The sequence below is a fragment of the Rhea pennata genome, chromosome 6, assembly GCF_028389875.1.
Source record: "Rhea pennata isolate bPtePen1 chromosome 6, bPtePen1.pri, whole genome shotgun sequence".
Classification (NCBI taxonomy): Eukaryota; Metazoa; Chordata; class Aves; order Rheiformes; family Rheidae; genus Rhea; species Rhea pennata.
The window spans coordinates 18860753-18932841 of NC_084668.1; the positions used below are offsets into that span (position 1 = coordinate 18860753).

At 37.7% G+C, this 72089-nt stretch overlaps 1 protein-coding gene across 3 annotated transcripts; it reads left to right on the forward strand.

Annotated features, from left to right (window-relative positions):
- Positions 1-33475: 33475 nt before the first annotated feature.
- TANK (TRAF family member associated NFKB activator) lies at positions 33476-59694 on the forward strand. Of its 3 annotated transcripts, XM_062579128.1 has the most exons (10): positions 33476-33558; positions 34065-34198; positions 38050-38196; positions 41440-41548; positions 42410-42522; positions 48959-49138; positions 50272-50348; positions 52539-52657; positions 54312-54895; positions 59283-59694. In XM_062579128.1, the coding sequence occupies exons 3-10, from the start codon at positions 38098-38100 to the stop codon at positions 59448-59450; spliced, it is 1449 nt and encodes a 482-aa protein (XP_062435112.1). In that variant the 5' UTR covers positions 33476-33558; positions 34065-34198; positions 38050-38097; the 3' UTR covers positions 59451-59694. The 3 variants fall into 3 exon arrangements, with proteins under 3 accessions (XP_062435112.1, XP_062435113.1, XP_062435114.1); XM_062579129.1 differs by lacking the exon at positions 48959-49138; XM_062579130.1 differs by lacking the exons at positions 33476-33558; positions 34065-34198; positions 41440-41548 and having other exon boundaries at positions 38108-38196.
- The last annotated feature ends 12395 nt before the right edge of the window (positions 59695-72089 follow it).

The following is a 72089-nucleotide window of genomic DNA, read 5'->3' on the forward strand; positions in this document are numbered from 1 at the left end:
CTTAGATAGGGTTCTAGAGAAAATATGAAGGGGAAGGAGAAATAGAGGAAAATTCTACAGAGACCCAAAGCAAATTGTGTATCATATTCAGGACTAAGACCTATGGCAGTGTGACTTCATTATCTTCTTCTAGAACAACAGTATTCAGGCTTTGTCTCTCACTTTTAAAGTTAAAATAAGTAGCCAATAATCAGAGAAAATAGCTGCACAAGGTTGGCACCATCTGCCTCTTTGTCTGAAATATGTTTGGCTTTTTGTTCTCACTTCTGTCCTCTTTGAATGAAATAAAGAAAATATGAATTTAATTTTTTTATATAGGCAATTTTTTAGCCACCTTTTCCAGGTTGCTCCGTCATCTTGTGCTTGATAAAGCCAATGAACACAGTAAAAACTAGATAATACATTATTGGCGGAGTTTCTTGAAAGTTACTTTAACAATCACATCTTGGTTATAGTCAGGTTTACTGTAATTAATGCCTTTCTGTACAACTAACAGACATGGTTACGCCAAAACTCTCACTTCTGCTGTTATGGAAAAACAATGAGAGGAAGAACTATTTCATATGAGGAAAAATGTCACTGAAGACAGAACTGGTGATCTTCTGTTACATGTCATGCGAGAATGACATGTGGCTGGATGCTGTAGTTCTAACACGGAAATCTCTTTAGAGCTACTGGGTCTTCCCTTCTTGTGTTTCATTTATAGTTTCTCCTTCTTTCTTTCCTTTTGTTGTTGTTTTCTTTCTTCTCTCATGATTTCTCAAATGTCAGTTTAAATTCACTTCAAATTGCATAACTAGAGGGAGTTGCTTTCATTTCTCTTCTACTAGTATTACTATAATGTATGATACAATACACATTATATATATATGTATAATTACTGTTTATTATCCAAATACAATTATCAAAGTAAAAATGTGGATTAAATGATAGTACCAAACACCCCCAAAATAATAGCCATTTCACCTCTAATTTAATATTAACAGAGTCAGTGCAGCACTCACCATGAAATAAATAATGTAATGTTAACAAAAGAACTATGTCTAAAATTTCAAAATTTTCATGAATTAAGAGATTTTCTATCATATCACTGCATGGTAGTATTTTAATGATTAAATTATTTTTAATGTTAGAATATACATCCATTCTATGTGCTAACTGCTTTTTCTTAGAGTGATATACAGTAATTCAGTACATTTACCTTAGTGCTATCATGGATAGTTATTAACTAAACATCAAACAGCACAGTTTCAGGTAACGGTTTTTGTCTGGCATTGGAAAATTCATATCAATTGTGTTAATTTGTAGCAACTATTGTTTAGTAGCTGTCAAAGATAAATTCAAGGCTAAATCTGGTTCTGATTTTGTGAGCCTTGTAGTTCAGGTTCCTGTAAAACTAAACCTAGTTGCCTAGAATTTGAATCCTTGCAGTTCATACGCTAGCAAGTGAGAGGTAAAATGCTTTATATGCCGCTTTTGTCTCTCAAAGCGATGACTTCCATTCGTCAAAATTTTAATAAGCCCTGTTTATCCACCTTAATGGAGTATCCTTAAAAAGACAACGGCATTTTGCAAAACAATTCATTTAGGAAACGGTCACATGACCTTTCTAACTGCCTTTAAGTTAGCAATAAAATTGGCTCAGCCAGCCAGCCCTAATGAGGAAGAGACAGCAAACATCAACCTCTTCCCTTTCCTCTATCTAATTATAAACATCATTGTCAACTGACTCCAAGATCAGCTGAATCCCAATTGACCTTAGACACTATACAATAAAAGATAGTCAGAACTGCCAAAACAAATGCTAAAAAAAATGTAATTAGTGCCTTAACTCTTAATTTTTCATTTAATTTTTTCTACTATTCATAATTACAACATTTTGCTTAAAAGTTGTTTTCAGGCTGAAATTTTCTGAAATTGGACACATTTTAATGAGTCTCTTGGATTATATAATATGTGCTTCTGAAAATGAGCAGTCAGTGGGATGGAGAAATTCAGTGGGGAATAAATAGTGATGACTAGTGAACACATCATTTAATGTCTCTTCCAGTGATTTATAGAATTAACTTTTATTTTAAAATGGTATCTCCTTACCTGACTAGTTAATTCTTAAGCAGATTTTAAAGAATTGCTTTGAAGACTATAATCCTGCAAATATTTATATAAATACCTTCCTTTAGTTAAACATTACTCTCCTATGCTTGAATAAAATAACGGAAGTCATTGTATCACTAAAAATTTTAGTTATTTTCAGGACTGGGACCTGTTTTTTTTACATACTTTACTGTTGCAATATTTTTCATTTGAGTTAATGGAATTACCATACACAGAATATATACATGCAAATAGATTAACTAGATTTCTAACAGGGGCATACAGCTGCACATTCGTATCACAAAATTGTATTTGCCATGGCTATTCCACAGACAAGCTTATAAAAGCAAAGCCTTTTTCAAATCTTGCCTTACATACGAAATTCTTAGTGCTGGCTTTAAAGCATTCTGCATGACTTATTCCCTTTTTTACCTTAACCTATGCATTTATGTCTAGTATAAAGACCTGTATTGTAAATCAATCAATCTTTGCATAAGACATCAAAAATAAATGAAGAACAACGTACTCCTCGCTTTCCAACATTATCACTTCTACTGAGTATCTATCTTAACATGCAGTGCAATGTCCAGACAATCCATTTAAAGCATTCATATTTGCAAAAAAAAATCTTGCATTAAGGTATGGTTCAGTTTTGACAAACAGGCTTCTTGCTTATAACTTCAGATCTAAAAAGAATGGCTTGTCCTAGTTCCGCTCATTAATTTACTAGCTCTATCAAATTTAGTAATAGGTTGCTGCAACTCCATATGGTTTCATCTCCTAACCCCCACTACTTACTATATTATTACTGTAATGATTTCTAACTTTAGACTGCCATCCTCCTACAGTTTTATTTGCTGTATTTTGTATCCATTGCTACCTGAATCTCATTATAGACTTTGTGCATGGCAGTTCGCTAATGCAAACCATTCTCCAGAAGGACTGATACTGCTAATTTCAATTTTCGTGATTATCCAGATAATGTAGCATAATGATGAATCTAGAAAACTGTGCTACAGTGGTCACTGTTTTCTAGCTCTTGGAAAACCAGAATGAAGGTGCTTTACTTGAGGGAAAAGATATGTTAATAAAGATGAAGACTACATTTTTGAAGTTATTACCACTTCAAGTGTCCCTGGTAGAGACACCTTCTCTTTGTCATTTCAAAGTCCATTTAATTGTTTTCAGCTTTGCTACTGACTCAGCAGACTTAATTTGTCTGTAGGTTATGTTTTCACAACAAAATCAGACAACAGTTTGACAATACATTATATGCAGCATATATTGGCTTAATGCATCCACTTTCTAAAAAAAGGCAAAATTGGCTTATAGCATAACCCACAACCAAATGCTTTGGCACAACTGAGAAAACAGTACACGGTGCAGGAGCAGAAGTAGCAGTAAGTAATGGGCATCAGTGGGGTCAGAAACTGAGCTAGTACTGGCGCCCAAGGCAACCTACAGTAAAGCTACAGTCTCAGCTGCAACAGTAATATGTACTACTGAAACCTGCTACTGTTCCCATATTATCTAACACAATGCCACGGGTCTATAATCCAGCAGAGAGCAGATTACAAAATCTATGGGGATTTTGGATAGCCAACACATACATACACATATATATGTATGTGTGTGTATGTGTGTATGAACGTATGTATGTAACTTGCTCTGCTGTGTTTTCACCCTTACTGTTACCTCTGCAAATTCACACCTGTGCTAACAAGTGCTACCTTCATTTTGCTGTAAAGCTATGTCACCATCTTTATTTTCCATTAAGTGTTTCGGATTTTTGTATTAAGAAGAAATAGTAAGAGAGCTAAGAATTATTACTTTAGGCAATAAATGATCATTGACTATCCTTCCTTGTGTTTCTTACAGCTGCGCATGTTTTGGCTTGTAAAAAACAATAATAACACAAGGAAAGAAAAAAGAAGTCACAGTTAAATCATGAAATATTTTAGAGTGTAAGAAAGAGGTTCCTTTAAAAAAAGTAGATATAAGCATTTTTAAAATTAAGAACACTTTTTAAAGTATGCATTTTAAATCTAGCAAAATGTGTCATGATATTTTTAATCTTGGACAAAATGATTAAAGATATTTTGACAGGAATATTTCAAGTGTGAAACCCTCCACATAATATCTCAACAATCTCTAGCGAGTTAAAACAACTGACTTGTATAATTTAAGATGTGCAATATAAAACTTTATAGTAACAAAATCATGATAGATTCAAAGATCTCTAGATGAATAGTGGCAGCAGATACTCGTGTCAGTATTACAGAGTAACTAACTATAAAATCATCTTTTATTTCAAAATAAAACTATCTATAAATTAAAATCTCAAATTTCACCATAGGCCAGTTTGCACAAAAGTGCCAAAAATGCCATTGCTTTGCTCCTTTTTTGCCCTGCATGTTATGTGATTTATTCTTTGGGTTGTTCTTTTTAAACTAACATTATAACACAGCTGAATTTATATGGCATCATTTTCTTGTCAGATACTAATGTCATGTATAAATGTATCATACATTTATATAATTACTATAGAACCAAAACATTTTTACTTATTTTGATGTGTTTCATTTTACAATTTACTATCTTCTCTCTTAAACAATTCTTGTGATGTACTTAATGATAATCAAAAAAGCAGAAACAGAAGTGAAAAAAAGATACTTTGTAGTCAAAAAAAGAGAGATTCAAAGCAAATAATTTCTTTGGTTTGTGCAGTCTTGTAGTTCTATAATGCCAAGTAACATTACAGCAAAATATCAGGTGTTTAACAAGTTTCTAAATGCTTACTTCCAAAGAAGAGGATATACATTATTCAACATATTTTTGTAAACTGATTCTTCTCAGCTAGGATATATCATAACAGGATGAATACAAGGATCAAATCCTACTACCAGAAAGAAAGGAATTTTAAGATAACAACCAAAAAGAATGACTATGGGTATGTGAAGCATTTGTTTGCAAGATACAATGATGTTTTAAGCACATACCTAGTGCTTTTTCCACATGCTGAGTAACCAGGCTAATTAAAAAGCCCATACAGCTCTTGTTAAAATCTGTTCAAATTTTTGGAGCACCTGTTATAACAGAATGCCCACAGACTTGATAGTTTAGAGCCAAGACACCTGCTACCTTATGTCTCACAGTATGTTCAGTTTTATACTGATAGTAAAAAAAAAATCCACTTTTTGACATTTAACAATCTCGTAAATGATAAGAAATAAATTGCAAAATTTCATTATTTAACCCTTCACTGTCACTTCTCTTTGCCCTACCTACAGCTTTTCACAAGCAGACAACACAATGTGTACTTTCAGGACTATTTAATTTCTTTGTTGCTGAATTAATGGTGTTTTACAACACTGAGCACAGCGCATAATTCTTCCTATACTTTTTTCCATAAATTTTAGAAGTATGTCTAATACACAAACAAACATAATTCATCTAGAAGAGGGAATGATTTTGATACCTGCACTGAAGTCCAGCTAGTCTGTATTTTGGCGTCCTTAAGCTGGTCTTTCTTCTCAGTTATTGATCAATAACTAAAATATACTAATCAAACCATTACATTTTATTCCAAAACTTTATTTAAATATGATTTGGCAACATTAATAGAAATGCCCCTCAGTGTACAAATTTGTTGATAAACATACATAAGCACTGGTCTCTCTGGAAAGAAGTATATACCAAGAAAGTGAACGAGTTATTAACAAGGGCTTATCAATAGGCACAAATAGGAACAAAAGATTGGTTAAAAAAAATAATCATTATCACAACAACAACTTCGTGTCAGCAGCTAATTCTTAGAGATATATAAATAAGTTGTAAGAATATCTGCAGGACCGAGGAGTCACCTTTTGTGACAAGTATCTGAGTCATGTTGGAATCATTGTACGTAACTGATTTCATTTGCAATAGGCTTTCATCACACATCTTTTTCAGGAGACTGGTATAATTACGTAGTCACAACTACTGGTTCAATTAGACTTTGGTATTTTGAAAGACACTGGGAACTCACCACTGGTTTAGGTGAAGAAATTCACGGGAACATGTTGAAGACAGCTTAGTCTGGTATTCTGCAGCTCAGTTCTATAAAAACATAGATAGATAAACAGATACACTTATTTGTATAATAATGCTTTAGGTACACTGATGAACAGAACCATAAGCCTCTCAGGTAGAGAACTACATTATCTTATCTAAATGTTTGCGACCTCGCATAGCAAGTGCCCTACCAGACATCAAAGGGTAGATGAGCTACTCACGTCAGAATACACTATAAACTTCCAGAAAATATGAAAAAACATTAAAGACAAGAACTTTGTACACCTCTAGTGTTTTTAGCTAACACTTCTACTGCTGTAAAAATAGTAGTGAATGAAAACCTATGCCTCAAGCAACAAACAACATGAGAAGATTAAAGAGTAAAATGTGAAGCAGGAAAGACAGAGTATTAAATATAATATTATAAATAATAACATCAGTGCAGTTCTTCAACAGGTAGATTTAATCCATCCACAAAGCCACATAGGTATTGCATAAAGAGTATTATGCTGAAATTGCAATCTAATGTTTAAACAACTACTTAAAGTTTTTAAATATCTCTTCGTATTTCAAAAATTCTTTTTACACAGCATATACAAGTGGAAATTCTGATGTTTTTAAGAGAGTTCATTTCCATTTAGAAGTGATTTCAATTTAAGCTAGGAAAACTAATTGGTATCAGATATTAAAAGTTCTTGCAAGTTCTGGAAAGTGTTAGTTGTGGGAATGGCATTTTTTTCATAGTCTGCCTATTGATTCGCCTTCGAGATAGAAAGCAGCAAGAAAGCAGGTGATAAGCCTTTGTTAATGCCTCTGGGATGAAATGCTGGAGCTACAGACTACTGTTGATAAACAGATTTTGAATTAATTAGTTCTGCATAATTATCTGAGTTACCAAGTCTTAAAAGTCAATGCAATTGGTCTTCATACATTTGTTTATACACTTCTTGCCAGCCATGAAAAATGTTTTTATTTTCTAAAAGATCATCAATTTAAAAACCTAATTTTAAATAAGGTAATAATAAAATATTCTTCTACTGTAAGATGGCATATGGCAGAAGAAATATTAATTGCAGTTATTTTTGCTGAATTGCAGAGATACATAAGAAAGCTCTGCAAAATTCAGGTCAATTTGCTGGCAAAGGAAAAGATGGGCTCTGTGTTAGTATATTTTTTCAGTATATGTAGTAAAATCTCTTTGCTTTTGGGCTTTACCATTGATAAACCAGGCAATATAGACCTCAAAATTCAAGGGATTAAGGGAGTGGCACTGTGTACTTGCCTACGTCCACTGAAAAGTCACGGATTTGTACCTACCACTCTGAAGTGACTTTAAAACGTAGAAACCTTACAGCTACATCCTTCAAATTGCTTTGAAAGATGAAGTATTTGGGGATATTTTGTATTTTTTTATTTTCTGCTAAAACTTGAGTTCAAGGCTCAGGATGACTCTTGCCAAAGCTTAGAAGGCTGCTAATATATAAAACACGAAAAAAAAGTCGCCTTCTTTAATTATAATCTATATATTAATTTGATAAGAATCTTCTTTTCTTGTTTTTCTTTTTTTTTTGTCAAAGACATAAAAAGTTGAGGAAAAATAACCTTGTGTTCTTTCCTCTTGATCTTTGATTTTTGCTGGAGAACTTATTACAAAATTTGCTTACTCTGTCACAATATTCAAGTGACATCCTCTTTCTCTGACCAAAAAGTTGTATTGCAAATAAAAATTCCTTCCAACGTCATTCACTAGTTCTCCAATTGCTTGAGTCCTTGAGGGAAGATAAGACTGGCCTTCATAATATTAAATAAACTTCCGAGTTTGAGGCTCTGCAGGGCAGTAATACATGCAAGCCTTATTACATTTTTCTTTAGAGTTTATTGTATGCAAAGTTCTTGCATCATTTACATTCGTAGAAAGAACACAGGACATGAGGTTCTGACAGATACAAGAAACATTACATTATTTTAATATGTGTTTTAAAAGTGTATATTGTAATATACCCAATATACAGGTGTAGCCTTAGCAACCTCAAAAATTTGAAGAAACAAATAACACAAATAACCAGAAAAAAAACATCAACTTTCATTTAATATCAGTAAACTCTGAACTTCTCCAAAGGCTCAACACTTCATACAGTTTTACCAATACATTAATTTGGTAATTTAAAGTACACAAGCAAATGGCTGCACCTGAAAAGGAGGCCCCCCATGTCAGGGGGCTATCAACTTCCCAGTGCAGTATGTACTACACATCAAAAATAGGGAAGCAGTGTTACCTTCAGCCCTTAAATCAATGCAAAGAACAAATTCTGTGATTTTTTCACTGAAGATTTTGACAGGGCATTACACTCATTAAGTAAGAAATAGAGTACAATGTAGTTTCTTATTCCCCGTAAACTACTTCCCATTCCTTCTTCCACTCTCAACCTCTCTTTTCTTCTAACCTCATTATCTCTTCCAAGCTACCTCTTCTTCTCCCCCTTAGTCCAGCTGTTACTTCCTTTTCCTTCAATTTTTCTCCCAATATTTCTTCCCCTATTTTTCATGAATACACTTGGTGTTACATTTGAACCAAGAACAACGTAAGAGAAAGCTGCGGACAGCCTTTGTGAAGAAAGTGCACTCATCTCAGTCCAGAGCACACTTGCTTGGGACAAAAACAGTCCATTTGTGTGGATGGTAAATGCATGATCTAGTCATCGCTAAGAGACAGGAAAACAGGATCAGCACAGATTTAGTTGCTTTCTAGACTAGGCAAATTGATTTCTAGATTAAATTGTTTTCAAAGACTTAAGCCTGCCAAAATAGAGTTTTTCAAGGGCTTACCACTAAACTAAAATCCGGATGATTTTCATAGGGATGACAAAAGCATGACTATGTCCAAAAGTATTTTTTTGGTTAAATTCTCAATCCTTACCTTAAATCACGGTGCACTTCAACACCTCAAATAAAAGGTCATGGGCAAACCATAACAGTGGTTCTTCTGGAAATCTCCATGATAATATGAATAGGCTTTTATATTTTTCTGTATTTTAAGGCTACTTCAGTTTCCTTAATGAGCAGGGTCAAGTATCAGGGCCCTGATTCAGTAATACATGTCCAAACCAGTTACACTAACTTGACATTACTGGACTGACTGTTCCCAGGATATTTTTCCCCTCTTCCAAAAAGTCCACACTTAGTTCCCAGCTTTACTTCCACACATCTTGGATTTTCCTAGTATTCCATGGGAACTACTAGGACACAGTGATCCTGGTTTACTCTTTCAAGTAGCAGACTAGATCTGTACCTTAATGCAGATGACAGTGTCTGTTATTTGGTGAGATGAAAACAGTGTATACTTGATACCATTTACGCTCTGTGAGGCCAGAAGCTGGACATCTATTAAAGAGACTTCTTTGTGCAATTGAGAAGAAACAAAAACAATCCACTCAAGTACAATATTTATGCAACATATTAGCAAGTGCTATTCACAAAATTTGCACATTATAATTATAAATTTTATATATATTTTCTGATGTAAAGCATCCTCTAATACAGGGCATTCTTAGTTAATTGTTTTGTATTTTGTATTTATTACATTAAGAATGTATGCAACACTGTGGACTTCTGCACCATATCTGAAAACCAGTTAAATAATCTTGTCAAAAACCTTATGAATAGTCATAGGATACATATGGACATCAGTTAATGAGAAGAAATTCTTAAATTAGCCTTTCTAGGAGCTAAAGGTATTATCACGGTTAGAAAAAAGGATGAGTTAATTAAGCATTAAATTAATGAAATGGCAATTTTTACTTCATGGTTCAATTTACATCATATTTTGAAGTATAGCTTTTTCCAATTTCATGAAGTTGGGCTTCAGAAGTGTTTTTAGCTTGAAGTGGCTAATATTTTGTCATATGCTTTTTGAGGTACTTAGAACAGTTGTATTGTGATTATATGTTGGCTTGATAAGAATGTTTTATCCATTTGTCAGACTCAATAAGCATTTTATAAAAAGATATACCTGAATGTATTTATTTGTTGTCTTAATATGTAAAGATTAAAGATTCTTTGCCTGAGTCCTTGGAACAACTTCAGCATTTAGTGTATAACCTGCTGTTAACTAACTAGCTGTTACAGGTTGTGGACTCTCAGAGTATGTGGCTAGACCTGGACTGGATTTGGTATGCACCACAGACCACGTACAACAGTGAGAGTGAACCAAAGGCAACAACTGGAGAGAAGAGAAGCAGCAGTTCAAATCAATGAAAGGTCAAGGACCCGGTAAGGCCCAGTTTGGGCACTAGAGAGTCTGCACACATTGATCCAAAAGGGAAAAGCAAAAAGGCAGAGGTCAGGCAGGTCAAGAAGAGTCCAAGGTGAGGAGCAGGTAGAGCTGGAGCCGATCTAGGCCACACGATCACCATAGGAATCAGGGCTAACAGGCAAGAAAGACAAAGCCAGGATTCCAGGATCAGGACTAAAGAGAAATCAGAAATGAAGGCAAGATGGTAGGTCTACTTCTCTAGCAGTATTTATTTAGACATCAGCTTTATTTCTGCTGAATGGTTGTGAGGCTTGAGCACAGAGGCTGGAGCCACTGCAAGATTCCTGCTGACTACAAGTTTCTAGAAATCAGTAAAGAAGCTCATAGCGAGAACCTGACTTTAGACCAATGATAAAAACACCTCTCTGGGAGAAGGGAGACCTGCACTCGGGTCTCTAACCTGCAGGGCTACTTCTGCATTTTATCCAAAGGTTGCATAAAATACAGAAATAGTGCGTAAGTTCCTGGGGAGGAGTAAAGATCAGAAAGAAAGGTTTACACCTTAAGCTGCTAAACTTCTAACATGGTGTGGCAAGGAAGCACCTAAAAATGTGAAGAGACACAGGTTTTTAGACAACCTTACTCCTTTGGCACTTTTATTGCCTTGTATAAGTATGCTGTGCTCTCAATTCTTTTGACTTCCCAAGTGATTACCACTGTGAGATCCACATGCAGAAAAAGTTTAGGTATTGCCCAGCTTCCATGTCTTAGAGCTTTTGGAGAATTGATCTGGCTAGTAGATATATTAGCTTAAACAACAGAATTAGTAGTGATAAATCACATCCTGAGAATTATTGCAATTAGGAGCTGGATCCTGGCCAGAGACACACTTCTTATGCAGCATGCAGTGGCAATTGCTTGCTTGCACAGTACTTCCTGTGCAGAGGCAAACTGAGTGGGATGGAAGTAGTTTCCAGGGTCACTGTATATTAGACAAGGCCTCGGCACTTCCCTTCACATATTCAGTGAGTCAGAGCAAGCAAAATGGTAAAAACAACTATGTGGGAGGTGGGAAAAATGCATTATAGTTACACTTTAATTACAAATGGGTCATTCCAGTCATGGTGCCTTTATAATATGCAATTTCCTGTTGTCAGGAGTATCACAATGGCAGCCTTAATGTACTGCAGAAATCAGCAGTGTTGCTAAGTGGGGGCTATCCTAAAATTGGTGGGTGTCAAGGCTGTCTGCTTCACATCAGGGTAGATCATAATTTTTCAACAGAGACTGTGGTGGTCACCCAGCTGATCTGATTGGCTGGGGTTTTCTTCCCCAGAGTCTCATCTCACAGACCATATAAAATGTTTTTTTTTTTTAAAAAAAAAAAAAAAAAAAAAAAGAAGAAGAAGAAGAAAAATGGATGCATTGCTAGCAGTTCAATTTGCTAGTGTTATGTGCCTGAAGCTCATCTGAATTACCTCTGAAGTATAAGTGTCTCTTAAATTACATTTGGATGGGAGGTGGTAATTTTGGATTTTCCAATGTAGGGGGAAGGGTAAATCTGTTCCTCTGAAGCATACTGATCTTCCCTCTTTCACAGCTATAGTCAACATTTGCTTAGAGAACTTGGAGCCAAGGCAAAAACGTTCTAAGTTCTAGAGCTACTACAGCTGCAGGAGGTGGCCTGTTCCTTTACTTTGTAAAGTAGCTATTTCTGTCTGGCCCAGGTCTATTTAAAAGTATATATTTTTTTCTCTTTGATGTAATATATAATCTAGATAAATGCTGATCTGCACTATGTATACAAAATAGAAGTCTAGTGTTCACTGAAAGATGATGCTATTGTTTATCGTTTGTATTGTGCCAGAGTTGTGCAAAATACATTGCAGAGGCAGAAAGAACTATCTGATACTGAAGAATTATCTATCTAAATTAAATTGAGAGCTTAAGCAGGAAACATCAGCAAAAGAAACAGCAGGAGAAGGGGGAGAAGAGGAGGGCAAATATTGTTACATGGTCACATGGAAAGTTAATTCTGGTATTGGGTAGTAATGAAGACCTTTCCTATTTAAAAAAAGATTATTCATCAGTAGCCTTTGGTGATGCTACGACCTTATATTGAATTTAAGCTCTAGGTTTCTCAAAACTGCATCTCTAGCATTTCTAGCTCGTTACAAAAATTACTCACAAATCTCTATTAGACTACCTGACTGAATCTTTCAAGTCAGCTTGTTTTTTTCTTCAGAAAAACACTGAAATAAGAGCTGCTGAATAACAAACTTATCATTTAAACCTTACAATGCACAAAAGCAATCTGAAACGTCCATGCTGCTTTCTAAATAAATCTTATTTTGGAGAGGAAGAGTGGCGCAAGTAATTTATACCTATTCAGTATCTGTTTCTGACAGTTCAGTAGTGCCCAGGTCTCAGCCGACACTGCATGCAGTGCTGAATTTCCCCTGCGGGTCAGTTATACTAGCTGGATTCAGTTCTCCGGTAGTCTGTCCCCAGCGCTGTTCTCCCCTTGATTTCTAACGTGTGACTGTTCTTCAGGCATACTTCAGAAAAGCCCCTCAATCACTTTGTGAACTGGAAGTGAAGCCCACATGAACCCTTATCCCACAGCACGCTGGGCAGGGAAGCCTTTCTGCCGGCTGCATTTGCAGAGAACCGCTCTGCCCAACTTGAACTTCTGCAAGTACATGCTCACTTGAGGTGTAACTGAGCACCCGTGACAAAATGTTCCTGACAAATTCAAATCATTGGTATTGTCAGGGGTAATATTAAAATATCAATGTGACTATAATGGCTATCACATAAAAATAATGTATGGAGATGAAATTATAGCTCAGTTCAGAACTCAGCAATAAAAAGGGCATCTTAGGGTATGTTTACAAGTATGCCTGCCATATGCTACACTTAAGTAAAAGCATGCTAATTACTTAGTAAAGACACAGAATTGTTTCAGACCTCTGAGTACACGAAATACCTGCTTTTCACAATAGGACTAACTTTGCTTGATTCGGAAACTAAAATAGTTTCAGGTGTTTAACCTCTTAGGCTCAAAGACATAACAATACAACAAATCAGAGTTGAACCACATGACAATATAAACAAAATCAGTGACTGTCTTTGATAGCCAATGGCTGAGTGACATGTTTCTATTTTAAAACTCATTATTCATTTAGGCCAAAGAATATTCTTAGTGCTTTACAAAATACAAAATAAAAAAGCCTCAGAGAACTGACAGCCTAACAGTCTAAGAAAAGCTTAGACTTGGCATCGACCTTGGCAGCTGGAAAGCAAGCGCTGACAGAGAGATCGTAAGTACCATCCCCTAATCCTGCAGTCATTACTTTGCATAATTTATTTCAGAATCAATGTGAATTACACTTACAGAAAAATTACCAAATCAACCCTCTGCTTCATTAGTGTGATTACTACTTCTGTTCTTACTGCTCTTATAGCAGTACTTTAGAAGTCCCAGACAGTTTGATAGCTCAAATACAGCACAAATACACAGAAAAGATACAATGGTTATCCTGAAAATCCTAACTTAATTTGGAAAAACTGCAAAGAGAGGAAGAACGCAAGAAAAGCAGGGTCATTTATTTATACAGACAGAGGAGGAGTGCTAGCATGTGCTAGTATACCATAAAAGTATCAGAATCAGCTTCTATTTTCATATGATCATAATTTCTACGGGGAATGTGCTTCTGTTTCTTGTAATTAATTTCTTGTGAGGAATTCATTTTTGGACAGTTCTTTTCTTGCAGGTTTTTTTTAGCTGCAATCATTCTTCAAAATTTTACTGCGGTAATGATGTATTTCTCTCTGCTTTTTATGTGGGATGCATTTACATTTCTAAGTTTTATACACAAAGATAGCTTCCATTTTTTTGAGGGAAAGTTAATACAGCATATTACAGAGGAAACATGCATGCCTTATGTGAGCTCTTTTGTTTTCTGTTTGCTTTTGTCTCTTAATTTAAAGGAAAATTAATTCAAGCAGAATGTCTAGATTTGATCTTTTGGTAGGGAAAAGCATGATTATTATTCATGCAGCAGTGTTTATTTCCATCTGTCACCATAGCAGTTCTTTTAATAACTTATTACACAATTAGTTCAATAGCCTTTCTGCTCCTTTTCTACCACTGCAACATGGAACTCTCTTCTTCTCATAACATTTTCTCTGTCCCCATTTTACTCCTGATAACTGAATTAATTTTGAAAGTTTTAGTGGTGTGCTGATTATATTTCCTACAAAATTCCTCACATGAATTTCCTAAAGCCTTTTATAAACTACATATATGAAATACATACAAGGTGAGTTGTGAGAGGAGAAACCAGAGACTATACTTAGAAACTAATGAAATAAATCTTGTATCCCAAATTATTTCCTTGCTGATCTGCTTACATTAAAAATAAATTTTATACCTGCCAAACTTTGATATATTTCTTCATGAGAACCTGGAGGCTCCCATTTCTTCTTTGGGATCAGCAGCTTTTGGAAGATTCACCAGGGAAAAACAAAATGTATGGGCCTTGCAGCCCTTCCCAACCCCACTGGCTGAATAGGAAGTTTTGCAGCAGAGAGAGCAGGTACAGGATAAGTTTACCACTTACAGAAGCAGCAGACATTAACTGACAAAAAAAAATAAATAAATAAAAATAAACAAAAAACCCCACCTATCTGAAAGGTTATGGGGAAAAGGAAGAAGTTGGGGGAAGGGAAAGGAAGAAGAGGAGACCAACTGGCTTGATAGCATCTATGCAGAAAAGGATCTGAGGTCCTCGTGAACAAGCTGAACCTGAGTCAGCAGTATGCATTTGTGGTGATGAAGGCTAACATGTGGTGGGCTGCATTAGCAAGAGCATAGCTAGTAGGTCAAGGGAAGTGATTTTTCCTCTTCCCCCCCACCACGTGAGAGATATCAGCAAACTCGAACAAATCCAGAGAAGTGCCACCAAGATTGTTGGGGGGCTGCAGCACATGAAGTGCAAGGAAAAGCTGAAAGAACTTCTTTTGCTTAGCCTGAAGAATAGAAACCTAAGGGAGATCTAATGCCAGTCTTAAAGACACTAGTTAAAAGAAGGTCATAGAGAAAATAGGCTCAGATTCTCCTCAGAGGAACACAGTGAAAAGACAAGAGACAATGGCCACAAGTGGCAATATAAGAAATTTCAATTGAATATAAGAGAAAAAATAAAAAGGTTTCACCATGAAAGTGGTTTAGCAGTGGAACAGGCTGCCCAGAGGAGCTGTGGTCCTTCTGTCATTGGAGATTTTTGAAACTCAGCTGGATGAGTCCCTGAAGAACCCGATCTGACTTTGAAGCTGATCCAGCTTTGAGCAGGAAGTTGGACTAAATTATTTCCAGAGGTCTCTTCCAACATGAATTATCCTGTGATTCTAAGTGTAATGCTACAGAGGTGCATCCCTTCTCTTCATCGTATCTCACCTTTTTGGCCAGGTCTGCTTGGTTTCCATCTCCACTCCTGGGGCAGAAAATACAAACCTGAGAGTTCACTCAATCAGTTTGCTTCTTTGTTTCAAACCTGTGTGTCTCAAAAACTTTGATGTGCAGAGGAAAATTTCCTGCAAAAGCTATCCTGAGGAACTACAGAGAAAAAAAAACATAAGAATACCTGAATCAGAATTAACGGAGGATGAATATTTTATTTTTATTTGTTTAAAACAGGAGGGGAGAAAATGTTATAAGGTAAATGCTTAAAGTCTATTAAATGACCAAATAAATCAAGGCCATGAGAGCCACTTAAAAATCAGTTTGAAATACAAGAATACAGAGCAAGTGGGCAGAAAAGCAGTTGTGACTGCCATCTGATAAGTAAAATAGAGGTCAACAACATCTATGACCTGTAGAGATGCAGATAAACAATCAGATGATAGATGCTAATATTTCAATAGTTATTTCAAGAAAAAAATAGAAACTCATTACTGATTGTTGTACTGCTGCTTACTACTTATGAGTGTAAGGCTAAAAAAAAGCACCCATCTAGCACACTGTAACTTTAAACAGCCTCTGAACAGGAAATGTAACTAGGAACTTTATATCCAATAGCACAAGTGATAGCAGCACAGTTCCAAAGAACACAAGCTTTGCAGTTTTATATTTCTAATAAGTTGTACCCAGATTTCTAATAAGTTGTACCCAGATTTCTGCAGTCCTAGGAGAATGAAAATGTATTAATTTATATTATTCATTCCATAAGACACATTCTAGAAGTGGTAACAGGCTTCTAGATGACTCTATGAATGGTCATCACTGTAAAAGTCAGAGAGGAACCACATTAACAAGAATTAGCAAAAGTCTTGCTGGAATTTTAACTCTTGAAAGACTAACTGCCTTTAAAGCACTGGACAAACAGTAATCAGTATTCCTCAATTGCTGCAAGTACCTCTGGTCAGCACCTTTTCCTGAATTTCCCCTGCCCTCAGACAGCATTTGAGAAACACCTCGGTTTTCTCAGTTCTCAGCTGAGAACTGAGCTTTGTTGCTTCAGATAAATGTTGTGGAACAGGCATGGCATTTTCCCCCTCTATTTCTCACTGGTGGTCAAAAGATACATTATCTTAAGCTGTAACATACTACTGCAAGGATGCTTCTGTTTGCTGAGTTCAAAACAACTCGGGACTCATGATCCAAAATCTAGATTTTTTTGAGAGAGAGAAAAAGAGAGAAACTCAGATTAAAAATAGGCATGCTGATAGAACATATATAGAACACTTCACTATAAAGGCTTTCTTCCCACTGTAAAGTGAAGATAACCTGTGTTTTATGCTCTAGAACACAGCTAGTCACCTGCAGCCCATGCACCACCTCTGCCCCAGAGGAGTTTGGATTCGCCTGTAGGCTACGTGCTGTGGGAGAAATGAGGAAAGATCCTGCAGCATTTATCATATCAAGTGAAATGCCAGGAGAGATGGTTATTTTGGCCTGAGCCGAACACCTAACTGGGAAAAAAGGTCCCTGACAATAAGACACTTTCCACGTCCAACCCCAAATCAATCATCTCTTCTCCTCTTCTTTTGTCAGAGATGGAATCTTTATTTTTTCCTTGTATCTTATGAGACCTCTGTTCTTTTTTTTTTATTATTTTTTTATTTATTTATTTTTGGTATTCAAAATGTTATATTGTTATCCCATATGCAGTATAGGAGTGAAGATACTTATAGACATGCAGTTTCTGAAGAAATAGGACAGTTTCTTATGAAAAATCTATGGCTTATAATAGAGCTCTATTAATTACTGCCTTCAGGTAAACAGATTGGTGTTACAGGTTTTCTTTCTTTGGCACCTCTGCCTGCAGAAATTCTTTTCAGTATATCCACACAACATCTGACTTCCCACTGTATTTCTCCACATCCTGGATGATTTATGCTGAAAATTGTCCTTTGGGGATGCTGGTAACATTCTTTCAAATACTCACTGCCCCTAAACCACTGTGTTAGTCTGAGAAAAAAAACAAAGCAAAACAAAAAAACATCTGCCTGCCTGTTAAAAGACAGCTATGATATTTCTATGTGGTATCAGTCAGGAATTGTTGACAGCTAAAGTCTATTGGACATATTTATTAAAAGCAGATCTGAAACTCTCCTTATCCTGCCCAACAAACTTTCACTTTTGGGACAAATCAATTAAATCACCTATTAACCGTTTCATTCAGAGTCTGCCGTAATACAGCGAATGGTTCTTTCTATTTCCAGTTGTAGAAATCACATTAAAAGAGCACTCAAATTTCTACAATACTTTTCTAATATTACTTTTTCACCTGAAAAAATGAATATTGCTGCAGCCGCACATAAGTTTCAGAGAAGCTGAGTAAGATTCATATACCCAGTATAATTTCAAATAGGAAAGGAGATGGTCTTTCTCTCAAATACCGATTCACATCAGAGTTACCTGAGTTAGAACATGGAAATGTTGCTGTAATATATTTTTTGTGACTATTCTAATACCGAAGACCCTAAAAACCTCTAGTTCATTGAAGCTGAAGAAACATGATACATAAAACTTAAACATTACAAGCAGAATCTAGTGAATGACAGCTGAGGTGAAAGAGAATACCCTATGTTTTAAGATTCATGTGTTTTTCACTTCTAAATACATGCATGTATGTATTGTTCACAGTTTTGTAAATGCAGTATCCTTTCTTTACATTTAAATTAGCCATATAAATAAATGTCTCACTTGAGAAAGATCACAGGATCAAACACTTTGATACAACTAGTGTTTGATATTTTAATTAATGTCACAATCCCCATGTCTTCCAAATAACTAATTTGGCTTCAAGAGTAGGTAGCTGAAATAATAGCAGTATCCAAGGGGATGTCATGAATTAGTAAGAGCCTTTATTATAACTTGCATAGAAAAGTATTTGCAAATAACAAAGTTCTCTAAACATCAAATAAAAATTGATATGATGAATTAGTGTATTAAGTGAGAAGAAATTATAACATAATGCCAAATTCTCTCTACAGTATTATCCCTATTTAACAGATAAATCTGAGGCCTGATGAGGGTAAAGGAAATGTTTCCAAAAGCACTTTAACAATTATGCTCCGTAAGAGTTTGTACATAGCAGGGAAACTTATCAGACTATAAATGTATTAGCAGCTGCATTCTGAAGTCAATCATCCTAACTTGGACAGATACTTACAGCACTATTTTGCTCAGGCTTCTGAGTAGGTTTCACTGGCACAGGGGAAACTATCTGAGCAAGTCAGAAAGCCCTTTCCAGATGCAGGTTGGCTGATCATGAAGGATCTTGGTAAAAATTGCCTATTTTTGAGAAGACTAAAAGGTCAATGGCAAACAGGGCACAGAAGCAGGATATTTTTATTTCCATGCGATTCAAACACAGATCTTTCTTTCACAATGTCACCAGAAGATGCTATCATCAGCACTGGACCACTGGGCATTGGCAAAGAAAGCAGTGAATGTATTAAGATTTAGGACAGAGTATTGTACAAAGCAGGGATTGTACTGGCCTGCAGCTGCATATCAAATTACAGGAGTAGGAAGAAACAGAAAAAGCAAAGAGGAACAAAGAACTTTTGTGTTAATTGTGGAGGAAGTGGAGCCTATGCATGTTTCTGTGCACCAGAAAAGTTTAGGATATATTTATACTGGAAAGTATAAAGCCTTCAAGCATATGTTCAATCTGCAAGGAATCAGAAACTTCATTAGAGACAGGTAATTCTTGGCTATCCTACTTGAAAGAAGTATTTTAATGAGATGATTGAAAACTATAATAGGAACAAATGGCACTAGATTACACACAGTTCTGATGAACAGTGACACCATGAGCAAAGGTTCCTCCTTGGAGTGGCTGCAAATTTTAAAAACACCAAAGAGGGCCATCAAAGAGCTGGAGAGTCATGTGCTAGACCTTAGAAGGGAGTCAAGGCAGCTCCTTCAGGAAGCAGGAGTAACTGAGAAGCCAGGCACAGAAATTGTAAGCAAATAACTGTCTGTTGTTGTTTGTTTATACAGTATTTATTGGGGAAAAAGACTTTTTGTTGCTGACCAATAAACAAAAAATAACTTTAAATTATTAACTCATTCATATAATAACACATAACAGTTGTTATATAACAACTCATTCATATAACAAATGCAAGGTCTCAAACACTGGCTCACTGCTTGGGCCAGGGAGCAATACTGAAGGCTTTTGGTAAAAGATACCTAGTTTTGAGTAGACTAGAATATCAGTCGAAAGAGATTAAAGAAAAACAGATTAACTTACGATGTCATTAAGTTCAAAATAATATGAAGCTTACCATGATGCACCTTAGCAAGACCCAGGCTGTCTTAGCTCTGAAGAAAAACCACACAGATATAAGAAAAAAAGAAAAGGAAGCTAAACTGAAGTTGCAGATGCTGATTTACCATTGAGTAGTTAATGAAGAAGAAAGAGGAACGCAGAAAAGGAGACAGGTCCTATCACCTTTAAATAGAAGTAATAAATATCAATCTTATAAAACTGAAATAGCACCCACTCCCTTTCCTTGATAGCTCCACTCTGTAAATACTTAGTCAAATTACAAAATTAAATAATTTTCTTCTAGACCTGGCAAATGACTTACTGAACAACACCAAGAGTTGATTCTGTAGTTCAAAGGGCAAGTTATATCAAACCTGATGGTTACTTAGTAGTCCTCAATTTGTAGTCACTGACCATAAATATTCTGTGGAGAAGATTCTGTACAAAATCAGCTGTTGTGTGGCGATATTTTCAAAGGAACTTTTGCAGGAAGAAGCGTGATAAGAAAAACAAGAACCCAAACCTATTTGCTCAAAGATGATAATTAACAGAGAAAGACTATTATGAAAATCTATGGTTTATAATAAATTGTCTTATCTCTTTACAAATGACATTTTTATAAATACCTTGCTCCTATTCTTTTGAGAGGAACACAGGTCTGTAGTTCACCACACCCTGCTTCTTTTCCCTAGTTAACAGGGTTCCTCTCTAATCATCACAGCTTTCAAAGAAATCAGAGGCAACAACCAGCTCCTTCAGCACCATCAGATGAATCTCAACTTACACACGTCCAATTTACTCAGTCCTTTACTATGGACAGTAACTTTTTTATCCAAACTTTGCTTAGGAACAGAGGCCTGAAAGCAGACCTTGCCAATAAAGACCGAGGGTAAAGAGGATATTGAAGATCCCAGCCTTTTCCATGTCATCATTCATCATTAGCTTGCTTGCCCTTCATCAATGGGCAGCATTTTCCTAGGTCTTCCTTTGCTGCCAAGGCACCTACAGAAGCCTTTCCTTTTGCTCTGTACTCCTTCCCAGTTTCTAGGGTCCTAGTTAAGCTTTGCTCCTCCTAGTTCCATCGCAGCATGGTATACAGGCAATGCTTCCATATTCCTCCTTGATAGCACCTGCTTCCACCTCCTGCACACTTTCTTTTCACACTTAAATTGCCAGATGGAAGTTATGGGATTGTGAATGGGAAAGGATTAATCTGTGTAATTACACAAGGAGGAAAGACAATCCAAGTTACGAGTCTGTATTGATTTAAAATCTGATTAATCTGTGATTACCTTCCACACACACACAACTTAGAGGGCTTAATCCTATTATTGGTTATCCTTAAATAACCTTGAGTTCCATCTGTAAATTCACCTTTACCTCAATGCCCTGACAAACATTCTTGAAAACTATTAGATTAATTAAGAGAGTTCTTAGGGAACCACAGTACACACGTGAAATTTTGTGAGCAATCAAAGAGCACCATGTGCAATGTTCTGTTGAAAGTACATGATAAGATGAAACCCTTAAGGTCGGAACTCAATAGTCAAAAACATACAGTAGACTCAGATGCAAAATTATATATTTAATGAACCATGCTCTTCTATTACACATACATATAAAAATTAATACGAAATTGAAGGTCATAATAGGACAGCATTTTTAACAGATGTCCCAAAACACCTTCTGTATTTGACAGCAATTCAAATCTTTTCAGTGCTTTTATATTCTCTATTCCTCTTTGTATTATTTATATAACCGCTAGCTGAGATATGCTTACTAGCAATGTACGTATGCTCACCGTCAAGCATTAACAAGAGAAAAGGAAAAAATAATAAGGAAATGGTACCTGCAGCACAGATAAGAACAGCCCCAAAAGAGTTAGATAAGCTTCTAAGTAAATGCCATATTTTTAAATCCAAAAAAGAAGTTCAAGTCAATTCTTGTTTCCTCAGAAGCAGTTCAACTGACCTGAGTCAAAGGTTCAAGGGTTTGGTTGGTTTGTTGGTTTTGGTTTTGGTTTTTTTTTTTTTTTTTTTTTTTTTTTTTTTTGCATTAGCCTAATTTCAGTCACATTCAGATGTCAAAATGGAATAGAGGTAGAGATAACGAAGAGAAATAAATCTCATAAAAGAAACAGATTCGGTAATATAACATTGTATATTCATCAACCCCACTGCTGACATTTGTAACCCCACTGACATTTGTAAGGTATTCAGATATCCAAAGAATATAGATAGATGTTTGCTTTTGATTCAATTGGTTTTGAAAATTTATTGGTCTAAACAACAAGAACAATTTAGTTAAAAGCCCAATTTAATATGCTCTGAATGATGAGTGGCTTTAAATAAAGGTTCGATAGGAAAATAATCCTGAATGTTACTGAGGGGGGTGAGATGAGACAGTGGGAAATTTGCATGGCAGAGAAAGGTAAGGACAGCCAGACATAACTAGCGTTATGCAGGCTAGAACCCATGTAGAATTTGTTTGAAGCATTTTCTCTTTTAATTTGTCATTTGTCACCTTTACATTTATGAGTAAGCCTATACCTTAGCAAATAGGACGTCTTATTACCACAGCAGCTGCTCTTTAGAAATAAAGCTTGCTGTCTACAGTAAGACAACACAAGTCAAAGAGGCTCCTTCCAGGTTGCTACTTGAAAACTCAGATTCATCATCTAGGTACAGATGATCTTGCCACAGATATCTCAGTACGCACCTACTACAGCAGACTGTAACTGTACAACCATACTGTAATGCCTGTTACTCCACCTCATTTTCCTTCTTTCAACATGTCTTTAAAGATAGGTAAATTTCTGCTTTTCCATATTATTTTTTCCATACTACTACTTTTCCATTTTCTATTTCCTATATTTCTCTACTGAGAAATTAAGGCAGTAAAAGGAGAAAATTTTCCTTCCTGCTTATCTCAAGCACTGGGGAAGGTTCTTTATGTTGCCAGCCTCTGGGGCTGCTGTTTACCACGGTGGAACACAGAAACACGTGCAAGCCAGCATGAAGAAGTAGCTAACTGGGAAAAGAGGTGGTGGCAGCAGAATCTGGCAGTAGAAGCTGGGAGGCTTCTGGAATATGAGAAGCAGAATAGGAAGGAGCAGGTGAGTTAAAGAGAATTGGTGGAGTCTGGGCAAAGGGAAAGTGAAAACTGAGAAACTCATCGAAGCAGGAGCAGCAGAGGACAAAGACAGGAGAATCTGGACAGAACTGAAAGGATCCTTGGGGAGAAGGAGCGAACATGAAGACCAATGCATGATGAAAGACGAAGTCTGAGAGTGTCTGTCTGGCTGAGGGAAAGGAAGTTTTACCTAGCATTCCTCAGCTTTGCTGGCAAAAAAAATCCCAATACACAGGATCACTCCTAAGACATTTTACATATTAGCATTGGCTGCTGAAGATAGGAATAGGATTGAAAGCTGGATTTATCATGTAACAGAACATTACTGTTACAGATGAAATAAATGGTGTCTGACATCTCTCCATAATTAACCTTTTTCATTATACTGTATATGAGTCTTAACCTCTTGTCAACTAGTGCTTTTTTCTGCAGTGTGAGACATTATGCTCTCATTTCTTTTAATATAAAAGAGGCCAAAAGATTTGTTATCACTATTTTTTATCACTATTCCTAATGATATTCCGAGGTATTGCCCATGGCATTTTATTGTATGTCTGTTAAAGTAGATTGGGACTTGTAGTGAAATCCTGTTTAGGCATTGAATGACCCCAACAGTCATGTTTAATAAGTCTTATGTTCTGCCATAAAAAAGCAGCTTATTACTAATGAGATGTATTATGTTATTCAATGCCCACATAAAACTGTATTTCTCAAGCACGCATGCCTGGAGCACAAATCTGACAAACACTTACAGAGGCAAAATGCTGTCCAAGGAGACAGTGATTAATTAAGGCCCCTTGGGGAAGTGGGGGGGGGGGTTAATATTCTAAAATACTGGCCTTGCTATAATCACTTTTTTGGAGTTTTTGGAGAGAACAACATAAGCAAGCTAGACAAAGCTTTAGGGAACCTAGAAGAATCCCCAAGGTATCTGCCTACTAGCTGAAGTGCCAACACCTTAAATGGTTACATTATTGGAAGTAAGAAGCAAGCTCTACTCAATTAGCAAAGTGATGCCTCAGCATCTTTAGTTTCTTTAGTTGGGGTTGAAGCATAGGTGAGAATTATAGTGAGCTACCATTACATTTTGCATTACATTTGCATTATATCATAGCCTGGCTGCACACTATGCTCATGACCTTGACTCAAAGAGATCTCATTATCATTGAATGAGCACAAAACTCTTCACAAAATGCTGAAAATAAAGTTCTGGTGACATCACATTGTGGAAGAGAAAACAACGCTTGCCTTCATTCTCTGATGGGCTCCTAGTGTTAAAGTCTCAAACGTGGTATGTCTGTCTATGCAGTGAGTGTATCCAGCTTTCTCACATTTAGAACAGTCACGTCTACAAGATCAGTGATACACAGTACTAAGCCACAATCACTGGCTCTCTCTCTGCTTACCCCCCCTTGCCTTGCATAGGAATGTCTGTACTCGTTCAGAGATCAGATCTCCAATCATAGCTACAAGTAGACAGTATTTCTTTTCAAATTACTTGCATGTGATAACAAAGTCCCACAGAACTTAAAAGAAACAGATATAAATTCTTCAGTAGTTACAAAAAAAATTTAAAAAAGTAAAATATATAATTTCTATTAAATTACCTGAATATATAGAAAAAATTTCTATTGAATTCATCTTCAGCAAATTCTACAAAAATTGCCAATGAAAGTTGGTAGCTTCATATTTTTCTCCTATGTTTGCTAATTGCTTACAAGCCATTCAAATATATTTTTCTATTCTAACTACAGATGTACTTCAAGCATTTGCTTGAGCCTGCCCATTTTTGAAAGAATACTTAATTTCAACATTAACCTTGTTGTTTATAATCAGTATTACAGCATATGACTGATGTAAATATTCCTATTGATATGATAAAGATTTTGAAAAATTTTAATTAAGTCATCCAGTAATCTTACATGGCTGAAATGCCATTTGATACAATGGAATAGAAACACATTAATTATGCTTTTATAACACAATTGATAGATTCAAACATAAGTTTTATGATTTAATAGACAATACATTGTCTTTAAGTGGCTTTATCCTGGAAAAAAAAGAGGCTTTAGAAACTCCCTTAAGAAATATAATGATATTTCGGTATTGCCCAGACATAAGGAGCTGGCCTTCAGAATAATTAGCAGGGAAAACGCAGGCTGGGCAGAGCATATAATAGTAGGGAAAAAGTAAGGAACAGGTTGTGTCTATTTGTTGCTGCTTTTTATTGTTCCCAAATAAATGAATGTTAATTGGGAGTAAATGTTGTTACATATTTTATGACACACTGAGTACATGCTCTGAAGCCTCAAGAGGCCTGGTTTAAATTCAGACTAATGCTAAACCACACTTAATTAGCATTGCTGTAGTTGGTTTTGTTTTTTTCTGTTATGGAAGAATGTGATATGTTACAGTTTTGCTGTTTTCAAATGTTAAAATATATGATGGAGGTGAAGAAGTGATTTGGTAGCTGAATGACTTCCTGGCAGGAGAGAATCTGACAGGATGGCATTTTACTAATTAAGAAGAGTGCTGGACTAACCAGATGGGAAAAATACATACTGAAACTCTTTTTTTCTTTCTTTCTTTCTTTCCTCTTTTTTTTTTTTTTTTTTAAAGACAATGCAGAAAAAACAAGGATAACAAAGAGTATACAACCACTCAAAGAAAGACTGGTAAGTAAGGCAATTTGCTAGCATAAAATAAGCCTACACACATCAGATAGTAAGCAAATAATCTTCCTTTAATCAGATCATAAACTAGAGAGGGATCAGAAACCACTAATGTGAGCAGGATATTTCACTGCTTCAGACCTAGCTCCAACACAAACATACACTGTGACCTTTGGCAAATCACTCAGAGATAGTTCTATATAGACAGATAGGTGCATAAATTCTATATGCAGGCAATGTTATGATGCTTGAAAAAAAACAAAACAAGGAGTTTAAGAGATTTTCCAGCTCTTTTAGGAAGAATAAATAAATAAATAAATAAATGAGTGCAAACCATCTCAATTTAAGGGACACAATAAGAAATGTCGTAAAAAATCCCAGTATGCTAAATAATAGTGAGGGGTTTTTTTAACTACCAGAAGCTCAATAAAGTGTCTACTTTCTATGTCCTTAGTCGAATTACTGAGTAGTATAAAAGAATAATGCAAGGATTTTAAAAAGATGGCAAAATCAGAATGTCAAGGCACAAAATGGGATAAGTATCAAGGCAGTAAAAAAGATGTATTCTGTAAATACCTCTGTAGCAAGACAAAGACAAGGGAAAGAATGATCTGCACCCAGTGGAGAGAAACAATTAGAGATGATGTTGAAAAGGCTAGTATCTTTTTTTACCTTCTATCTTCATAAGATCAGTCAACCTCAATCAGGTAGACAAAATATCAAGGACAGCAACAAAGGAGAGAGAATTCAGACTCAGATAAGTATTTTCAAACCAGCTGGCCTTGATGAAATTCCTCTTAGAGAGCTGGATGAAGATATTTCAAAGCCAACAGCAGTTATCTGTAAGAACTTCTGGAGCACAGATACACTTACAGAGGAATGAAAAGGGGCAGACACCATCTTTATCTCTAGCATGAGAGAAAAGAAGACATCAAAGACTTACATACCAATCTGCTTTACTTCTATTCTGAAAAAAATACTGGAACAAATAATTGAACAAGTTCTGTATAAAAGCTCAAGGTTTAATCCTTCTTTAAGGATATAAAATAGTCAGCATGTATTTGTTGAAGACAAATGCTGCAAAGTCTCAGCTGGAGCATGTTGTCCGGTTTGTTCGTTGTACCTTGTGGAAAGTGTGGTTCAACTGAAGAATAATTAGAGGTTTAGAAAACAATCTGTAAGGAAGAACAGAAGGTCTCTTGGGAGGCTGTGAAATCTTTATCACCAATATAGCTCTTCAAAACAGGCAAACATATGTTAGAAATGGTTTAGGTAAAGCTGATGCTGCCTTTGGCAAGGATATCTTCAGAGGGCTCGTTCTATGCACCAGTAAAACAGAAAATTTCTCAGAAAAGTTGATTATCAAAAGCAGAAAAGTGGGAATGCTCTACTGCCTATCTTGCCTGTGCCATAAAACATGCAAATATTTTTTAGAATGGAAGCTGGAAGCCAGTGATCACTGCAACCAGGAGACTGGAGAATTATAATCTCTGTGATCTGCCTTAATTACTCCATGCAAAGTGATATCTGCGTTCTCAGGAGTGATGGCTAGAGAGTATTCTGGACTATCTAGTACTACCTAGAGACTTTGCTCCAGATAAAGCACTCCTTCCTAGCTGGCCCTATATAATGTAGGTAAGCAGGTTATGGATTAGCGGCTGTGCCTTCTATGAAGCAGCTGGTATTACCATAGCCCAAAATGCCTTTCATGATCTTACTCTTTAGCTACTCTACTCTCCATCAAGAAAAAGCACCTAATAGATTTCTAGAGTCTTGTGAGGATGAATTAATGTCGGTAGAAAACTATAAATATCAGAAAATGTAATTGGACCTGGTACAGTACTACTGTTAGTTACAGTAACTAGAAGCAATTCCTTTGTAACAGTTTCCCCAGTCATTGTTTGCCCTTAACCTCTGGCTAGTTCCTCACATATAAATACTGTGATGTGTCCCAGCCTCCACAAGGAAAGAGAATCCATGAGTATTAACTGATGCATTAAGATCAATGAGTAGCAGCAGACAGCCTAGAAAATATATGTTTATCAGGGGCTGGATGGAGCAGAACATAGCTCATCAGCCCAGTGTCTCTGAAAAGTTCAGAGAAGAAATTTCAGACCATTTCAAGAAGTTCCAGGCCACCATACAGACAAAATCTTCCAAAAGAGGGCTCAGAGACAGTTGTCAGCTTGGCTGTACTTCAGCGTCCGAGTGGAAAGGTAGAAGCACCGGATATCCCAAATTTCCATACGGACAGCCTCAGGTAGATCTCTTGAGATCTCCCAATATGCAAACAAGGAGCGCTGTAATGGCTGCTTAGTGTCAGGAGACAATTCTTGAAATCTCTAATGAAAGAAGGTGAGGAATATCATCTGGCAGCTTCCTCTCAGGTCAGGGATGGGGGGTTCTTTCAGCAGATACCATGTTTTTTTGCACTACTGAGCTTCCATCCCCCCCCCCCCCCCCCACACACACACACTTTTCTTTCGTTTATTTCTTTACAGCAAGGGCAGGAGGGTCTCTGGCACTTCACTTTCTGATTCCTTACTAATCTGGCATCTATCACTTTTTTCTTTCCTGGTTTTATTCCCCATGCTAACAGCTGTCTTTCTTTACTCTTTTCTTTACCTGCTCTCCCTTTTGCAATGTGAAATGCAGTTGTTACTTGCTGGGAATGATTCTTCAGTTCTGCCTAGAATTTTCCCATTTAATTTAATACACGATAAGCTGATTGCAATGCAACTTAAGAATGCTGTCATGTATGTGATCGCACTACAGAAATGGCCAAAAGCTAGTCAAATAAGTGCATTTCCAAATGGTAAAGACAGGAAATAATGTGAACAAAAATGTTATTCTGAACACCTAATTTTAGGCCCTCAGTGTGCTTCTGCTGAAGGGAACTGGTAATTAATACAGTCAAAATTAACATATAATAGCATTATAAGAGTGTGGCAGTTTTGAGTTATCCCATGATTATTCAGATTTCTGATGCAAGCCAAAATTCTCTTACATCTTTTCCTTTCACGAAGCCAACAATAAATGGATACAATGCTAGAGGAGCAGGTGTGTTTTCCCTCAGAGGAAGCAGCTAGGGATATGAAAATGACTTAGCAGCTGGTGGATAAGACTGAAGTTGTGCCAGACGAAGTGAGTTAAGAAGGCAGTGTGTGTGTGTGTGTGTGTGTGTGTGTGTGTATGTGTGTGTGTGTGTTCCCACTAATTATGCAGAAGGGCCCAAATTCATTGATCATGTTGTTCTTTCCCTATTCATCAGGAATAAATATCAGTGTGCGACAACTCTTTCAGAAAGTCAAAGTTATTACTAGGGCCTTATTTTCTGTATTAAAACTCAGAACATAATTACTTGAATTATCGTGCCTTTTTTTATGCAAATTCCTGTGTACCGCTAGGTAAGAACAAATCCCGTTTGTCCTGTGTTTCTGTCTGTCATTTAATCCTGTGTGCTTCACAGACCATGAGGCTGTACTAAAACAAGTACAGTGTCAACACACTGTAAGCCATTACACTGCATACAGCTTCAGGCTTTCCTTGCTTAGAGTTGGAAAAGATTTACTACAAGATTCAGCAGGCACAGCTGCTGATTTATATTAGGAGTATGCAGGTATCAACATTTAGTGAAAAATTTAGCAAAAACATGGATTTTTTCTTGAAAATAAATGAACTTTTTGTACTTGGTTATAGAACTTAAATGCGAAGGAAAGGTGGGAAGATTTACAGAAAGGTACATGGTAAGTTATTACATTACAGAAATGCTCATCTGAGCATCTTTGTTTTACACAATCTAATTAGTCAAGCTCACAACCACCAAACTCCCACAGGATTAGGACATTAACTAATGTATTTGGAGACCCTGTTCAAAACTCCTGCACTAAATAATACTGTCACCAGCTAAAGAATGGAAAAAAATCTCCAACCATCAGTCTTTGTAAGGCCTTTTTCTCAAGACATGTTACAATCCACCAAATAGGAAGGTTGTCATGCTATGTATTTACACAGTTATACCCTCTACAAGCTTTGTGTATACTATGGGTTGAAACAGCTACTGACAATGAAAGCTAAGAAATTATGTAGCTGCTCTGTCATCAAAGTTTAACTGCAAACATAGCCAAAGACAAACTAGATATCACATCTTTTCAAAACCAGTTAAAACTCAGCAATCCTTTTTTATAAACCTGCCAGAAGGTTTTACCTTCTAAATGGATATTCTAAAATAATAATAAAAAAAATATTTAAATGAATGCTGAAGTGCTTTTGGAGCTTCTGCATTAGTAATGTTCCCTACCCTTCTAGGTATCTGTCTTTCACAGGAGATCATTTAATTTAGACAAATTCCTACACATTTGTATTAGCATGTAGTCATTAACATAAGAACATATGCCACATTAGTTCAGACCCATCTTCTCTTCAGCAGTGGCTAGAAATCAATGCCCTGGAAAGAGTAAGAACAGGGCAAGCATATGTGATACTTCCTCAGAGTTTTCTCCCAGCTGCCAGCTATTTTCAGGTCAGGGAATTTCATGAGATTGATGCTGCCTGTCTCTTTAGCTTCACTCAGTGAATCTTTCTTCCAAATACTTGTCCAATCTCCCTTGAATACAGAATCAATGGATTGGATTTGTGCTACTGTTCTCTAAGGGGAAGTATTTCAACCTTCACCTTGTTTCACTCTCTGTATGTAATACTGGCTATATTCTATATAAAAGAATAGCACTGGTTTCACAAAGTTGTTGCTACTTTCTATTGGTTTCACTAGCAAGTGATGCTTTTTCTTCTCAACATTGAAAAAAAAAAGTTAGATTGGGTACATGCTATGTATGCATGCCTGTTCATGTACTGCTCCCTTTTCATGCAGGGTAGCATTTGCTCATGACAGTGAGCCTCCAGAAATCACTGGAATTACTCATGAAAATAAAGAATGCTGCCCTAGGTCCAAAGCCAGGTTACAGACTGTTTCTGCTAGCCTCTGTTACAGAGAATGACTGTTCTTTTACAGTTGCATATAAGGAAGTTCTGCAGCTGGGTATTTCTCAGTGGAAGTCCCCAGCTAGTATTAGTCATAACCCATATTGAAGCGCAGAACTGCATTTCATAATCTTGTTGCCACTGCTCTCAGATAACATAAAAATTGTCCATACTGTCACTGAAGAGCTGACAGAAGAAAAATACTCTTAAAAAGGTTACTTACAAGGTAATCAAAACCTTTGGTTTCCATAGTGTTTAAAGACAATAAGTAAGTCATACTTACCAACTTCAGTGTGCTGATATACAGAAAAATTATAAAGTGAGCTACAAATATTGTAATTGTATTAACATTGCTTTTATGTTGCTTTGACTGCACCATGTCTGCATGTCTGCACTTTAATTAAATATTGTTTAGCTAGTTTCTCAAACACAGGATTTACCTGTTACAATTTATAGGCAAAATACAAACCTTATTTGCATTGCATATACTTAAATTTCCATAGGCTCATCAGCTAACTACTCTTTCTGTTGGGGTGGGTGGGAGTGATTCAGCCTCTTCTTCTCACTATGAAACAAGAAACATTCATTCTAAATTAACCCATAGTTCTCCTTTTATGACCCAGGAAAGGCATTTCAAGGCTTTTTGGGGGGCAGGGGAGGGAACCTTTTGGAAAAATCCTGTAGCAGCATGTAGTAGTACAGATTTTGTCAGCACCTAAAACTGTGCCATACATTCCTTTGGAAAAGCTGAATAGTTCTGGAAAAGGTTTAAACATCTGACGTGAGCCACCTAGTGTCTGAACATACAGCTACATTAGGAAATTTCAAGAAACGTTTTAACTTGACAGTCAGTAGAAGCGTATAAGTATTTATGAACTTTAATTGTAAAAACAAATTGATTTAAACCTTTACTGAAATACAGCCTTTCTGCAACTGCAGCACTGCACGCATACTTTTAAAACAGTAAAATTAGCAGATTCCTAAAATCTCAGATCAGACTTAACTGCACTGAAATAGGCTTTTTCTTCCTAGTTATCTTGTGAAGATTGCAGGTAGGACACAATGACATAAAAATGTCGAATTTGATGTGGTACTGAAATGAAGAAAGTGTGTATTGGAATAGTTGTAGGCAAGGAGATACAGAGACTAAAAAGGGCAAGCAGAAAAAACAGAAAAAGAAAGCAAGATGAGGAAGAAAAGGACAAAAATAACTAACCAGTGGGGCAGAACTCACTCTTCCTTTAAAAGATCAAAGTTAGAGATCAAGTTAGCTACAGAATATAGATTTTACACTCTGATTGTCAAAGGTATTTTTCTGTTCTTCTATTTAACAAGAACTTATTCAAAATGTTGGAAGTTTCTAAGGATGTTAAGATATGTTACTGTAAAGCTTGCAACATATCATACTTAGGGAAGAAATGCAGAAAATAAAAAAAAAAATCTGAATAACAAAGATAGGAAAAAGACCAGTTTCTCTTGTGCTATACTGTGAAAGGATATTACTTGTAAAGCACTAACAGAATAATGCATGTAACTTGAAAATCAAAGTCATGTTCCTAGATGGCTGTCAGTTCTGCTCTGTCAGGTCTAAGACCTTTACAGCAAATTTACATTAAGTACATTGCTAGAATTTAATAAACAAACTTTTGTTTCCTATAAAAGCACTTACGTGTAGTTACACCATTTCATAGATGGTATGTATGTTATGTATGGCTCTATTAAAGTCCTTAAGTCCCAAGTTCTTAATAGCAGCTAACCAGGAAATACCGTTTACTGGCTCATTCAACTATCTGCCTGCAAGCCTCTAGTCTTAAAAAAGGCCAGAACAGAACATGTCATTAAAAACTTATCGGGAAAGGTAAATTACAATGCAAGTAACTTTCAAGGAAGTACAGCAAACAGCCCCGGCTCCACGCATCGTACTCTTCCTGTGGCTGTGCCGGCCTCGGCCCCCGAGCGTGAGGCTGCCTCGCTCAAACGCGCAAGGCACCAACCCAGGTTCTGCTCTGCACGGGCACATGGAAAAACTCTGTTCCAGCAGAGGAAACCTCACAGCCCAATCCGCACATACACGCAGTGGGGCTCAGGGTGAGGCAGACTCAAAGTCCGTAATGCTTCTCTTCTGCTCTGACAGTGCCCCGCACAAGCACATTTCTCCCATCAGCGCTCTTCCTCAGAGACACCTCGGGGTCCTGCACGTCACTAAGAAGGGCTTGGGGCAGTAGCGGAATTAAACTTAACCGCATTTCCATTCTAAACTTATCTATAAAAATCTATTGCCTGCAATAACTAAAGGCAGAAAAAAGTGTCATCTCACTAACTTAGCAAACGCTCGCCGAGGGCAGGGCCAGCAGCAGGCCGCGGCGAGCACGGGCCGGCCGCGCCTGGCCCCGCGGCGGGCGCGCGGCGGCGGCGGCGAGGGCGGCGCTGCCCGGGCGGCCGGCGGCGCGGGGCGGCGCGGGGCGGCGCGGGGCGGCCGTCACGCGGGGAGGGGCACGGCAGGAAGTCACTTCTGGTTCCTGGGTTAAGGCGCTGGGGCAGGAGCGGGCGCTCCGCGCCGGGCGGCCGCGGGCTCCGCAAGGCGCTCGTAAGTCCAAGCCGCTTTTGAAACCGCCCCGCTGCCTCCCGCGGGCAGCGGCGGGCGCTCGCCTGGCGGCGGGAGCGCGGGCCGCGCCGGGCGGCCACTGGCGGCGCCGGGCGGCGCTGCCCTCGCCGCTTCCGCCCTTCCGCCGCCGGCTCGCAGCGCTGCCGCCCCGCCGCGGCGGCGCCCTGGCGGCGGGGCGCGCGCGGCGGCGCGCAGCCTGCGCGCGGCGGCCGGCTGCTGCCCGGGGCGCGCCGGCGGCTCCGGCCGGCGGGGCTCGGCTCGGGGCGGCGGTGGTAAAGCCTCGCTCTGCGGGGGCCTCGTGGCTTTCCCGGCGCGCGGGGCTCTGCCGCTCGCTGAGCTTTAACGCTGTTGTGAGCCGAGCGGCTCGTCCGGGGTTGCTCGCTCTTCTGGCAGTAGTGCAAGCAGGAGTTACTTTGCCCAGTAGGGGGAAAAATAGATCGAAAGCGCAGCGAGCTCTCCCAGTCCCTCACAAATGATCACTTCAACAGGTTTCCTGTTCCCAAGATGATGGCAGTGTAAGTTATAAAGTATTTCCACTGAAGAAACTGTTTTGAAAGCAGAAATATGTAGAGAAGTACTTGCTTCTGGATGGCCTCTGTATTCTCATGTGAACCTACAAGAGGTAGGCATGTGTATTATGAATTAATTTGTATATACACATGATTAGCTAAAACCTTTTTTTTTCCCCAGAATTTAGAGTGTTTCCTGAGGCACCATGAAAACTCACAATGTGTTGTTTTAGAAATATCTGTGGCGCTGGGATTCCAGAACATGCATGGCAGGATGTTGCTAATCTTTGTCCTGGGGCTTTGCTGGCATTTGAAAAATTTCCCAGAAAATTCACATTACTGTTGCTGTATTTTTTCCATCCTAGATCAATAAAATGCTTTTCATTTGAAACAAGCATTTTAATAGCATCCACAGGTTTCATTTGGTTTGTTTACTGAAATGTTTATCTTAAAGCATGTGTTACACACAGCTGTTTTCCAGTATGTCCAGTATATCTTTTACTGAAAGATGCAATTCCAATTCTTATTGCCATAGCTCTGGCAACACAACCGTCAAAGCTCTCTGCATTTACAGGACTTTCACCACACAAACTCTGGAGCTAATCTCTCTCTGTAATTCTGCCCTGTTAGAATGAATACACCATTTTGTAATGCTGAATCAGTACTGACTATATGTTGCTGCTAGTAATCAGGAAAAAGTTTTGAGGATCTACAGAACATCTAGAATGTCATTTGCTCAAGATTAGATTTGTGAACTTTGGGCTGAAGATGCTCTGGTTGCTGTATCAATGCAGCCTAACCCAGCTTGGTTAGATTAGCGTGGTTGTTTTTTTTTTTTTTTTTAAGTTTGGGAATTTTTTTTTTCCTTCCTAACTGCATGTAGGGAGCAGAATTAATGGCAAGGAACAGTTAGCAGTTTCCCTGAAAAAAGGTTGATGCCTATGAAGGAGAAGCAGGTAAAGGAGCCATTTTTTTTTTCTAATTGCAAGGAGTTCTGGACATGAGATTACTGCTTTTTATGCTATCTATTTACTCCAGCAGTAGGCAACTCAGGGTGTGACTGCCGAGTAGTTTAATCCAATCTAAATCTAGGCTGCTGCAGTCCTGCCTGCAGCTACTTTCATGTTCCCACAGCCTCCTTGCGTTGGTAACAGTGCTCCAGCAGCCTTGCACCAAGCTAGCACCAGGTTAACTCTGTTTGAGAGGGTAGGGAGTTTGTTCTCTGACACAACTCACAGTGTAGCATATAAATGCTAACACTGCTACAAGTTGATGGCAAAAAAATACATGACTAGGAATGGAGGAAGGCAGGAAGTATCCATTTCTGTGGCGGTGCAGACCTAAATCATATTACATAACCATGGCTTCATATAATTTCAAAGCTAATGCTCCCAGTGAAAACAGGAGTTCTTTGCCTTTTGCTCATGTTTTCTGCTCCTGTGCTTGCTCCCTTGTAATGACATAGGCGCTGGCGTGATCATGCAGTGTGAAGTAGTCCATTGAACTGATCCACATTGTAACTAACACAGCAAAAATACCCCTAGCATTTAGTTAAGCTGGACTGGTTTACTGATAGGGTTTACAGTAAAGCTGCTTGCACTGGCAGGGGGAGGGTGAAGCAGAAATGAGTATCTAGGAGTATAGGTTAATGCAGGACCAATTCTTCTAGTAACAGTTCCATCTTAAAGTGTCCAGCTGCACTAATTATGAGTTTCATTGCCCTTTTCTTACTACAAGAAATCTGGATTTTAGGGAGCTACCAGTAAATTAGTATTTGCTGGATGGGGGATTACAGGCCATTACTTGGACTGTAATCAAACATTCTCCTTATTCTACATACTGAGTAGACAAGCAGGCATAGGCTTACAATTCTGTATGGTGTACCAAAAATAAGTCATCCCACCTGCAGTCCAGACAAGGGCAGAAGTCTTTGTCAATACTCCCAGTCTCAATCAGTAAAGAAAAGGCTGGGAGTTGGGAATAAATTTTAAGTACTAATTTTCAAATTGAGATTTTAATTTAAATAGCTTCATTTTCCATGGAGTATGCACCATCTGGAGCCAAACTCCATTCCCTCTACGAGAAGCTGAACATAGTCTTTTAAATCCCATCATGCTTAGTTTTTGAAGTTGCTTTCTAAATGTGCAGGACATTGCAGTTTATCACATAAACTGTTACAAATTAAGTGTTTCCTGGAGAATTTCAGATAAGTACAAAATCAGGTTTGGTACTCTGTAAGTTTTTAAGGAATGTGATAGCACATTTTTAAGTCACTTTCAGCAATAACAATAGTCTTCCTCAGTTTAGTAACCCCCCAGCCCCCATGCAGTCAATTGTAGTATCCATCCTTATTCCTTGAACTACATAAAACAGTCCTTCATTTGAAATTGAAAGGAAACCTACCCACTTCTTTAAAGTTGTGCTGCAGACATTAAAGTGAATATTCCAGGAGGGATACCTTTTAAGGAGGAGAAGTAGTTTGCATTACTAATGATGCTTTGAGACAGTAAGCGTGAACCTGAGATTATAAACGACTAAAGTGGAGTTCAGAAAACAAAAACCTTTCATATGAAATGATGTTTTTTTAAGACAAAATTTATAGAGTTGGATTTCAGTAATACTTGCTATGCAAAAGGATTCCTAAGTGCTTCCAAGCTGTTACAGAATTCGCTTTGCCACTAAGAAATGCAGCAATGTTGGAGCTGAGAGGCAATTGTTTTTGCAGCGTACACACTCCATTAAAATAAAGTTAGTGAGACAAAAAGCTGTGACATCCACACAGTAGTCTACTGTACTGTCTAGGAAAGTCAAACTACCTTTCTTTATTAAGAGTCTATAATACGGAAAGTATCAAGAGCCAGAAAAAGTGAACAAAAGCTTGAAGATGCAATCTGATTTTTGCCAAGGTCCAAAGCAAGTTTATGTGATGCCCCTCTTGCTGTGGCTCATTTTCTTTAGTTTATCCATGATCCCAGAAGATAGTGATAAAAGATAGAGCTATGTTATGTATCATGAGGAAACCATGCTTTAAATATTAGGAGAGCAGATGTGAATTACTAGTCTATATTTTTTTCTTAATGCTGGTCATTTTTTGCTCTTATTTGAGACTTCACGCACCTATCCTCTACTGTACTTACATTATGGTAAATTTTAATCTTAAAATTCATGTCATATATTATACTAGGAGCAAAGAACTGGTGGTTGCACAGTTCATTCTGCTTTGAAATCACGATCTGTGACCAGTTAATATTGGCCTAGTCTTATGTGTCACTGTTGATGAGCTGTAGTTTCAGAAGTTGATACTAAGATTGTTTAGAAAGTGTAAAAAGTTGGGAGTATTGTGTGAAAAAAAATTCTAAGTCTCAATAGTTTTTACTAATTAGTATTACTGACTTATAGATATTTTAACTTACCTTGAGATGTTTCTTATATTGCTGTTTTCAAATATGACACAGAATAGGTTTATGCGACCTAAGTTATTGTGCTTTTATCTTTTTATTTGGTTTAATACTAAAAGCTGAGATTGTGTGTAATTCTTTCTGTTACTTTACAATCAAGTAATTAACATTTTGAAATTAGGAAGCTGGCATTGTGTGTGTATATATATACATACATATATATATATATATATATATATATATATATATATATATACACACATACACACATATACCAAGTATAGGTGTCAGTCCTCGAATACTGTAGTTTCAATACAGTTAAGTTGGGCTATGCTTGTACATCCAGACTTTGATTCAAACTTAAGCTGCTTTTATTTAGCTTTTGTTTAAATCTATGCTAGCACATACAATTAAATGTTGATGTGAGCAGACCCATAGTTCAAATTATTGTGCAAGTTAATGCTCAAACACACTGGACTTAAGTTTGATATTAATGCAAGTCATATTTCTATATGTTTTTAGTTGCATACTTTTCCATTGCTTTCTCTCTTCTGATTACTTTTCAGGTCTGTTAACTTGACCATCTTTTCAGTGATGAAACAACATTGGGAATTATGGATAAAAACATTGGAGAGCAGCTTAATAAAGCTTATGAAGCCTATCGACAGGCATGCATGGATAGGGACCATGCTGTGAAAGAACTGCAGCTAAAAGTATGTGTTGGGATCTGAATTGTATTTTTAAAGCTGTCCTTTCCATGGAGAACTGTGGTAAATGTAGATTTCAGTTTCACGTTTGCTATGCACACTTCAGTGCACCTGTTAAAGTTGGAAATCGCAGTTATGAAACCAGGCCAGTATACTGCAGACTAACTCATTCAGGTGCAAAGAAGTAGGTGGGTTTCAGGTTTTTGACCTTTATTTTTTTGTGTGGTTTTAAAGGTGAGAAAAATGTTATCTGTTGTGGAGGGTGAGTGAAATCTTTTAATGTAAATAGCAAAGATCAATTCACAAGTCCTCCAACTTTAATGAAGTGCATTTTGAAACTTAATTTGCTTTAGTCAAAAGTGACTTTTTAAGTTATTAATGTAGATTAATATTGTGAATATTGTGTGTGTGAATTAAATTAAGGTATTATATAGCTTAAATTAAATCATTCCGTGTTAATAGGAGGATATGTCATATGATTTTTTAAGTTACTTGAACAAGAGAGTTCGTGTTGTAAACAGCAAAGTTGTCTTAAAATGATCAGGATAAGCACTGATTTTAAAAACCCATCTATAGAATTACTCCTTAATAATGAACTAACAGAAGCAGATGCTGGAGGCATTCTGAACAGTAAGGAGAACATCTGATTTTTTTTTTTTTTTTTTACTTTTGTAAAAAACATTACTTCAGCCACAAGCTCTTCTAGAGTTTCCTGTCATGTATGTAGGCCACCATGTTGCAAAGCTATCAGTCTGGGGCTTTGCAATACTCATTTTATTGTACCTATTCTGCCCAGCAGTGGAACTTTTATTTACAGGAGGGTTTGATATTCTTTATGTGACGGGATTTTTAGATGCTTCAGTAGAACTTGTAGGCTGGGATTTTATTCAAAGGCAAATGAATGTGAAATTGTGAAAGCACTGGTAGAACTGGGAGTTGGGAAAGGTCTGCTAGAGAATATTCTCAAATCTGGATACAGTCTTCCCATCCTGTTGTGAAACAACCAAGCTAAGGCACTGCACAACAGGTATGGAGTCAGTACTGAGTGCAGTCATCCACCGTGCAGGCTTATCTACATTCATAGTCTGTTGCAGCAATGCCGATCCAAATCTGTTTTTGTAGTTTTCCATACTTGACAAGCGCAATTGCATGTCAGCATTTGGTGCTGAAGTTGCAACTAACTTAACAAGAGGCAGCTCATACTAGAATGTCTAAGAATCTACTAAATTCTGCCTCTTATGATGAGCAATTAATTGTTTAAAGGAAAACCAGTCAAGATAATACTTCTGGGGCACCTAGCAGTACATGAAAGAAATTTCTGCCCTCAAAACAAAACATCAAATACAAGGTCAGGAGATAGCACTTTTAAAGTCCACAGAAGAAAACCAGAAAAGTAGATGAGATATGAATGTTGTTAAAAGAACTAAATGTTTGCAAGATTTCTCTCTGCATTTCCTCTGATAGAGAAATTAAAAACAAAAGCAGATCATTCATAAAGGATTACTACCAGTTCAAATCTGTGTCCTAATCAAACTTTCAGCAGTTGGATTCTGTGACTTCAGAAGAGAACAGAAGTATTTTCACAGGAAAAGTTGATCCTGTAATAAGTTGTTTGTGGGTATTTTTGTTTGTTTGCTTTTTTTTTCTTCATAACCAAACTTGCGGTTTCTGAATGACCTTTGTACAGTGCTTTGCTCTAGCAGCTTCCTGTGTTCACTATGTGGCCTTCGCACTGTGTTGGATTGTCCACCATTCTGTTGTTAACAGTTTACTACTTAAGTTACCAATAGGCCACTTGTTTTGCCAGTCTCTAGAGCTGGGAGCCATGTCAAGCACACAGAAGCCAGAGTCATCTCGGCCAGATGGTGTTTGATACAGATGGATGGTTGGTTGTCATGCAGATCTTCTAGTTGGTAACTTGTTGCTGCCATCTGACTCAAGGAATAATTTGTGCACACTGGCTGTCAAAAGCATCTTCTCTTCTGTCTGTTTTAGCTGTCATGTCTGTGCTCTGTACAGAAGTGTTGACAAGACATTGCTGTTGTACATTTTCAATTTGGTTCTCAGTGATTTTTCTGCTTCATGAGGTCTCTTATAGCTGCTGGAGTGTACTGCTCTTTGATCACTTTTTTTTTTTTTTTTTTTTTTTGAAGAACTCTCACAGTACTACCTGGCCTTTTAAAATAAACTTTGATTTTAGATTTATTCTGCATGCTATAAAGACAGGCACATCCTTGTGGGGAGAGAGGGGAACTGAAATGTAATTGAGATCGGAATTAAACAGCAGTACAGATAAGCTAGGAGTAGAAGTAAGAGTAATGCTTAGTCTTCTTGCAAATCTTGATCTACTCAGTAATAAATACATTTTTAATTTCACAAAAATTCAGTGAATTCTTGTATGTTTCCTTGATAAGATTTCACAAGTTTTCTTGCTTGATTTTAGCACTGCTGTAAAAGCAACATTAAAGATGTGCTAATGAAATAATAGTTTTTGAATAATCTTCCTGCCACCTGATCATTTGTTCAATTAACTGTCTGTCCAGTAATATCTACACACTGCAGTGATACGTGAGCAGTCTTGTTAGGCTTTGTATGGCCCAATTATAGCATATGATGGAGTAAAATTCGATGAAAAATGCTGCTGATCAACTACTCTTTCATCTGCTTGCTTGCCTCCCCTCCTATTTTCTTGATTTGAAAAATCAACTGTACTAGATTCAAAGGAACAGGCAAAACTCTGTACATAGGTAATTAAAGTAACTGAAAACAATAATGTTGCTTTATATCTTAAAACAGGTATTTTCTAATTTAAAATAAACCTCTACTTTTTTAATGTATTTTAATATATTTTATATGTTAGAAAGAGTGGAGGAAGAAATTTGCATCTTTTTACAGATAAACTAACTGGCCAGCACTCTAAAAACGTAAATACTAAAATCCTAATTTTAGACCTGGTATGTTGTATGGCTATGAAGGAAGATGCCTATACTTAAAAGTTATTCTCCACTTTACAGCTGTCACAGTTAAAAAACAGTTACTAAAAATCAGGATTTATTTGCTGTAATAGCTTTCCTAATACTGGCAGTCTCAACAGTACTGACTTGCTAAAAGTAATGATAGTTGCGTGTACATGGACAGGCCCAGAACCACAATCATGTTTAAAATCAAAGCTGATAACCTGTATATGCTAAATTTGAGGCCCCTAGTCAAAATAAGATAAGATTAATGCTAATTAAAATATATTTGCAGACAGAAAACTACATACAGCAAATACGTGAACAGCAGGAACAGATAGAGCTTCAAAACAGTATTATTGCAAAATTGAAATCGCAGTTAGCTGCTCTGAATGCTAATAGAGGTATGTACTTCAGTTTGCACATATTATTTCTTTCTATGCTGCATTGCACTGATAAATAGTTCTGACTTTGTTGCTTCAGCTTTTACAATAAACATCTCTCAAAGCAATGATACACTTCTGTGAAAGTGAGAGTTAATACAAATGTGCAGTTTCAAGCTGTATCTATAAGATGCAACACTTTCAAGGTCTTTCTGCATCCTCTTCAAGAAATGGTGAGATTTTCTTCAAATGTAGAACCTGCTCACGCTGAAGTCAAAAGTTATGTGAACATGCATAAAAACAATTCACTATAATTAAAGCAAAATTGTTTTCTATCAGTTTTATAATTGTCTAAATAGGCTTATTTGATAGGTTGTTTTAGATGTGAGATGGATACATGTCTATTATGTTAGATGCTAACATGCTGTTGGAATGCTAATCTTACTGGATAACTAAAGCTTTATAAGCAGTTAACTGTCTTTCAAATCAAATAGTCATTGACAGATATTTTTCCACTGTTTGACTATTTGTATTTCACAAATAAGAGAAAACGAAGAGTCAAAGTAACCATGTGTTAATCTGCCATACTTATTAAATATTTACTCACACTAGCCTAACACTCCTGGTTTTCGTAAATACTAGCAAAGTAGTTGGCTTTTATTTTTAAGAATAATAAATTTTATTTTTAAGAATAAATATTAAAAATTTTTAAGAATCTCGCATTGTCTCTAAGCAGAGAATTGGGCTTCTCTTGCTTGTTTAATATCAAGACTAACTAAGAATCTAAAGAAGTTAACATAAGTCCAGCTTCTTTTTAATTTGATTTTACTTAGAATCTGTCTAGGGAAAATCCAGTGACAATCAACTGCTTTTTATTTTAAGGTAATGCGCATTCCTACATTCTGATGCCTGAAGAAATCGAAACCTCCAACTTATCTTTCAGCCAGCTCTCTGAAAAACTGAACATAGCAAAGCAAAGAGAAAAACTCCTAAAGGTATGGTCACCTGCAGAGGTTTAACATAAGATCACATTTGTACTATGATTATACTGTGAAGTTCTAAAGAGGGAAGAGGTTTAACTGATTTATTTAGAGTACAAGACAGTTGAAGGGTTAATTCTTTGACAGAACATCTTTGCATATTTTTACATTTCTCTGCCTTGAAATGGATAATACTTATTTCTCAGTTGTACATGGAGACCTGACCAAGCCTAACATTCATACTCTTGTTTCTGAATGCTTACTCAAGGACAGCAGTTTTAAGTAACCTAATCATATGCACGAGTATGAGAAAGGAAGGCACACTATCTGTTCTTCTCATATGGAGAAACACTGAGAACTGATGTGATGTATACAGAACATTACAGGCAATGAATAAGAGGCAGAAATCATTATTTCAGGTGCTGGTTCTTTAATGGGTTATAAATTATTTGTCTTTACCTGCATTGTGGTTTAGTCAGTTATTAGGGTTGCTTCTCAGTAATAAGCAGTTAATACGGATTTGTTTCATCTGTGCCATGGACAGAAAGATTTCTGATATAACTCCACACAGAATCAACTATCAGCTTGTTGATTGGCAAGAGTCTGTCTGAACTTAAGTCCAAGCACAGTGCTATGCAAATAAGTTCTTTCCAGAGGCATTTAGTTGAGACCTAAACCAATGCTAGCTGAACGCAAAGTCAGGTTGGCCCAGTCTCCTCCATGTTCCTGTTATTGGGAAGGCCATACCTCTCCTGCTCTCTGTGTTGAGAACATGAAGCTTGAGGAAAACATGTTTGGCTGGACCAAGGCGGGCTTCTGAAGAAGCACTTCAGTATCTCTGCACCAATTTCATAAGGTTTATGATATTTGGGTACAAATACCCAGAGGACTCTATGTTTGGTGTTGTGTGTAAGTCAATAAGCTTCAGCTAACCCGGAGAGAGCAGTACAAAGATGTCCAGGCAGCAGAGCAGAGGTACACCATTCATGGGCATGTTATGTGTGGAGGTACCCAGATGTCTATGTACCTGAGTCCTCATTTTACTGAAATAAACTGGAGGGGAGGAGATTCAGGTAACCTCAGCTTTCTGTTGAAGATGGTGAATAGTTGATTGTATCCTGATAAACACTTAATATCCTCATACACCCTTTATGGTAGCTGGCAATTTTAGTACTTTCTTAATGTAAAACTTCATATATGATGGATAAGAAAATGTACTGCATGGAATGAATACTTGGAACAAACTGGGAAAATAAACAAAACAAGAAGACCGGAGAGAGTTCATCTAAGAGTTGCCAAATGCCATGTCTTTCCAAATACATGAAAGAGAAGTCATCAAATAATTGGGAGGCAGATTTGAAAAAAAAAAAGGAGATGATTCTTCACATGACAGGTAGTCAACCCATGAAAATTCCTGCAAAAGATTACTGTGGATGCTAAAAATTTGTGTTTCTTCAATGGAAAACTGGATAACTTCGTAGAAGAGAAATCTTAGAATCTGTTTCTAAATGCATAGAAACTACTGGCTAAGGAAGCCGGGGAATTTATTAAAGAACATATCATGCATGCCTTCTTGTAATCTTCCCTAAACATCTTTTTTTGACCTATGTTAAACCAAAAATCCATCATCCTGTCACTGACCCATTGTAGTTGTTATTACATAAAAACAATTTATGAGATATTATTCCCATTTCCCTTTTTCTTATCAGCTAAGTTACTTAGTTTGGGATCTAGTTCAATCAATTACTGACTTTTTTAGCTATTTGAATTTGGAAGCTCTTCTAATATTCTAATTGAAAACCTGTATTTTTCTAATCATATTCTGACCACATTCATCTGTAAAACAATAAGGCCCACAGCCTTGTCTTCCATTGCATTAACTACTTTATTCTATTTCTCTAGTAAAACTTTCAGGCTTACAGAATGTGTAATTCTAGATACAAAATCATGATTACTGTCATTAATACAAGTTAAAATGTTGTGTTTCTGTCTATCCTTCCTTGAAACTTAGAACCTCTCATGACTGAAGGTCTCTGAGTTTACCCATACTTACTGGATTTAGCAAAACACAGTTTCCAATAGGATTTCTCAGTGGACTATATTCTGCCGTCTAGTAAAGTTAATGGAAATGCCAGATTGACCATAAATAGGTGTAGGTGATCAAACCTTAACCTTCAGAAGTTTGAAATGCGTGAGAGGGAGGTATGATAGGTTTTCTGTGTTTTCTAATCTCAAAAACTTGGCCATGCTTCTGTATTTTAACCGCTGTTGTCAATTTTGTTTCCACTGTATTCTAAAACATTTCCTTTGTTCACATTCATATACACTGATTTAAAGCATGAATAGAATTCTGTATGACTCTTTTCTTTATATCTGCATAATGCAAGTCTGGCTAGTTTCTTTTGTACCTCTGACCTTTTTACTGGAATGTACGTATGAACAATAGCACATGTAATCATTGTGCTTGCATAAGTTTTAAAGAATTAGCCTGGAAATGGTCTTGCCCTTCCTGAAGTGGATTCATCAGAAGTGTTTGTATAATATTTGTAGGATTAAATCCACAAAACTTCTTAACCCCCTCAATCTGGATATGTCAAAAAAGCTGTGGCAAGATGGTAATCTTCACAGAAAGAGGTGACTGAGCTAGGTAATGGTTGGTTTGATGCGCAGCACCAGAATATGTACAAGATTATCAAATTTTTCAGTCTCCTGCTTGAGGAGACTCAAGGCTTAAATTGCTGCCTTCACAGATCCTGTTGTTTGAGTACTTCTTGGCTCGACATTATTAACTAGGAAGAATGTGGATCCAGTTGTTTTAAAGCCAAAGCTGCCCAGCAAATAAAAAACCTTAGTAAGCAAGATTAGACAATGTCAAGGAAAGCTTCTGCATGCTGCTTTTAGTATACAGTCATACATCTGAATCCTTGTAGTCTCCATAAAACATGACACTCAACATCTGGAACAAGAAAATATGTTCATGTTCATAAGAACCTCAGTATTAAACATCATCCGAAGTTTATTGTCAAACTTTCTTTTGCTGTAAAAAAGAGAAAGAAGATGTGTCAAGAATGAATGATGCATATGGTATATAAAATTGTTCATCTTACAATAAATATGTAGGTCTTTCTGTGTGTAGAACATAGTAGAGGAATGGCAGATGTATAGAAGTGATCCTTCCGTGCTCAAAATTGTGATGCTAAAATGACTTAAGTAACTAGGAGCAGCTACTCCAGCTGTCTACAGTAGAGTTGAGTGTTCCAGTCAGTATCTACATCTCTACTGTCACTTTTGTTCCTGCCTTCCATGCGAAGAAAGCTATGCTTTATGATTTTACTATTAAAATGTTATGTTGATACTTCTATGCATTTAGCTGTTTTGTACCACTGAAATTGTGTATACAGGACCATTTATTAGGCCCTACTACCTGATCCATGAAATTCCGATACTGATAGAACAGCTTTTTTCTTACTGTTTGATCTGTTTAGGCTACCTACACCTAAAAATAACAAAGAATCTGCAGTTAAACTGTTAAACACATTATAGTTTATATTCCTAGAGACCACTTACAGTAGTTTGTTAGTTGGATAGTATTTTCCTTGAAACCATCAGAAAGTTTGCTTATCCCAGGAAGTCCCTGAAACAGGCCATTACAGCATACTAAAAAAAAAAAAAAAAAAAAAATCCTTTGCAACAATACAGTCTGGAGACTGACTGCCTGTGGAAGAGGAGCTGGAGTCTTGGTAGACAGCAAGCTGAGCATAAGCCAGCAGTGTGCCCTGGCATGAAAATAAAGGGCAACAGCCTCCAGAGCTATATTTACAGGAACACAGACAGCAGAGCAAGGGAAGTAGTTATCTCCCTCTATTTAGTGCTCTTCAGGCTGCATCTTGAATACGATAGCCAGTTTTAGGCCCTCCAATAAAGTCATTAGTAAACCAGTGTGAGTACAGCAGAGGGCACACCAAGATAGTCAGGAGCTAGAGTACATGTCCTGTGAGAAGAAGCTGAGGGACCTGCAGCTTTTCAGCCTGTAGAAGAGGCTTTGGGAGGAGCTACGAGCCACTTACCAATACCTTCAAGGAAGCTATCAGGAGGACAGAGTCAGGCTTTCCCGGGGCAGTGTGCATAAGTTGAAACAACTGGACATAAGGAAAAATGTTTCATGGTGAGGACATCCAGGCACTGGAAAAGGTTGCCAAGAGAGGTTGTACAGTTTCCATCCTTGGAGGTTTTCAAGACCAAACTGAATAACAGGGTCTGGTCTCATAGTTGAACTTGCTTTGAGCAGGAGGTTGGACTAGAGACCTTCTGAGGTCCCCTCCAATGTGAATTATCCTATTCATCCCATAAGGCATCTCCAGAAGAAAAGGCCATGAACTTAAACGCTGCTGCATGCTTTCACGTTTTGTTCATGAAACAACACTGAAGTCTACTGTGTAGCTGCTATGATTTTATTATTATTCCCATGCTACATGGTGTTTTTCAGACGCTCTTTGTAGTTTTTAAAGAACATGGAAAAGGTGAATAGTTATAAAAGTATTTCTAGCCTCTGGCCATGCTGTAACTTTCTTCAAAGTATTTTCAGATCTTTTAAGAATACTTTTATCCATGCGTCTATCTTCTCTTAACCTAAATTGTTGTTTTCTTCCCACATAATTAGATATGTTTGTTTTTCTCTTATCATCATCAGGTATTTCTTTGACTCGCTCTGAACTTTTTGTACATCCCAGTACTGTGATTCTTTCCTGCACTCTGGTTGTCCCTTTTGAGAAAATTTAGGTGCTGTAGCATCAGTTACAGTAGTTGATGAATTTGTTCTTTAGCCTAAAAACTGCAGATGTCTTGTTCTTTTCAAAACTATATCCAAAAATTTCTCCTTTTTTTCTCTTTTGTTGCATTTTTTTTTTCTTCATCCACTTCCCTGGACTCTCATTTCCTGTAACACATTATACAGATTCTGTGCTGGAAGAGGATAGGAAGTGTTTCATGGTACGTCCTAGGAATACACATATGTTCCTCACAACACCTGCTAGCAGTACAAAGCATGGAAGAAAGGTTCTCCCGCCTAATTAGTAAATGAATTAAGAAATTATCAACATGTACAGCAGAAAGAAACAACTTAGATGCCTTGCCAGTTCAAAGGTGGTTGAAAGAATGGGATATATAAGATCTGTAGCAATGGTGAGATAAGAGTTTTGCTGAGATAGAAACATCCCATTTTCAGAGAAAGTTTTGAGAAGCCTCTAAAAAGAGTCTTATTCTTGATCCCTGAGATCCCACCCAAGTCCAGAGTTGCCTTGAAGCTCTTACCTTAAGTTGACTATTTAAAGTAATAATTGAAATTGAAGAAAGAACAGTTCCTTCAAACCCTATTTTGGAGTTTGTTTATCCAGCTAATATAACTTCCTGGGGCTAAATTGTTGTCAGCTGCACATAAATACATGCTTAACTACTTGGTGTCTCCGTCAGTGGCTCTGGACTCATCCCTGCATGGCTGCCATTGAGGCATTTGGATTCTCAGTGATGATATCTCGCATATCTCAATGATAATATCTCGCATATCTCGTAGTTATCCTCTATCTACCTACTCCCCCAGTGCACCACCTCACCCACTCTAAGTCTCATTTGTAAATAAAACAAGTGCTTTTCTTCAAAAAGCATTCCTTGCTTGTTCTTTCATCTTCACTTTGTCCTACCTATCTACTGACTATCTTACTGCATTTCACTTGCATTTCTTCTTGCAGAGTAAACCCTTTGGACTCACTTCTCGTGCAGAGAAGCTTCAGGCCACTCTTTGTCACATTCAGCACAGTTCAGTATTTGTATTGTAAGAGGCTTCATGAATTGACAACTTCAAGGTTTCATAGCTGCGGTTCTGTACCATAGGTTGTTTCTTGAAAATTATCCAGATTATCTGTGTGCATATTTAAAAAATCTGTTCCTTATATGCTTCTTCATTCTACCAAAAAGCCCACATATATAAAAATTCAACAAATTACCAGATGGATAGCTAAAGTGGGGCCAGCCACTACTTTTTATTTCATAAATCTTTATAGCACTGCAAATATTCTTGGGTCTGCTCCAAAATTAAGGTAGCTGCAGAATACCACTTTCTTTAAAAATGTTTTACATTCATTGAAATTAATGAAATATTATCATATATACTGTACAAACAGTTTTTGATACATGAAGTATGCTAATGTTATGCTAAGTGAATCAAGATAGTCTTTATTTTTTATGAACACTAATATGACTTTCCTAAATTCAGAATATACAGTTGTTCTAAGTAGAAGGTCTTTACTACCAGTTCAAAATTAATAATGTAGTAAATAAGACTGGCCCTTACTTATGTTGCAAAGGCTTAATTTAGCCTATTCCAGACTGCTTAATAATGGTATTCCCCAGCCTCAATTATATTAATTATAGTGGTATTTCTAAAATTATATTTTAGGAACAATTAGAAAATGAGAGCATTAAGATGAAACAAATTGAGGACAAAAACAATCAAAAGGAAAGAAAGCTTTTATCTATTATTTCCAACCAAGAAGATAAAATAAGAACTCTGAAAATCAAATTGAAAGAATTAAATGAAGCACAGAAGGGTATACAGATGCCAATATATAAAATGGAGGTAAGATAAGAAACCAAATGGAGGTAAAATGAAAAATAAAAGTTTTGTAATATTTTTTTCAAATATGTTTATACTAATTAATCTGATAAACAGATTTTAAATTTTAGCACTATGAACTTACCAGGAAATTGTTTAAGTATACAAAGCATATAGGGAATTCTAAATTATTAAATACATATTGGTTGCTTTGTGTGTTAATTATTTTTTGCTATGGCATTATAATGCCATATATAAATAGTATTTGTGAAAACTCCAGCATTTCAGTCTTATAATTTTCAGTCTGGAGCTTTCACCACCATTAAGTTGATTTTTTCCCTTTGCCTTCCTTCTACTTTTCTTGTGGCAGGCATTTGTAACCCAAATTGCTAGTATACTTTCATCAGTAGCAGCAATAGAAATGTTGAAGCAGCTCAAATGTGTGTCTGCAGGAGCTGCAATCCCACTTTAGTGCAAGGTAGACAAACTGAAGGCTGTGATTTTAAGTAGTGTATCATTGAAATCAATTATTTTGACAGAAATATGATCAGATTCTCAGTCTGATTTGGAGCATGTGTGACCTACCAGGTTATCTGGTAATATAAATCTAATGGAATTGCAACTTAATGACTGCTTATAGTAAAAACTTTACTTTTTTTAATGCCTAGCATTGCCTTAAAACCTATGTAATACTAGTATAAACCACAAGGTGGTAGTCAAAGTTAATAACTTCTTTACAAACATAATAGGACTCCCGACACATTAGCTTTTGATATGTTTGTTGAAAATGTTAGTGGATAAATTGATTTTCGTAAGAACTAAAATAGCTCGATATCTCAGTAACAAGCTTATACACAATTACACATATCAGAATTGCACATAATTAAAACAGAATTATAGTGAAATAATATTCTTAGGACCTCTTTCCCTTTCTTTCAAAGACCTAAGACCGAGGAATGCTACACCATGTGCTAAGCTAAACTAAAAGAAAAGCATTTCAGTCAAACAGCATAAAACAGCTTTTGTGATTTTGTGAATGTTTTGAGAGCTTCAAGAAGGATTAGCTGAAGGATACTATGACATTTGTGATTCGTATCAGAGTGAAGAGCAAAACGAATATGCTAACATGTGAACCATACTTTCCTTTTTACTTGAAGGTGAAAAGTAAGAAAGTTGTTCCAGATAAGCATGAGTTATCTCTAGGAATCTCTGGTATTTCACCTGTGTCTGAAAGGTAAATATTTTTGCAGCATTTTTGAAAATTGCTTTTAATTCTCTTTTTTGCTATAAAGTAACTTTTTCCTCCTTCTTTATATAGTAACTTGGAAAAAAAGAGATGGAGAGGGTCCCCCCTTTATTTCCCTTCCCAATGGGGGAAATAAAGCCAGTGAGCATATGAAACTATAGCTGGGATTTTCCAAGTATATAGGAATAAACAGGGAGGAGGAAAAGCAGTCACTTGGTTCAGTAGGAGCTTAAACTGTATGGGAAACAGCAGTAGATTTTAATGCTGATTTTGGGGTAAGCATTAACTCCCTTGCATTAAGTCCCTTCAGAACAGGAACATAAAAACCAAAATGAATTAACTGATGGCAGCACAGCAGAAGTGCTTGTTGTGCTGCCAGGGGTATTACAATGGTCAGCATGAAGAAATAATTCTTGGCCTGATCCATCCCAAATGGGAAAGTTTGGAACCATTCTTTTCCCTGTGAGCACAAGTTTCCCATTGCTTGCTACAACCAAGGGACCAAAAGCATTTCTTAAGCAACTGTTTCCACCTTCTGCCTATCTTTTGGGAAAATCATTGACCAAAGTCTTCAGTTTGCATTTTTCATGGGACAGGTAGTAATACCACTTCTGCTGAGGTCAAGCAGAAGATTCTCAAAGGTGAAGCTAGGAGAGTATTAGGGAAAAGAATCCTGCATTCTTGCTGGTTTTATATTCTTGTCTAGACATTTGCTTTTGGCCACTATCAGACATAGGATATATGAACTAGATGAATCGTCAGTCTGACTCACTAAGACTACATGATGAGAAAAAGGAGTGGAAATAAGGCTGTGATAAAAACTGTTTTCCCTTGGCTGATTTATATCTAAAGAAGAATGAAGAACCGTCACCTATCTTCAGTCTTCCTCCTCTCAAATAACTCTCTTACTTTACTCTTTTCTTGGAAGGAGGTATGTGACTGAGAAAACTAGTAAGATTATACTGTCACAAATGTCTAGCAAATGAAGGTCAATTGATTTAATCATACATGTATTTTAAAGCTTTGATTGGAAATTGTAGTACAGCCTTTTTTTAAAATTTCTCATTCATTGAAATCCTTGAAAAAAATGATCAGAACACAAGTGTTAACAGTAGCAACTTTAACTCCTTCTGTAGATGTTGGGTTTTTGAAATGAGATCCAGATGTAGATTTATGTCTTTAAAAAGAGAAGCTCAGCAGAAGTAGGAATACAATTCCTGATTGCTATACGAATAAGCAAAAAAAAAAGGAAAATGACTCATTGGATTAAAGAAAAATCTCTTTTGAGCTACTTTGATACAAAGATGCAAAAGAGAATGCAAATCTAGTTTGTCCACAACTTAACTTTTTCATCCTTAAATTTCATTTTATGAACTACAAAAAAAATGTGCCTACAAATATAGATTACTCAGTAAGTTTATCAAGATTTCACAATGAAAATTTATGGCTGAACCAATAAACTGAATAATGTAATCTGTAGCGCCTTCAGGCAAGCAAAACTCACGCTTGCATGAATAACTATCTTTACCATACTTAGTGCCCTATAACTAAGTATTCATGGAGACATGATACTCTATAGAAGATTAAAATAAAAAGACCCTCAAAATTAGAAAGAAAATGCGTATGATGCTGTATAAAGCAGAGAAGCAATGTATTTTCCAGCCCCTCTCCAAAATGTCAGGTAGACGGAAGAAGGGAGGAGCAGTAACCTATGTGTTAGGTTAAGATATTCCTTCTCTTACAAAGTCTGAAGTCCTCAGAAACGAAAGGAAAACAATTAACATTCACAGCAGTATCATCTTATTTTCCCTAGAATGAGATGGAAGCAGTATCTTGTGAAAGATAAGCTGTTCCACTAGTACTAGAGAGAACTCAGAGGAATGTAAAGGCTGGATGTTCTTTCAGTCCTTGCAGTAAGAGCCCGAAGCTTGTATGTTTGTGTCTATGATATGACTAAGCAACTCTTTGACTATGTTTTTTTTTTCCTTTTCTCCTTGCTTTTACTAAGGAGAACAAAAATGTATATACATATGTTGAAGAAAGATGTATCCAAGAAATGTAGTTTACACTATTGTTTTTCTCTGGTTTGTGCGTGTGACTATAAAATTGAAGGCCACGAAGAACTGAACTGGCTGACGCTTTAATTTACAATTTTAATTTACAATTTCGATCTTCCAGGGAGAATCTGGAGACTATTTTCCAGGAGATGAAAGAAGAATGTCATCGAATACGTATGCTAGCCAGAGAACAAACAGACCAACTGAGTAAATTTAAGATAAAGCGAGAACCTGAAACTGGTAATATCTTTCTTAAGCTCTTATTGTGATTCAACTGTTTGAAAGCTTTGCTTTATATTTGAAAATACTGTAAATTACACATACATAGAAGTATTTCTACTGTTTACCATCTGCCTTTTTCAAGTCTGTTCACATGATGCTCCGTATTTTACCAAGAAAATGTACCGCTAGTTTTGGCATTCTATGACAAATGCTCCAAATCACGTGCTGTAAAAGACAGTCATCACATCAGTGGCTCTCATAATTGTTTTGTCCCTTGGAGTGAGAGGCAGGCACTTACTATATGTGATATCCCATCATGTTGTGTGAGTGACAACACTTACTTACTTCTAATTTAACTGTCAGTTCAAAAAATGTCTGTTATGAATGTCTCTAGCCCCATATTTGTTAGAAGAAAACTGCTGGACTGAAGAAAGTCAGAGGACTTATTTTGTAGGCTCCCTTGTGCAGATTTGTAAATATGGGTAAATATGGTTTTGTTATAGGGGACAAGAGCCTAATCCAACATTTCCTGAAAAGACAGAAAAGACTTGATTTTTGTGGCAACCAGAAGAGGTCCTGAAGATCCGTTTCAGCTAATGCTTATATTAAACATGATGTTCAGTAATATATAAGTCTACTATGGCCATTCCTACCAGCTTTTCTTGACAGTAGGATCAGGCTCTTTGGGGTTTCAGAAAACACCTGCCAAATTTAACATGGTTGAAGCAAAAGGCACTGATTCCAGCACTTGCCTCTAATTTAAGTTATGCCATTGCTTAAGTTTTTTAATGTGAACTGAGACTGTGTAAGTGTAGCTTCAAATGGTTATGGCTGAACTGTATTGTTATATTCTGAGTGAACACTACCAAACTTTGTGATTTGGGGGTGAGGGAATTGGGGGCCTTGGCTACTTATTCCAGACTGCACTTATTTTTCATTAAGTATGTGCCTAACTCAGCTATGTAAAAAGCTATGTGTGATATAAATTTAATCTGTTTGATTTCTATTACTTATATGGTCCACATTACTACGATACCAATTGTTATCAGGAGGCCTTTGCACAATAAATGTGCACTGAAGTTATTCCCCCACCTGATTAGGAGTAATCCTGTATTATTCTTGTTACTAAAGTGCCCTTAGTGTATGGGGAATGCTCAAAACACAGGGAGAATATGGTCCCTCTTCTGATTAGTTACACAGCTGAAATGTTTATCTAATTTAGAAATCAATAGGAGTTCAGCACCTGAATACCTTCTAACATCTTGCTTATGGTGCCTAGCATGTTGTTGGCACTGTATGAAATAGTTTTGTTTCCAGCTTCTATTTCTGCCAGAACACTTCAGTAAATATATGCAAGTATGTGTTAAGAGTATGGGACAACATAAGTTGCAATAAAATGGAAATGTTTATAGCCATAAATCAAAGAGAAATAGAATTATTAGAATGGAATGATTCACTTCTATTTCTGTTCCGATATTTTTTGTGTCAGAGCTAATGTGTGTGAAGGAGAAACGGGCCTCAAACTAACTTCAAAGAGAAATAATAAAAGTTAAAAGACCAAGAAGGAAAATCAAAAGCCTCTCAGGATAATTATTCCGACACCACACCCTGTGCACCTCAATAATTATTTTCAGATGGATAGTTTAATGTTTTCTTCTCTCTTTCTTCGCAGAAATACAGTTTTCCATGCCTATACAGTGTACTGATAAAACTGATGAACAAGCAGAAGAGCTTTTTAAACCTCGGGTTATAAAGGATATAAATAGAGGTGCATCATGCATCACATCTATCACACCAAGAGGAGTGGGCCAAGATGAGGACAACAACTCTGTAGAATCACTTTCTAAATTTAATGTCAAGTTTCCACCTACAGACAATGACTCTGCTTTCTTGCAGAGCACTCAGGATAAACCAACAGTTCCTTGTACTGGTATAGCTGAAAACATGCTTCAAGATCATCATTTTAACCTGGAGCACAGAGACCATGCTGTTAACCTCAGTAAATTGGAATCTAACTCATTTGAAGCTCATGGAGTTGATCGCATGACCTCAGCTTTACAAAACTTAACTACTGTTGACAAAACAAACCCCCCAAATCATGCAAACATGCCCATAGAAAATACCCATGACAAAACATGTTTAAAAACAACAGAGACTGGTCTCACATTTGTATCTAAGCACACAAACCCAGCTGTACCTGAAGTAATTTTTTCTTCCTTAGAAGCTGCTGGGACAACCATCAGAGGTCCTCATCAGGTATCTTTCTATTTATACTGTACATTTCAAAACAGGTAACGATTCAGACAACTGCTTTGCAAAGTCTTTGAGATAGGATTAATATATTCTGTGAGGTGTCTCACTTGCCCATTTCTCAACAGCATATGTTGCAGCAGTTTTCCCTAATACTGAAGTATGTGTACAAGGCACTTTTTCAGTGAAACAGAACAGGAATTTAAGCAGATGTAAGTACTGTATACGCTTGCAGAAGTTTCAGGCCATGTAGATAGTAGATACTAATAGATATTAATAGTAGATATTGTTCCTGTATCTATTTCAAACCTGTTATTAATACCCTAAACTGCCCCCTAGATTGCTTTCTTTCTACCCTTGATCTCAGATTAATAGGGCATATAATTGTTTTAATCATTTTAATGAACAGCAGAGAATATGACAAATTTAAAAAAATAATTAGATAAATATTTCACTGTGGAAAAAAATGATCTGGTCTTCATCTAGATCTGAAGTATAAGCAGCACCCCACTCTTTCCCTCTAAGAAAACTTAAAATATGTTATTCATATTAAGCAGTCAAGAAGGAAAGCACCTTTTTTTTAACAAATAAATGGAAATATAGTAAAATACTGAGCTTAATTTTATCGAGGTACTTCAGGTGTGAATTTCAGTCATATCTACTTGAAGTCCATGGGAGCTTCTAAAAGCAAGGTCTGATTGCTGGCCACTCAGAAAAGCTTTTAGGCAGGTTCTCACAATCACATCTCTGAATATTTTGCTGATTTTGCCCCACATACTGTCTCAGCTAAAATTACTGGCAAAATTATTGTGGATCTTTATAGACTCAGATTTGTATATATTTTTGTGGCTTTTCACAGTCCCTGTGAGAGGAGAGCTTTTTCAAGAGTAAAGCAAACAGTGGTATTTAGGAATTCTGAATTTGGAGGATTTTTACTATTTGCATTATGTGGTTTTGTGTTCTTTGCCAATGATAAGGTACATGAAGCAGAAGAGCTTTATCTCTCAATTTTGTCACTGCATGACAAGCAAAACTAGCATTTGGAAAGCATTTGTAGGACATCCTATATTTGATGATTTCCTCTGCTAAAACCTACCCAATCTAGTTTTATTTTCTACTGTAAACCAGACTTGTGTGAAAAATTTAACACATGAAAACTTTGCTGTTCTTCATCATTTTATTTTAAACTATAAGGCTGATTTTTCATATAATTTAAATATATATTTTAAATACCTATTTGTAATGTAGGAGCTCTCGATTCTATACCAGCCTAGTAACTGTACTTTTATCATGCTTTATTTTTCATTGGATCCTCAGTTATAGTTGTGACTGAGTTAAACAAATTAAACCATTTATTTTATTACTGGTAGAATTCCTGTGGAGCTGTGAAGCATTCACTCTATTGCTTGTTACTATTCCCTTTTTCTCTGTTCTCTCTCCAGCTTGTTCTTTTACTAGTTAGTCTGTGTATTCATTTTTCAATAGATGGCACCCTGCATTGTGTATTACAGCAAGTGAAACAGCTGGTATGCAATTATAAATTGATAGGGGAGTATACAGCTTAAAAAGAAGAGAACTGCTGTTGAATAGCAATAAGCCTGTAGGTTTGATCATTAATATTTCTGCAAAATAAGGAAGTTAATGTAGGTCCATCATTTAGAATTGAAATTAATCATCTATTTTGTGGAGAAAATATAATAATGCTATCATTTGGGGGGGGAAAGGCAATGAGAAGCTGTTTCAGTATTTATAAGTTGTATCTATATAGCACTGTAGAACATAAAGAACATTGGTTAAAATGTTGCATCTTATCCAGAATGTTTGAAACAGGCCAATTTTATTTTAGAAATGGTATACATCTGTATATACATATATTTAAACTTATTTCACCTTTATTTAACTGCCTTCAAAAGGTTATGGTGCTTATTTTTCCTAATGAGTAGGATTTAGGTTTGGACTTTTTGCTGACTATTGTGTCAAGGACGGGATTCGACGATTATATATATGTACATTACAATACTGATGTTTTTTAAAAAAGTTACTTGCAGACATGCCCTTTGACTACATTAACCTTAGTAAAATGTATGCATAATACTTGTTCTTAGTATTTTTGCCACCTTTTTAAGGGGTAGTTACACTGCTTATGGTTTCCATCATCCCTGCCACTGGTTGAAGCTCCAACAGGGAGGAATGAGATACCTGATTTTTTTTTCCTAGTGTAGACAAAACTTTCACGTATTTACTACATATGTTAACTTATAAAATGGAAAACCCCATAAATGCAATAGATTTGGCAACAGTAAGTTCTTGGAACTGCTCTCAGTTGCTGTAATAAATTTAGCTCTTTCCTTCTTTGTGGATACTAAATGTGAAAACTCAGTACTGTTTCCTTAGGATGTAGTAACTTTTTAAAAAACATGTGACTGAAAAGAGCAGCAGTTTAAAATAAACATGGATATTAGTGGACATACGATTTTACAGACTACCGTTAACTGACACTTGCACATATATGCATCTGTTTACTGGGTGTTCACAATTTGAGGGGGTTATTTCTACCAAAAACGTTTCAAAGGAATGAATTATGATTTTTAAAGTAAGGCACTTGTCCATGGATCTTAATCTGAGTGTTAACTTTCTTGAAAAGAAGCATTTGCTTACATACATTCCTATTCAGAAAATCATTTTAAGTACATGCTTAGTATTTGAAGGAAGTAATGGAAGTTAAATGCCTGCTTCAGTGCGTTGCTGGATGTGTACTTGCCCATGTTGTGTTTCCAAGATTAGAGATCTTATTATGTCCTCAGCAGAGTTTTTACAATACTACTTTAGCTTTTTTAAAAATGTTATTTCCTTACATGATGTGATATTAAAAAGAAGTAATTCTAAACACATTTCTGTAGGGATATTTAAACATGTCAGTGTCTAGATAGATTTAATATGCAATTTACACCAACAACATACAATAAGGAAACTCTCTGAGCTGAAAAAAGTGGTGTGATTGCACTTAATTACTAATTAGTCAATTTAATTATAGGGATTGCTGACCATAACGAAAGACAGTAAATCTGCTTCTGCTATTTGATAAGCTAAACACTGCTTAAACATGGAACGGACAGGAAATTGACTCCAGGAAGTTGTAGCTGGTTTAAAAATTAAGGATTAACCACTGTGAAAGCCAGGTTAGTTGTACAGTGAGTTACCATGGGAAGAATAAACAAAAGATTCCAACCATTTTGTCTGATGAAATTTGAACGAAAGCTAAAAATTAAAACTTTGGGGTAAGTATAGATAGCAAGAAATTTAAACTTCCAAAGAAACTACTTTCTGAAGTATTCTTTCTTGCCTTTCCATGTGTGATGGAGGCAATAGAGAAGGAAGATGAGCCAAAAAAACTGTAGGGCTTTTTCCTCTCCTAGGTTCCATCCCCACATAGAGCTGATACCAGCTTGCTGCCATTCTGTCTGCTTTGCAGTCACAGCAGTATGCATTTAGTTTTCAGTCTACTCAAAACCTAGTCTTCCTGGCCATGTAATATAATGATGTATTTTACTCCGTGTTGATAATATTAAGAAAACTTATTTTTAACTTTACTTTGAAAACTGATAGAAGACATTTTGATTCCCAGTTGATATCAAGCTATACAATTAGTGTACCCTCTGACTTAAAGTATGTCTCAGCTGAAGACTGGAAATATGTTGTCAGGCAAGCAGGCTTGCTGGCTTTAAACTGACTAGTTCAGGTACCAAGAACAGTACAGCTGCAGAAATAAAATTTAGCAGCATTTACAGAACTGCCTGAATGCATGAGTAGATATTCAGATGGCTCTAATAAACTGATGCTGTCATGGCAGAATGAACCCCAAAACTGACATTATTCACATATATTTACACTAAAAGGCAGTCAGACTGGACAGGTAACTTAAGCCATATGACATTGCTCTACTTATTTTCTCAGTAAATTGAAAACTATATATGTACCAGTAAAAATAGAAATTAAGTCTGATTCTTACTAACTTTTTACGGTAAGTGTGTATTTTATTCTAAAGTAAAAACGTGTGTTCTTATTTCTGTTAAATGGCTATTTTGTATAGTGGTTTCTACAGTGAAATATTGAAATAAAAAGTTAATGAAAAGTCTTTATCACACTGACATTAGGTTTTGTTCACAGCAGTATTTATCAATACTAGGTACCAGAGTATTTTAAATGTTTTAAGATCCATAAACATACTATCATTGAAAACAAGGTCCTATCTTGCTTTTCTTAAATGAGAATTTTCTAGTTATGTCTCTGATAAGTGTACATGTAAAGTACACCTAGCTTAAATAGGCAGGATTTTTTTTAATAAGTGTATTCATTGTAAACCACAGCAATAATCATTTTCTATTTCTTTTAGCTTGTTTGGCAGCCTCAAGACAATGTTTTGCTGGCACAAGCCTATACAGACTCTGAACTGAATCAGTGTGGAATATGTGAATTCTGTCGAGAAGTTTTCCCACCATCTATAACATCTAAGGAAGATTTTCTTCGGCATCTGAATTCCCACTTTAAAGCACAGTCTTAATGTATGAGAATTGAATGGATCTCTGTTTTTGCATACATTTGATTTTTTTATTCAAACAATATGCTAAGAATTTAAGAATTAAGACTTTTTATAACAAGAACTCGAGACTGAAATTGTCTGTCAGATAAGCAGATTTTTAATTGTCATCTGACAAGGTAAAATGAAACTAAGTCATTCAGTACTGTAATGTACATTATTGCTTGTCATGCTTCAATATTACCTTCGAGACTGATGTTACATCATGCTGTGTTTTTTTTTTTTTTTTTTTTTTTTTTTTTTTTTTTTTTTTGCAATTAACGATTGTGTGAATAACCCCAAAGTCATGATTATGTGCATGAATACAGATTTGCAGGATCGAGACCTTAATCTGGGAAGATTGGTCTAATGCTAGGATTTTTTCTCTGTAGCTACTGACATGATTCTGTTCTTGAAGTAAACAGGAGGAAGTTAGGTCTTACTTTGAATTTCTGTTATAAAATTGCCAAATTTAATTTACAATAGTGAACCTTTTAAATCAGATTCTCCTAAAGTCAGTGAAGTACCTGAATGCCAGGTATCCCAAAATTAGAATAGGCTTGTTGACTGGTAATAAAAATGACTTTCCCAGATGAACTGTTTACTAGGGAGATTAAGCAAACACAGTACATAAATGACCCTTTTGCTAAAATGTAATGGTAGCAATTTTATGTACATCTGATAAATATTATTAAAAGATAAGAACTTTGCTAATGTACTTTTCTAGCATATACTTTCTTGGAAAAGGATATATCAGTATCAAGGATGAAGTGAGAAAAGTGTTCCCTAAAACCAAGAGTATCAAAGATTCTTTACCTTTCTTTCTTCTTTGCTATGAAGTATTATTCAAATCTCATACAGCCTAGAGGGGAAAGAGGAAAACCTATTCACCCAAATCTAAGTGACATCATTCTTAACTTGAAAATACGCCTAGTAGCTTTCTCAATGCAATTTAAAATCATGTTTAGTTGAAACATTGCATTCTGATAAACTTCCACATACTATGGATTTATTGGGTCCAAAACTTAAAAATGGGTTTTTTTTTTTTTACTAAGCAATTTAAATTAATGATAAAGGATGATTTGGACCTTTTTGCATTTGAACTAAGTATAGTTTTCAGTCCAGATATTTGACAGTTAGCATTAATATTTTTATAGCAATAAAGCACAACACTTTGTTTTTTCTTTTTAAGGATTTGTTCGCAGGTGACCTGTTTCTGGAGCAATTTACACCTGCGTAATTTTTAGAAATAGGGGTTTTTTGCAATTATTTGCTCTGTTTTAAACCTCCTCTGTTTGTGACTGGCTGTCAACAGAGTGTACTGTAATAAACAGCAGTATACAGTGCATGTCTGCTGCCTGACCTGGAGAAAGGATTTGTCACCATTAACAGCTCTAACCCCTTCCAGTACTCAGCACCGCGGCGGACCCGCTCGCTGCTGGACTCGCAGTGCGGCCTGTGAAGTTCCTCCCCAGAAAGCAGGGCTGGAGGTGGTTCCTGGGAGAGGCAGAAGTCCCAGGATTGGAGGAGAGACGGGAATTCGCACATATCCAGCCAGCCCGACACTAAGGAGACTTACCCACTCAGCCGTGAAAGTCGAGCCCAGGAGCTCACGTTATTAAGAGTAGAGCAAACTGCGAATCACTTTAAGGAAAATAGTGTCATTCCCCCCCCCCCCCCCCCCCGCCCGGCGCACGCGTGTTCTCATGAGCTCTTGTGCTGGCACGGAAGGGAGCCCGCGCCGGGCACGGTTCCTGCACAGGGCAGAGCGGGGAACGGGGCGGGGCGGGAACACAAATCCTCGTCGACCAGCAAAACCAATCCATGCCCTACTAAGAGCGCCCCTGCCTAGGGCGACGTTTTAGGGATCTGTTCAATTCTGTGGGTTTAAAACTATTCCTGCCTGAGGGCGTCCAGATAGGCTCACCGCTCAGACCAGAGCGAGGGGCGCCCGTCTAATTTAAAATAAATAAATAAATAAATAATCTCACGCTAAGCAGCTGTGAGCGACTTGAAGTGGGAGGTGAGTGCGGTCCCTGAGTGGGCCCTGCTCTCATACAGCTTTCCTGGAGGAGGCTGCTGCTGCCAGCAGGGACATCTGCTTTATTACGCTCACCAGAGGAGGTTCAGTATTCCTCCCCTCCTCTCCCCCCTTCCACACAAGCTCAACTCAGCAGAGGAGGCTGAGTCCAAATGGGAAGTGGGATTTCATTAAAAAAAAAAAAAAAAAAAAAAAAAAAAAAAAAAAAAAACTAGAGGAAGGAAGTAGAACTGGAAAGAAAGAGCAGCAGACTCCTGCCAAAGTGTCCTACCGCATTCGTCCCTCTCTTCCCTCTTTCGGGGCTGGCGGAGTCCCTTCGAGGGTAATCTCAGGTAACATGAGAGCCCCACGTCCATAGCCAGTATTCCCGGGAACTCGAGCTCTGGCTTGAAAGCAAGGAGGCACACTGCTTCCTTCCCCGTGGGGAGGCTGCTGCGGGGCGCGGGCGGCGCCAGGCTGCCGCAGCCTGCTGCAGGCGCTCGGGGCCGGCGGCCGGCGGGAACACATGTAGCTCCTCTGTCTCTCCGACTACCTCGACAGCTGCTCGTACCTCCAGTAATTAGACTGTCAGTGCTCGTTAGAGAAGAGGAGAACGCTCCTATGACAGATTCCACGAGTGCTCTGTTTTTTAACATCTCACAGAAATCATCAGAGCATTAATTGAGATCTCTTATTTCTCTGGAATCGGGAGAAGATCCCTCTGCCATCTCGTTTATTCCCGCACTCCAATGAGAGCTCTCTTCCGACTCCCTTGAAACACAGTTAATTTACTCCAAGAAGCTCAGGGAAAGTTATCTCCCTTCCACACCTACACAGGAGGAAGACAGATCTTTCTGGCCATGTGAGCTAAGTTTTAAAATCCTCTCCCCAAATTGCTGAATTTAACTGAAAAGAAAACGCGGTGGAAATACATTCTTTCCTCCATTAACTGAGCAGAGGAGTCGCGCCTCACACTATCATTCCCCATCGAGATAAGGTTAATTCAGAGGAAGCTCAGGAGAGGCTGTTCCCCCTTACGAACAAAAGCGCTGTAGGATCAAGCCGAGATGCTCCTACCCCCACCCATGGTTCACTCAGCAGATGAGACTCAGAGAGGCGATTTCTTTTCCTCCCTACCGTACATTCCCCTTTTCCCCCGCAATCATACAAGGTTAACTCAACAGAGGAGTTTCAATCCAAATGGCAACTAGGATTACATTTAAAAAAAGAAAAAAAAAAAAAAAAAAAAAAAAGAAAAGAAGAAGAAGAAGAAGGAAGGGGGAGAAAAAAAATCAGAAATAGGGAAAGAAAAGAGAAAAAGCAGCAGGCTGATTACGAGGTGTCAAAACTGCCAGGAGCAAGAAGGTGATAGCAATCAGGGGTGAGAAGAGTGCGCCATTCGTGCGGGGCAGCTAATTATCCGTCTCATTTGAGAAGAGCAGCATTCGAGGCAGCAGCGTTCGCCTGCTGAACGGTGACAGATTGGCGCGGAGGAGAGGGGAGGTGTTAAAACAATGGAGCCGGGCTTGCGAGCACTGCTGCATGCTAATCAGCCCGGCCTCCTTCCTTCCTTCCTTTCCTCCCTCCTTTTCCTCCCTCCCTCTCTCCCTCCCTCCGCCTGCCTGCCGCGATCCCTCCTTCTCGCCGGCCGCATGGCCAGCCCCGCGCGATCAGGCCCCTCTGGAACCGACAGCCCCGCTCGCGGCGCGGGCGGTGACCCGCGGCGAGCCGCAGCGGGACCGCAGGCCGGGTTAGGCACCGCCCGCGGGGCTCTAGCGGCCTCACGGAGAGCGGCCGTAGGTTTCATCCAGACTTCGCCCTTGGTGCCCGGGCACCCAGGAGGCCATTAGTACCTGTCCTCGCAAGGGGCAGAGGCGAGGAGCGCTTCGCACAAGCCCCGTGGGTTCCTGGGGCAAACAGCCTCGCTCCCTCTCCCCCGCAGGAGGACAGACGGTAGCGGGCAGAGCCGCGCGAGTTCCTAGCGGTGTTGCCTAGTAAGAGACAAGGAATCTAACGCCGAAGCCCCAGACCAGGCCCTCAAAGGCGAGGGAAGTGCAGATCTGCGCCAATTACTGATGGACTCCAGGGGCTCCGCTGCCCTCTTGCTCTGTGAACAGCGACTAAAGTCCAGAATGCTAAACAGGTTTTAAACAAGTTGTGCGGCCTCTCTTCCACCGCTGCTTTTTGCCTCTCGGATTGCCTGGCCTTGCAATTTTGAATTGCTGCACATACCCGGGTTGCACCCGGCGAGGGGACGCAAAGTAGCTGCCCTTCCCCCGGAACAGGAAGGCTCCCGTTTGCAAACGGAGCGACACGATCTGCACCCCTAATCCCACAGGAAAAGCAGCTTCAGGCAAAGAGAGAGGAAAAACGCTTCCCTTAGGATCATTTTGGCCCCAGCTCCCACAAAGTCCGCACTCTGCGGGGCTCACAAGGCAAACCCTAGAGCCGGAGCGTCGGCAGCCCAGCCACAGCGAGTGCTCCACGCTGCCAGGGAAAAGCAGAGGAATGAGCGTTGGAATGTTTACTCTCCAATATTTCTCAGTTTCCATTCCATCCTGCCCTGAAAGATTTCTGATTACTATACACTTCAAAATAGTATTTATTACAGATTTACATAATCTGTATGTTTTATGTTAAGGGAATAACACATTGATGCGGTGCTCTGAAAGGAGTTAATCTAAACTATGCAATGTCTGCTTTAACAGAGTTCCAACATATCCTTGTTTCCTGGCATTGACAAGTAACGCATGTCCTAAAGGCACCGTCCAGCCCATTAGACAGGCTGCCAGGTGAAGCCATTGCTCGACTCCTGAACCTGCAACGTGCTAAGGAACAGCATTCAGCCGAATTAAATTATATGCGCCTCTGCGTAAGCTCCCGTTTAATTTACCAAGTGTTATTTCAAATAGCACGAGCCTGCTCACGACAGGATTCGTGGGGGGAAGCAAACAAAGGGATTAAACCGCTTTAGGCCTGAGGTAGGCAAGATAACAACTCAGGTTGAATACTATTTAAAATAGACTTCTTGAGTGTACGTATGGGTGGGGGGGTAGTAATAGCGTTTAAATTTTGTTATTCTAAGTCTGTCGTTCGGTGTACTTGATGAGATTGTCCATGAGCATACAGATGGTGAGATTTTCGTGCTTCTATGGCATACTGACATCTCAGGCTGTAAAAATAAATTCTCAGATCGCTGCAATACCTAAGAAGTAGAAAAATCCAGTCCACCTTAATGCTCAGCATCGGATTACTTTATGTTTAAAAGACATTATAATATTAGATACACAAGTTCGTGTAAATCGAGAATACTGATTTAATGGATGTATAATATAAAGAAAAAAAAGATAACCTCTGTGCCCTTTTTAAAGCTTTTTTTTTTTTTTTTTTTAATGCTTCCGAATTTGGCAATATGGGGGATGCAGATGCTTTTTTGCCTTTTCTTTTTTTTTTTTTTTTTTGCTATTAGCTTCAAAGATTATGTTAAAACCTTCTACATAAGGATGAAGGGGGAAACTAATAGTTGACTCTTTATTAGGTTAAGTTACTTTTCTGAAGATTCTTAGGTTGTTTCTTCATTTCATATAATTTTACCAATTCTAAAGAAATTATTACATATATTATGATGATTTATGCTGCGGCAAAAATATATATATTGGCACTGAAGAAGATATCTTCTTGACTATCCTAATCACTTTTTGCCTGCCTAAGAAGGCATAGCGTGGACTGGTCTGTATATCAGCTTCTTCTGCCTGGAAATCTACTCCGATTTTGCTCATAATAGTTGGGGTAGGGCACCCCTATTGGTTAATGTTTGGCTACAGAATGAATACTCAAGGTGCTAAGATTTATTACGGTTTCTGAGCTGACCGAATTAACAATTTTAAATATATATACAGCAGGGCGATATGGTGAAAATGAGCTAAAAGAAAAACATTTTGCAGGGACAAGTATATACTCTCAAAAACGTTTAAAATATTCAATTGGTGAAAAAAATAACTACTTGTAAAAACGTGTGTATTTTCATTATGCTTAATTTGTCATTCAAACAAGTTTTTCTTAATAAGCTCTATTGTTTCTATCTGTTTTGTGAAATGTAATACGTGTGAGACAGAAAGCAGACTCGGAATGTGAATGAGTCTTGTTTTCCCTTTCTTTCTTTCTATCCCTTAAAAAAAATCTTATTTATTCATATAAATCTTTAAGTCGATAAAAGGGTTGAAGGAAGGAAAGCGGTATGGCATTCCTGAGGTCATGATCTGAAGAGATGAAACGTGAAATGTTATCTGCTGGTCTTTTTTCCGCATCCTATTTCTGTGCAATATAAGTCTCCGTAAGCAAAACACTCTGTGGTTAATAGTTATGTTTTCGCTCTCAGCAGTGACACAAGCTTTGTCAGGTTTTCGCTGTTTGCATAGTTCATTAAAATACTTTAATCAATGACTCATTGTTTCAAAAAATCACCACACTATCACCCGAGTAAAAACATCTATATCCTCCCAATCCTGCAGTGTCAAAAAGTATAGTCTCTTAGGGCAAAAGGTTACGGAGCCTTCATAGAGGTTCCCCATCTGTCATCAAGCGCGACATCAAGCCCTCTAGGTGCTGTGAAAATGATTTTCTCCGGAATTCTCCAGCCCAAAGATGCCATCCTCTTAATTACAAGCATTTGAGATCAGGAACACCACTGAATTCCCTGGAGATTCACAGAAGATATGCAAAAATAATCTCTTTTCTTGCTTGCCTGCCAGGGCTTCTGTACCTGCCCACAAGCTGGTCGGCTCATTTGCTAGGTAATGATGGATGAACCAAGGCAGCCTGTACAGCTGCACTGCTACCGCTCCTGACATCACTGACATACTGCCGTTGCAAGCACCTTCTTTATAATTGACCGTTAGCAAAAGAGTGACAAATAATGTTCTATTTATTTTTGTATTGATTAACTGCCCTTATCGCCATCACAAGGCTCCTGTACAAGATATTCACGGGACAACGGAATGAACTAAGCCGTTGAGATCACAGACTGTGAGACCGTCAGAGTATCTGCTTACAACAGGTGCCCGGAAAAATCATACAAACTACCTATAGGGTCAGTATGCAAGCAAAGGAATAGGCGTCGGGAGGGTGTGCGGAGGCGAGCCTTCGTGCGGCAGACCGTGCCTGTGCAGCAGACACGGAATCACCGGTTGGGCGAGAATCCCAGCTACAAATGCCCATTAGCGCTTTTTCCAGAGGTGGCAACCAGGTGAAAGAACATCCGACCCACCAACTTATCAACAGCAGAGCGTTTGGGATTTTTGTTGAGTTAAAGGGATTACAGTAGTTAGAGGAGGAGGTTCGGAACGTGAAGTGAGCAGGAGAAAAAATACCATTCTAGCCTTAGGCAAGTTACCTCCCAGGACGGGACCAGATCAACGGGACGAGCTGGCTTGAGTGATACATTTTAAAGTGCACATATTCCTGGTGACGGATACGTCTGGAGGTGCTCTGATAGTGTTGTCAACCCGAGCAGTGCCGACTACATTTTTAATATGAGGAAACGTGTACATAATTCTGGACATAAGGGTGGGGGCGTAAAAAAGCCACGTCCAAGCTCAATAGGAGCACTGGAGAGAAACCTCGGGCTCCATGCCATCCGAGATGCGAAAGCCCACGGAGACTCAGCAGCCAAAATCGCATACACTGATTTTTTTTTTTTTAATAGAGTTCTCATCCATGTGTCCATTTAACTGCAGTTGATACAGATCAAATAAGCTTGTTACTTATAGGCTCCCAGTTGCCTCAAGTGATACAAGACTAACAACAGGACTATCCCTAATTAAAACATTCATCTGATTTCCTTATTCAGGGAGTTTAGTACCCTGAAGTATTCAAAGAATGATAAAACTCTTCCAGTATGAGTCTGCCAGGTCTAGCCATCCCTCTGCCCAGGGAATAGGAACAGCAGGTTTTCTTCTACCAATAAAACTTCCTTTCATTCTTGTGTATTATTTCTGAAACCTCGCTCAGCATAATAATCCCTGCACTTTTTCTGAAGGTTTTTCATTTTAATGTTTATATATATATATATATATATATATATATATATATATATATACTTCACGCAACATAAAGCTGAGAATATGTAGCTGAAAAGTATTATGAAATATTATACCGATTAGTCATGGAATAGCTTCCTACAGCTTAGCTAAGTTTTCAGAATCATTATTTTAACATTTAGTTTGTGTAATGATAACTTGGCATTATTGGTCATGAATGCAATTTAAACTGTTTGATGACATGCATAGTAATCTAAGAGTATCTCTTTTAAGAAGAGGACAAAATGTAGTATACTTTACAAATTCTTTTCAAGTAACTTCGGTTTTACACGCTTTAATTTAATTTAAATGCATGTGTGCGCTGCTCCTTCATAGAAATCTTATTGACCTGTGCACAAGAGAGATCATCTAAGTGATACCTGCATACAGGACCTGATACTGTATTGCTTGTACACCGAGGGCACGATGGATAACTTCCGCCGTGGAGAACGTGTCTGGAGGATCGACAGTCAAGTGTGGAAAATACCAATACAGATGTTCTTAGCAGAGAGTCTGCAGTCACACATTCACGTTCACAAGCCCATTAAAATCAATAGACGTAAGTGCAGGGCGTTTATAAATTAGCCTTGCTGTTTCTATCTCGAATACCATCCCAGGAATGCCCAGAAGAACCTATCTGGCCCAAACATGCTACAAACACAGAAATAAAAGGCAGTCCCTTCATCTTTTTTCGACCTCACCATACGGTGGGAAATGGATGCAGGACCTGGAAGAGGATGTGACTCTCAAAACTGTCAAACCTCTTATGGGCTTCAAGGGAATCACACAGCCAAGAAATGCAGCTTCTCTTTGATTTTTGCCAGTCTATCAAAGAGAACAGATTACTGGAATGGCAGATCAGCAATTACCTGGCTCTTTGCGTGAGGGTAACAAGACCACAAGGATGAAAAAACTCCCACAGCATTTCAGAAGGTCCGTATTTCCCACTGGGCCTAACTGACTTTTCCATTAAAGGGTGAAGAAAATGGCTATTATAAGAAAATGCCGCTGAAGAAAATGTTACTATATAGGAGACTGGTCGTGTCTTTTGATAAAGACCTTGTAGGAAATAACGCAGAGGGTGGACTTACTGGCTCGTTGTCCTTGAAAACGGTTCCCTCTCTTTTTTTGATGTTTTCTTCTAAACATATATCAAGTAAGATTTTTTTCCTGACAAAGCTAAGACAGCATTAGCTTCCTTTTAAACAAAAAGTTAGCAGTGTGCATGTGTTGGGAAGGGGCCTTATTTATTTAAAAATAAAACCTGTGGCTTAGACTCTTTTACTAATCCTGAAGAGACACATTCCTCTTCCTTGTCTTCACAAGAAACGACAGAAATTTAGAATCTTACCGCTTTCTCTCTTTCTCTTCTCAAAATAAATTAATAAATAAATGTCTTGTCACGATTATTTGTGTAGTGCTCTTAATAATAAATAAATGAATGAATAACAACATCCAGGTCCGAGACTATGCAAATAACCATTCAAAGCTTTCTGAAGAAAAAGACTAATCTCAACCTTTATATTTACAGTCGTAGAGCCGCACTAAACTAGGTGAGAAAGCCAGGGTAACTGACTTTCTTAAAGTTTTATTCGGTGGCATTTTCCTAGGTTAACAGTGTTTGCTGCGATGAGATGCTGTGAGCAATAACGCAACTCCCAGAGGGACTCGTGCCTGAGCGAGCTCGTGTTAGCTGAGCTGCCATGTCTAGTATATCAGCGGCTGGGATGTACACTGGACTGACTTCACCGTCTTATTTAAATGTGATGATTTTCTCATTTGTTGCATTGTTTGTATTAATACGAATATCTTGTTATGTTTGTTTTGTCTCCTGGGAGCCAATAAAGCTGTGAAGTTTTTTCTTTACACCAAATGCAGCTCTACGGGCGATCAATCAATGGGTAGTTTTTGGATAATCTGTGAGAGTGAGAAATCTAATAAAGCAAGCAACTAAAAAAAGAAAACGACGTCTATTTTCTGTCAGGTTAGCTACGTCAAGAGTCAGGCTTTCCACCATGTCTTTATAATATATTTAAACAGCTAAATGTAACCATCAGGGCAGCACCTCGTTAAATTAACTTGCTGGCATACAAAGGAAAAAGTTTAGACGTCGTGACCTCGGCAGTAATGTGGGTGACTTACTCTTACAATTAAATTTACTTTGACACTTCAATCCCCCCCACCCCTCCTCCGCAGCTGTATATCAGAACACACTAAGGAGAAACAGGGACCAGTCAGGAAGTGAGAGAACAAGTATGTGATTTTTTAAAATTACTATTGCTTTGCTATATTAGGTTTAATCTTAAGAAATAGGTAGAAAAAGACGAGATGGATAGTTTCTAGGTCGCAACAAGGTCCACAGAAAATCGTGCCTCTTAATTTCAAGGCAGCAGTTCTCTTATCACAACAAAATGAGTTATAAACAGATCAAAATAGCAATCTGAATTATCTAGCATTAGAGGCTGAACTGAACAGCCTCATATTACGTGGTGAATCGTTAAATTGCAGCAGCATTGTTTTGGAATTGCTAATTAAAAAATAAGTAAACCCCCATGACTCTGGATATGACAACTGAAAATACCCACAAATTATTTAATAAATGAAGCGTCTAACAACTCTAACACTTCCTGTTCGCCTTGTTAATAAATGTAATTTGAGGTAGATTTAAAAAATCTCCCATCTAAACAGTGAATTCATTACGAGACGTTCAGATCTCCAGATGCCTATGGACTCCTCGGAATTAGGTGTTAAATAGACAAAAGTGAACCAAACTGCCTTTAAAAGCACAGCATGACCATGTAATTCTTTTTCCAGTTTGTGGTAAAAAATGATGAAACTTCTTTCCAAGTAGCTATCACCCAGATTTAGTGTGAAAAGTAGTGTAATTGTAATTCACGCCATCAGGGTCTATCACTGATAGACTATCAGCTGTTCCGTAGTTAGGAAGGCTTTCTTTTCAAATAGGAAAGCTGCCAAGTGCTCTGTGATACCTCCAGCAAGCTTATCGGATGGAAGATCAGAGCCAAAACAGCAGCTGCACACATATGCAAATTGGCAATTAATAGTATAACATTCTGGGGAGATTTTTTTTTTTTTTTTTTTTTTTTTTTAATACGGGAAAGTATAGCGGAGCTACCTTAATATTAACCTTAACAGTGACAGGGAACTTCTTGCCTGAGCGGCCAAAGAATAATTACCCTCTGAAGAGACTTTCACTCTATTACTTTCCTCTTTCACACAAAGATCAAATCTTTGTTGTCCTGCCGAGTTTGTCTACATCATGAAAGTTAACTATGGGATAAAAAAAAAGGCTCTCAAGAGCAGGGAATCGTGGCCATCCGAGCTTTTTATTTTTTTCCCCCTTCATTTATTTGCTGAGTTTTTTTGTTTGTTTTTGGATGCTGATCTACTCGTAGAAAAGATGCTCCGTGCCATATGAAACGCTTAGGACTGTGCATTTGTTATGTACTAATCAACGACAAAATAATTGAATGGATTAGTTTTATAAATTTTCCCCAGCCTGCTGCAGCAAACCAGCTTGCTTTATTTAGCCCAGCATGTATGAATACAAGCCTCCCAATTAATGCAGTTGCTTGCTTTAGTCAGAACATTTCCTTTCAAAGGATCCTCACATGATCCTTTTCTTGTAATAGTAGGCTGGAGCTGGAAAGGTTTTGCAAGGCTACTGCATTTCACACCAGCCTGTCCCCAGCGCTTTCCTCAGAGTCTGTCTCTTCCAGGACGGGTGTGGGGTGATTAGCTAATGTTTTCGATAATCTGTGAATTCTTAATAGTCGTATTTTCACGTTTAAAGATCTCAATGTGTTTGCCATTAGGAAGAAGATGCGGGTTCTCCCCGAAGACAGAGAGGCCAGGGGAGTTTGCTGCTCGCCAGGGGCAGGTGCCTCGGGAGGCTGGCTCGCCTGGCACGGCTTCCGCGGCCGCCTGCCGTGCGCCGCGGCCAGCCGCCGCTTCTGCCTTCGTTTTCCTCTGCCACTTACACTCCCTCAGCAATGCATTTCCATTTGGTTATTCAGTAATCGCATTTTTAGCTGAAACATCCTTGTGTTCCTATACTTCGCGTACAGTTCGGCTGCAAACCGAGGCTGCTTCGGAGCGTGCCGCCGACGGGTCACCAGCGGGACGCCCCGGAGCCGGCGGCGGCGCAGGGCAGCGCTGCGCCGCGCAGCCTCACCGGCGGGGCGGCGGCACAAGCGAAGAGCCCCGCGGCTCCTGCCCCCTACGCGGGTTTGTGCGTTACTACTCCCCCAGTCACGCAACAGCCCGAAATCTGACTGCTCCCCCTCCATCTTCGAAACAGGCTTTCCCTACCCAAGTCCAACGGCAGCTCTTTAAATAGCATCCAATAGTTCAGTCAAACAAAGAAAATATATTTAGATTTACAATATAAATCTTTACTATCCTGCTGCATCACCAAATCAGTAACACACACAAGTTGAAGGAAAGCTGGCGTATAAACTCATCCATACGTTCCGATTTTCAGCTGGAACTGGAATATATAACTTT

What these genes read in the sequence shown, in the direction of transcription:
- TANK (XM_062579128.1), top strand. Translation starts at nt 38,098, where the DNA reads ATGGATAAAAACATTGGAGAGCAGCTTAATAAAGCTTATGAAGCCTAT. An exon ending in TGAAAGAACTGCAGCTAAAA is followed by an intron (nt 38,197 to 41,439) that starts GTATGTGTTGGG and finishes ATATATTTGCAG; the next exon opens with ACAGAAAACTACATACAGCA. An exon ending in TGCCAATATATAAAATGGAG is followed by an intron (nt 49,139 to 50,271) that starts GTAAGATAAGAA and finishes TTTTACTTGAAG; the next exon opens with GTGAAAAGTAAGAAAGTTGT.